At 42.0% G+C, this 72,089-nt stretch overlaps 1 protein-coding gene across 2 annotated transcripts; it reads right to left on the bottom strand.

The window, feature by feature from the left end:
- Positions 1–22,022: 22,022 nt before the first annotated feature.
- Positions 22,023–67,493, bottom strand: LOC120046641 (glutamate--cysteine ligase catalytic subunit-like). 2 transcript variants are annotated; one of them, XM_038992031.1, is made up of 16 exons: positions 66,894–67,493; positions 41,853–41,965; positions 38,808–38,990; positions 38,591–38,704; positions 35,683–35,741; positions 35,365–35,501; positions 35,080–35,154; positions 34,786–34,902; positions 34,365–34,503; positions 34,024–34,136; positions 33,795–33,887; positions 33,480–33,584; positions 29,442–29,523; positions 29,238–29,344; positions 23,463–23,583; positions 22,023–23,109 (listed from the first exon to the last, which is right to left on the bottom strand). In XM_038992031.1, the coding sequence occupies exons 1-16, from the start codon at positions 67,041–67,043 to the stop codon at positions 22,928–22,930; spliced, it is 1,890 nt and encodes a 629-aa protein (XP_038847959.1). In that variant the 5' UTR covers positions 67,044–67,493; the 3' UTR covers positions 22,023–22,927. The 2 variants fall into 2 exon arrangements, with proteins under 2 accessions (XP_038847959.1, XP_038847960.1); XM_038992032.1 differs by lacking the exon at positions 41,853–41,965 and having other exon boundaries at positions 66,894–67,000.
- Between the last annotated feature and the right edge of the window lie 4,596 nt (positions 67,494–72,089).

Here is a 72,089-nt window from a genome sequence, read left to right as displayed (position 1 = left end):
TTAGCCACAAAAAACCGTGGTTATACAATGAGAATAGTAGCCAAACTGGGCCGAAAATGTCGGGCGCCATCTTGGACAGTGATCTAGTCTAATGAATAACTAATCATAAACTTTACTAAAAAATACAGGGTGGACAGTAATCGAAAGACAAATTAGTTCTTAATGCAATCGCTGAATTACATTTCTAAAATTATCCTTACTGTGCAATACAGGGTTCGCCAAAGCGAAGCTACACAAAAAAAAATGGCGATATATGCGTTTAACATTTTTCAACAGAACAACGATTTATCATCATAAATAGTTCTTACTATGAGCTGATCTTCCATCAGAATCTTGGGCAATGTATCCTTTCTCCGGTCTAATCGTCTTTTGGTCGAAAGATGTCCTCTTGTCCTGTCGAAATGGCCACTAACGTTCGGCATCTACAGGAAAAGTGTCCAGCTCTTCAAAGTGCGTCACAAAGAAATGCCTCAAAATCGCACTAAACGGATATAAATTGCTATAAAACGGTTTAAATTAACTACCTTATGATGTCTTTAACACCTATAACGAATAAAAATATGACCGGGGATATAGAAGTGCCTAAACCAAAGCTTGGAAGGAGGCCAGTCCGACGACCACTCTGCGTCTAGCGCACTGTTGAAAAGGACGGTCTTTCCGCTCCAGGGTCTATTTATAGAGCCCAGATTGCGCAATCCACTCCATTCAAAATCTCCCCGCTTACTGACATCTAGAGGAAGGCGTAGGCAGTGTTTGTAGCATCATAGCATTCACAGGGACTTATGAACTGACCTGGGAGCAGGGGCCAAGATTTCTGAAATCTCACTCCCTGGCAGGAGAAGTGCTGTAGAATGAGTTCTGTTTCACTCAGAGACATAATTCCAACTGTTTTAGAAACTAGAGAGTGTTTTCTATCCAATAATAACAATAATATGCATATTGTACGAGCAAGAATTGAGTACTAGGCAGTTTAATTTGGAGACCAATTTTCGCTAAGTCGAAACAGCACCCCCTATATCCCCAAGAAGTTAACTCACCAATACGTTAATTCGGACGGATGCCGTGCCTCATGCACCAAACCAGTACATCCCTCATATCTTTCTCCTTCAATTTCTCCATTAACTCCTTTACTGTCTCTGCGTCACTCACCTCCAAATCCGCCCTCACCGGCTCCTTATGTAAAGCAGGAGGAGTTGGCTCAAGTCCCCTGACTGACCCAACTATATTCCCCGAGAGCCCCCCCCCCAAGAAATGTTTGGGTTTGACTTGCGGGCTTCCAGCCTTGTTCCGTGCTGCCTCCTCATATCGCCGCCTCTCCGCTTTCGCTGCCTCCAGCTCCGCTTTGGGGCGGCGACACTCCTCTGGTTCTGCCCAGGGTCCTTCTCCGTCTAGGATTTCCTCCCATGTCCATTCCTCCTTGTACACCTGCTGCTGTCCGTTAACCCGCTGCTTGATCCTTCGTTGGTGGGTGGTTCTGTAACGCTTGTTCTCCTCCTCTTCGTCCGAAGAGGAGGAGTAGGGATCAGACCAACATGCAGCGGGTTTAGAAAACATAATGAATTTATTAAACGACGAAGACGAACACGAAACAACGCTTGGAATAATACAAAATAACAAAACGAACGAAGACAGACCTGAACTAGAGAACTTACAAATAACACGAAGAACGCACGAACAGGTATAGACTACAAACAAAAACGCTACAGTCCCGTGTGGTACGAACATACATACAGACACGGGAGACAACCACCCACAAACAAACAGTGTGAACACCCTACCTTTATATGGTTCCCAATCAGAGGAAACGTCAAACACCTGTCTCTGATTGAGAACCATATAAGGCTAATTACAAAACCTAAACATAGAAACACAAAACATAGAATGCCCACCCCAACTCACGCCCTGACCAACTAAACACATACAAAAATAACAGACAACAGGTCAGGAACGTGACATACGGCCATCTTGAACGAGGGTCACTTGAAGTGTACTGTTAGACAGAGGCGCGTGACCAGAAAGCTAGCTACAGTTTTTTTTAATCCTGTATTGAACACAGATCATCCCGTCTTCAATTTTATCGATTATTTACTTTAAAAAATACCTAAAGTTGTATTACAAAAGTAGATTGAAATGTTTTGGCAAAGTTTTCAGCTAACTTTTGAGATATTTTGTAGTCACGTTGCACAAGTTGGAACCGGTGTTTTTCTGGATCAAATGCGCCAAATAAATGGACATTTTGGATATATATTGGCGGAATTAATCGAACAAAAGGACCATTTGTGATGTTTATGGGACATATTGGAGTGCCAACAACAGAAGCTCGTCAAAGGTAAGGCATGAATTATATTTTTATTTCTGCGTTTTGTGTCGCGCCTGCAGGGTTAAAATATGCTTTTCTCTCTTTGTTTACTATTGTGCTATCCTCAGATAATAGCATTGTTTGCTTTCAGCTGAAAAGAGTATTTGAAATCTGACATGTTGGCTGGATTCACAACAAGTGTAGCTTTAATTTGGTGTATTGCATGTGTGATTTCATGAAAGTTTGATTTTTATAGTAATTCATTTGAATTTGGCGCTCTGCATTTTTACTGGCTTTTGGCCAAGTGAGACGTTAGCGTCCCACATATCACAGAGAAGTTTTAAACCCTTTACAATAAAGATCTGTGAAGTTATTTGGATTTTTACGAATTATCTTTGAAAGACAGGGTCCTGAAAAAGGGACGTTTCTTTTTTTGCTGAGTTTAGTTCTACAATCCCCTATGGAATGGTGGAAAAACGATTGGAACCATTTCCAGCTTTCCAGGAACCATTTCCACTCATACTGTGGTACTCAATGATTGCAGTCTCAGAATGGGTGAATTATGTAGCGAATGCTTGAGCAGCAGAATAATTCAGTTCGAGTCATCAGGCAATTCTAATGTTGCCAGAGAGGATGGTGCATTACTGCTACCAACAGCCCATGTGGAGAGTACATTTTGAATTAGAGGCTAGGTACAAGCTAGTGTGTACTAGCTAGCTAGTGTTGTACTAGCTAGCTAGTGTTGTACTGGCTGGCTAGCTAGTGTTGTACTGGCTGGCTAGCTAGTGTTGTACTAGCTAGCGTGTACTAGTTAGCTGCACAAGCAACAATGGTTAACACAATGCCCTGGACGAAAGCTAATGCATCGACTGGTGTGTGCATAGCACACTGATGCCTTGGAACAAAGCGATAGAAGCGACCAACAAAAATCTACAGGTTGCACACGCACCTACTATCTGAGATGCAAAAATACCATCTGAGATGCACGCGCATGCTCTTTGAGATTTGCAGACCAGGGCAGCAGTACAAACACTTTTTAATTTGACCCCCTCAGCCCTCGTGTTGGCCACTTCCACCCCCCCACCCCCGTCGGAACCGGATGCAGTTTGATTGCCATCTTAAGTAGAGGTCCAATTCACAAATATTGCACCCTCAACCCTCGATTTAGCTAGAGGGAATGAGTGAATAACTTTGGCTGTGTTTCAAACACATAAAAGACACACCCTCCACTTACCCTCGCCTTATGCCCTTGGGGGAATCCCCGCGGCCATCTTTGCCATCGGTCCAAATGATTAGCCAAGCAAGGGAAGTTGGCAATGTAAGCCCCTCTGCCCTCGCTTGTGATTGAGTTTGCGAGTGTACAATTCTGTTCACTCCGGAAACTGAAACGTCTGCCAAAACTTAAAACCAGCATCAATATGGGGAAGTCAACGTACAAGTGCCAGTAAAAACAAATGTAAATAAGTTAGAAATTGTGCTACTAATGCACATGATGGCACAAACACGTATTGTAAAATAATGATGTTTTTGTTTGGTTCACTTTTGGAAACGTTAGCTAGTGCATACAACTTTCCCTGACATCACACTTATACATTGTATAGATATCTATATATATATAGATTCAGGAGCGCAACTTTCACTGGGGACGGGGGGAGGGTCATGCCCCCTCCACATTCTGAAATTGCATTTTTGTGTTCCCCAGTTTTATCACGGCACTGTGATTCAAGAAATGGTTTCGGTGTACTTTAGGACCATGAGGACGCCTCAGAGCGGTCAGGTAGGCTGTTTGGAAGTTTCAGCAGGCTGGATTAAGGACCACTCGGACACCACAGAGTATGCGAAAAGAGGCAGCTGTTGTCTGAGTGTGTTGTGCTTTTTCTCCGAGTTGTAAAAGCAAGCAGAGCAGAAACTGGTTACTCTTTATTTGACTGATGTAGCTGGCAAGGTAACTGCTGTTTGACTTAACAGAAAAAAAGTATTCATTCCCAGTGCTGAGCTAGTAGTGTAACTGACATGTAACGTTAGCTGATGTTTCATCCTCTCTCGACTGAAGTTCTGTTTGATGTGAATGAAAGTGAATGAACTAGCTAACCTCTAGCTATCTGTCAGGTAGCAGTATCTAACAGCTGTTGTGTGTATGGAAATGTTTTGTAGCCTTTGCTTTATCCCGTTTCAACAGAAGTAAATTAACTTGTCTTGTTTTCTCCAGTTGATATACCATCATTTTTGCCTCAATCCCAATAGAATAAAACATGAAACCAGTGGCCAAATGATTGAAGACTGATATTCTGACGTTTTTTGATAGCGCAATGTGAGTTTTTATTAGTCAGTATACCAATGTTGTAGTACAAAAATTATTAGAGTGAACAAATGTGAATGATGAAGATGCGTCTAGCGACTTGTTGGTACCAAGGCCCAGCATGATGACACAATCAGGATTTATGGCATTGTTTGCATGACAGATCATCTGTGGGCTATCACAGGGGTCAAACACACCTTATCTGTGGCAATCTTGATGAAGAGACATTCCCTCAGAAGTCCTGAAGCCAGAAGAGGTGAAGATTGATGAAACTTGAATTGACTAAATGAATGTCACTGTGTGAATTAAATTGTCATGTTAGGATTATTTCAATAGTTCACAAAGAGCTATACATTTTGATATGTTTCATTGTACTGTAAGTGCTATGGACTTATTGTTACAGAGAAACTGTTATTCTGTTCATCGGACAGTGAAAAGTTCAAAGAGGAGCGACACAGGGGTGCACCCGTATAATTTAAATACATTGGATCTAATCATCACAACTTATATGTGTTGTTTTCATGCCTTTGTTTTAATGTTTTGGGCCATGCAAAGTGATGTTAATTAGAAGATGGGAGATACTGAGATTTGGCGCTCTTGTAAAAAATTTAAGTTGGGTTTAAATGTTGATCATGGAGTCATTGGTAAACCAATCTCCTGATATATACTTGTATGTCATAGTGGTGAATTTTCTATACTGTTAAAAGACTTAATTTATATTTTGTATTAATTTCATCGTGAAGATTTATGGTATGTACCATTTGTTAATTCTATTTTTGCGAAACTGTAATAAATCTGATTATTTTTAAATGGATAGGAACCGTAGTCCTCACATTTCTGTGTAATATTACTTGAATTATCATTTGGTGAAATGTTTAATGGTAAATGTTATTCACAATATCCATAGCATATATACTCTGTCTCTAACTGTGCATCTCTGAGCTAAGGTTAACTCAATAATTTAATACTAGGACATTGATTGCTAGATATTAGCTCTTTGTTCCTTAGCCTCTTAATAATTGCATAACGGTAAACCTAGACATGTGTATCTTATAGTATTCCGAGTGGTGACGCAAGGCTCACAACCTTGGCTATACCCACTGGATACGATTATGGGCCTTTAGCCTTCGAATTTTAGTGGAGTCAGATAGTACATCATATATTAGGGTCATAGACCCTCTACACTAGTTCTCTGTCATCCTCAGACAAAGTGAATTTTCATTATTCTACAACGTAACGTTATTGATCTGTCAGTTACCCTAGGAGATTCCCTACTTTTCACACTGACAAGGTATAAACAGCTCTACAGGCTTCACTGTCATGGTGCACAGTCCGTACACAACATTATGCTCATCATGTCTTAGCAGGATCAGATGGTAATTGGTGTCCCAGCAGGGTCAGACAGCCAGGGAAGACCAGTCTACAGAGCTAAGGTGAATTTTGCAGTATATTATAACAATCTGTGAATGGATACAACTTTCCATCTTGAGTTGATGGGTAGGCTACAGTCTGGGATCTGGGAATAATGGTCATTTCAATTATTGAACGATTGATTCTATTTTTGGATAATATAATGTATAAATGTACACCAAGGTAATTATTTGTTATGCTGCTTCTAAGTAGGATATGATGGTGAAAGGGGTCTCAGCAGGGCTAGGCAACCAGGGAAGACCGGTAGGTGACAGCACTGAGGTGAACTTTTACAGATGCAACACTTTATTCTGTCTGTGCAGCAAACACTGGACACGCCAGAAGCTTCAAAGACTGTAACTACTGTATTTTAAGGCAGTCTGACAAACCTCAAGTTGATTTCCAAACTGTATCAAGGGTTGATAGAGGCTTTTCCCGATGACACAAAACATGTAAAACAAAAATGTGAGGAAGACCTGGGAGGTGTTGATAATTGGATATTGAGAAGGGTGAGCCGGTCAAGGATCGATTCGGACAAGGTGGTAAATTGTATGACAAGTGACAGTTTTATTCAGAGTGAAGATATCTGGTACAAGCGTATACGGTCTCGTTCCTTCGGCTCATAGAGAATCTCCAGAAAAAAGCCCAGATAACAGAAATGCATAGACATTTTATACAACACAGAAAGTAGGTTGAGTCTGGTAGATCTGGTTTTCTGGTTGGTCCTGATCAGGTTGTTGTCTTCTCAGATTGGTCCTGATGAGCTGGACGTCATCCTTCTGAGTCTTGCAACAAAAGTTCTTTGTTATCAAATGTTCAGCTAAACAGGAGATTTTGTGTGTGCGTAGTCAGCCCTCCGTCCTTGGGTATGTGTGTGTGTCTGCACCCTTTTCTTATCAGTGTTTATGAATGTTCTGTGTCAGCCATCTGTCTCTGGGTGTGTGAGAAACCCTGCTTAGAAAGAAGTTAGTTATAACAATGTAATAGCAATATGCTTGTGTTATTTTAAATGGTATTTATTACAAATCCCCCTCTTCACGTCTCATAAGAGACGTGACAAAAGCTAGGACAAAAGCTATAAATGGCAAAATTAGAGTAAACTTTATCAGAAGATAAAGTTTTGATTCCCTCTCTTCACGTCTCCTAAGAGACGTGACATAAACATGGGATCAAGCAGGAGTAATATATGCAGAAACTTTCTTGAAGAGAAAGTTTCATATGCCCTCTCTTCACGTCTCACAAGAGACGTGACATAAACTAGGTAAGAGTAAGAAAAGCAAAAGTAAACAACCAGGGAAACTTTCTCAGAGAGAAAGTTTTAATTCCCTCTCTTCACGTCTCAAAAGAGACGTGACAAAAGCTAAGACAAGCAGAGACAGGGAACTTTTTCAGAAGGAAAAAGTTTTGATTCCCTCTCTTCACGTCTCAAAAGAGACGTGACATAAAAAGCTAGATCATGTTAAACCCTCAGGTCCATCCCTCTATACACTCTGTACCAGGTGGGCTCGTCGCCACCCGGGAACTTAAAACCTTCACAACAGGGAGGACAAACATCACTTTTTATTCATTCGACAACATCAACTACAGCGAACCAAGGGTCCCCCTCTGTCAGCCCACTCTCCTGCGGAAGCTTGTTTTCGTATCAGCCTCTCCAACTGGAGCATCAAGCAGCGGCATCATACCATAGGCCCTTTCCACATCTGTAACAGACTTCTTCAAACAAGGTATGATACAGGCATTACGGAACATGAGCATATTAAAAACAACAACTTAGGGTCAGAAATCCAGTAATCATCACTGTAGTGTACTTACCAAACCAACCACCCAGCCAAGGGAACAGTCCACTCTCCTCCACACCTGCAAGACCCCCCATCTCCACCGATAACCTTGCCAACCCACTCAGAGCTTTTGAAATGCTCCCATCCGGACTAGTATTGTTAGGGACAAACGTCTAACACTGTTCTCCAAACATTGTACAAACACCCCCCTGGTTGGCCAGAATCATGTCTAGTGCTAGTCTATTTTGTCTACTGGTTTAGAGGTAGCATCCAATTGTTCAGCCATTCCCGTAAGTGCTGTGTGGGTGTATTTAACAAATCATTATTAATTATAGTAGATATAATTGATCCAGGCATTATGCTTAGCATCAACAATAGCTGGGCCAATGATGGGCATCAGATGCCACAGGCCATCATTCCTGTTTAATGTCTGGAATTCGTGGGGGACCCCTATTGGGACCCCCAACAGGTTGGTGTGGATGTTATCTGTACTCTCGGACCAAGGAGCGTCACGTTTCTGCCGTCTCCTGGGTTGGTCCCAAGCCTCTGTCATGTGCAGCTCCCAAAAGTTGGTTAGCTGTAACCTCAATAATAGGCAATGGTGTTTATCAGACTGGCCAAAACACATGTTCCCTGATAATCTCCTTTCAAAATGGGGTCAACCGCCTGGCAGGTCCACACATCCACCATACATCAGCAACACCTCTAGTTAATAGTGACATTAGTGATGCAGGCAGCAGTAGGGAACCTCCCATAGTCCATACCTCTACCTGTACCAGTGTTACAGCTGTAATATCCCCATATGCCTTAACCCCCCATGGCGTCCTCCAGGGAGGGACTTCTGGGAACACAAGACTCAGAGTTTTACACAGGGTTGAATTTGACTTAAACTTTCCAATATGCACATCCAACCTTCCCCCTTACTTAGGGCAAATGGGTGAGCAGCCAGAATAGGTCTGGCATGTCCACATACGACACAGTCCTTTTTATTAAGTGTTTTGTAGGTCAACCACATATTCTCCCTTTTCTCATAACCGGTTTCAGTCCCCAATTGGTCACTATCTGAGATGTCTTTTACATTTATTACCTATACCAGATTGTAGAGTTCAGGTGATGGCGTAGGACTTGGTCTTGAAGTGGTGGAGGAGGCCGGCTGAACCTGGTCTGTCGGAACTGGTGGCGGTTCTGGCAGCACTGCGATGGTAACATCCCCATCGTATCCTAAACAGACAACTCAGGACTACAAGCAATCCTGTAAAGCCCCCTCCTCTCCCAGAGAACACATCATCAGCCAGAGATCAAGCAACACTTTCACTTCTATGAACAAACACAGTGAGGAAAGGTCGGGGGCAGGGAATTCTTCATTAAGGAGTTGATCCCCGAACTCTATTAGTAACGGTTCTTCTCCTTAACTCTGTGATCATTCGACAGTGTCAGTGTGTCTCACCCTCCAAGTGCGATATGCCCCCAGGTCGGGTGAATCACCTTCTCCTTTAATTCACCTGTAATGCATAAAATCTTGGACATACAGGTTTGGTTAATAAACAGTTTGTCATTTGTTCTATCTGATTATATATTTAACTTCTATGCCTATTTTTTAGCTAGAATTTTTTTTAAATTAGTTTATTATCCAATAGGCCCCATCCTATCCTAGACCACAATGTACCCCTCCCCCGTTTGATACCTGGCTCTGCCCAGGTATCAACCTTACCTATTCTAAATAATGACTTAGTAAAATATTCTTATGTTCTACATTATTATGTAAGACCGCCCCTTTCATTTTCCACATGTCCAATTCTCCCTTTTGTCTCCATTCAGTAACTGTTATCTACCCATTCTGTTATCTCTGTCCTGGCGCCCCTTCCAAAACTCCCTTCTCTGCTCTCAAACCTTCAAGGTCTCAGCAGTGCGGGGAGGGCCACTCTGTCTGCCCTTTCCCTTATCTGTCTGTAGCTTGGTCCCAAACATTAACTAAGTGTCTCACTGTTTTGACTTTATCTAAAATCATGGATTTAAAATTAACAACATGTCTTATAGTGTCAATCTCTAAAGTCCTTACATAACCTTAATAAACCTATCTCTATCTTCTTATGGCCAAAATAAATGCTAACCATATAAATTCCTTTCTTTACTAATAAGCTCTCTATCACTTTTATTTCCATGCCCTATAGGCTTAAAATATCTCCTGTTCAAACCAATTCAATAACAGCCCATTCAAAACCGTCATAGCCAATGTTTAAAAACAGAATCCTGACTCCTCTATGGTTAAAACTACAATTATGGTCAAGAGTTATAAACTCTATTATATCAATTTACCTCAAAACTAGTATTCCCAAATGACCACAATTTCATTATTCTCACTACATCCCCCCGTGATTGATCCCCCCGTGATTGACAGGAAAATGCAACGAAAAGAGGTCAAAAAGGTTACACCTACATTTGTGTTCCATATCTAGACATACCAAAAGAACCCTTTATCTTAACAAAGTCCCTTGTCTAAATAAAACTCAGAAAGTAAAACACCTAATATTATCTTGTCTCTCGGGACACGGAAAACTCCTTAACCCAAAACGTTTACCACAAAAACAAAACCTAATAATTATGATAATACCCTTAAATCATTCGTTTTAAATTTCCCCGATGTTTCATGTACTAACCATACAACTGTGATAAACGTACACTGTCCCTTTAAAAACTCTCATGCCAGCCATACCAGGTTGCGAGTCGTTCTTTGTCCCCCATAAAGAAAACAGATCACGTTTAGAATACGTTTACTTATTGTTCGAATTCTCTGGTGTTACCTAAACCAAAACCAATAACTTTCAGCAACTTTTGAAAAGTATCTCAAAGCTATAATGTACACATTTTCCCTCTAAATGACACAACCAATTTTCTCTAGCATAATTTAATACGGCCACACCCGGTAAATCATTATCAAATGTTAAATATACAGGTTTAGTACTTTTATCAAATAGATTAGTATAGTTCAAATAAAGATATGCGTTTACTAGCGCTCAACCTGTATTCAGAACGCAGCAACTAGCCAATATAATACCAAAAATGACTGTCTTATTCATGCCTCTAGGCAAAACATCTAGTTACTCCAACTAAGTTTAGCAGCAAAACTATCCTATAAGTAAAATCAACTTCTCAACTCTTTCCATTCCAAAGTGTAAACTTACCATATACTTCGCTAAATTTATATCGCATGTCAGCCAATCCATAACAATAATATCATTAGTCTGTAAATTTAACCTAAATAAGTTATTAAATGTATTCTCTCTACTCCGAATTGGTTCTAAGTTTTTTCTGTCACCAGCACTCAAACAGGCTCCCGTTTGCTAAGAGACCGTTGAGTGCTGCAATACTGCCATCTTCTGTCCATTCTCTGTACAGCTCTAAGAGTTATGAGTGTGTATTTTTTACATTAAACATTTAAATTTTTCCCACTATGAACATTACCCTTTAGACGTTGAACACTTAGACTTTAGACATTGGAAACATTACACTTAAACATTGAAAATTTTTCAACCTGGCGCCTACAAACACAAATAGACTATTCTTCACCGGACAATCGCCCGGACTATTGAATAAGTCTAGCCTACTCCTCACCGGACACAAGCCGGACCATACTAATAGGTCTTGACAAACTTTACCCCACTCGTCACCGGTCACAGCCGGACTATATGAATGGGGATGGAACAAGCCTATCCTTCACCGGCTGAATAGCCGGACTATTGAATAGTGCCTATCCCAATTTTAAGCCTACCCTTCACCGACTGAATAGCCGGACTATTGAATAGTGCTTACTATATTCCTCACCGGTCACAAGCCGGACTATACGAATAGATCTTTTTATCACATTAAGCCTATTCCTCACCGGTCACAAGCCGGACTATATAATAGCGCTTTTAACACAAATTAAGCCTATTCCTCACCGGTCACAAGCCGGACTATATAATAGCGCTTAAGACTTACAAATTATTCCCACATATGTTCACTTTACTGTCGTTCACATGTCATCTATGCTCATAAATTTAAACAAGAATTCTTACCCAGACTCGGTACCACTGATCAAAATTTGGAAGAACTATACGACAATATGCAAAGTTTGATTTAACAGGTCTTGCTTACCTTATTTATGGTCGACCAGGAGATCAGTTTCTCGAGCTGAGCAGAACTGCTGTCCTCCCCCCCAAAAGATTTCACCTGTCCTCCGTGAACCGTCCTTTCACCAACTCGCCCCCTCACATCTATATCAACCACTCTGGACCGGGTATCTAGGCAACCATCCTCTGCTACCATGTTTCTGTTGATAATTGGATATGGAGAAGGGCGAGCCGGTCAAGGATCGATTCGGACAAGGTGGTAAATTGTATGACAAGTGACAGTTTTATTCAGAGTGAAGATATCTGGTACAAGCGTATACGGTCTCGTTCCTTCGGCTCATAGAGAATCTCCAGAAAAAAGCCCAGATAACAGAAATGCATAGACATTTTATACAACACAGAAAGTAGGTTGAGTCTGGTAGATCTGGTTTTCTGGTTGGTCCTGATCAGGTTGTTGTCTTCTCAGATTGGTCCTGATGAGCTGGACGTCATCCTTCTGAGTCTTGCAACAAAAGTTCTTTGTTATCAAATGTTCAGCTAAACAGGAGATTTTGTGTGTGCGTAGTCAGCCCTCCGTCCTTGGGTATGTGTGTGTGTCTGCACCCTTTTCTTATCAGTGTTTATGAATGTTCTGTGTCAGCCATCTGTCTCTGGGTGTGTGAGAAACCCTGCTTAGAAAGAAGTTAGTTATAACAATGTAATAGCAATATGCTTGTGTTATTTTAAATGGTATTTATTACAGAGGCAATATTGATGATGATGAATGGATACAGATATGTTTGAATTCCAAGTCATGTTCATATAATCTCAGACATAAATTACTGCAGTTTAAGACCATCCATAGAACACACTTTATGCCAGTGAAACTGAATATCATGCACTCAGAAATGTAATTCCTCTGCTGGAGGTGGGGGACATATTTGCATATGTTATGCTCTTGTGAAGGCAGGCTGAATTCTGGAAAAGAGTATGTTCTTTTATCTCAGCATGTCTACAGAGTCTCCCTTTTACCTGTTTTTGTTTGCTTGGAAATGTTGAAGAAACTGTGTAACCTGTCATTTTTAGCGGCTAAGAAATGCATTAATTGGAAGGTTGGTTATCATCCCACAATGGATGGCAGAAATGTCAAGTTATGCATCACTTCATTTGATTTATTACAAGATTAAGGTATACTGTGCAACTTTCATAAGGTCTGGATGCTTTATATGGAATACTGTCCGACAAAATAAGTCTGTATTTTCCTCCCGAGTGGCGCAGTGGTCTAAGGCACTGCATCGCAGTGCCACTAGAGATCCTGGTTCGAGTCCAGGCTCTGTCGCAGCTGGCCATGGCCGGGAGACCCATGGGGCGGCACAAAATTGGCCCAGCGTCGTCTGGGTTAGGGGAAGGTTTGGCCGGAAGGGATGTTCTTGTCCCATTGCGCACTAGCGACTCCTGTGGTGGGCCGGGAGCAATGCACGCTGACATGGTCGCTAGGTGTACAGTGTTTCCTCCAACACATTGGTGAGGCTGGCTTCCGGGTTAAGCGGGCCTGGTGTCAAGAAGCAGTGTGGCTTGGCTGGGTTGTGTTTCGGAGGACGCACGGCTCTCGACCTTCGCCTCTCCGAGTCCGTACAGGAGTTACGGTGAGTGGACAAGACTGTAACTACCAATTGGATACCACGAAATTGGAGAGAAAAAGGGGGTATAAAAAAAAAGGTCTGTATTGAAAACATACCCAAGTCAGGGGAGATGCCTATTTAGGCAATCCCTAGCTGCTGGGCTGCTCAGTCCTGGTCCTGGGGGTCTGCCGTACTGTTGATTATCACTCTGGCCTTGGCCTAACACACCTGAAACCAATAATGAATGCTTCACTAAGATCCTAAAGCTGAGTGGGGTGTGTTGGCTTGGGGCGCTGCAGGGCGGTTGACACCTAGGGCCAGGACGGGGCGATCCAGCTATATTGTGTGCAAATGAAAAGAGCTCTACAGTACCATTGTACTAATTGAGGAGAATAAGAACAATCCTACAATTCTTTTTAATCCTGTATCTTTCGACACATTCATGTAAATAGTCATGGCCTCGAAACCGTCAAGCTGCATACTGGATCCTATTCCAACTAAACTCCAGAAAGAGCTACTTCCTGCGCTTGGCCCTCCTATGTTGAACATAATAAATGGCTCCCTATCCACCGGATGTGTATCAAACTCACAAAAAGTGTCAGTAATAAAGCCTTTCTTGAAAAACCAAACCTTGACTCGGGAAAAAATATATATAAATGAAAATCGGCATGTATCGAATCTCGCATTCCTATCAAAATATTTAGAAAAAGCTGTTGCACAGCAACTCACTGCCTTCCTAATGACAAATAATGTATACGAAATGCTTCAGTCTGATTTTAGACCCCATCATAGCATTGAGACTGCACTCATGAAGGTTGTAAATTACCTTTTAATGGCGTCAGACCATGGATCTGCATCTGTCCTCGTGCTCCTAGACCTTAGTGCTGCTTTTGACACCATCGATCACCACATTCTTTTGGAGAGATTGCCTGGTTTAGATCTTATCTGTCGGAAAGATATCAGTTCATCTCTGTGGATGGTTTGTCCTCTGGCAAATCAATTGTAAGTTTCGGTGTTCTTCAAGGTTCTGTTTTAGGACCACTATTGTTTTCACTATATTCTACCTCTTAGTGATGTGATCCGGGAAACACAATGTCAACTTTCACTGCTATGTGGATGACACACAGCTGTACATTTCAAAGAAACATGGTGAAGCCCCAAAATGTCCTACCCTGCAAGCCTGTGTTTCAGACATAAGGAAGTGGAGGGCGGCAAATTTGTTTATTTTGAACTTGGACAAAACAGAGATGCTAGTTCTAGGTCCCAAGAAACAAAGATATCTGACAATTAATCTTGATGATTGTACAGTTGTCTCAAATAAAACTGTGAAGGACCTCGGTGTTACTCTGGACCCTGATCTCTCTTCTGACGAACATATCAAGAATATTTCAAGGACAGCTTTTTCCATCTTTGTAACATTGCAAAAATCAGAAAGTTTTTCAAAAAAGTATGCAGAAAAGTGTCAAGGGAATTTAATAATTCCTCTATGTACTCATTAATTAAAATCAATCTGTCTATTTATAAGAATTTGTAAGATACTTATTAACATAAAATAGACAGGATATAGTCTTATTAAAATTAGATAATAGTATTTAATCTCGGAGCACGCTCCCATTTAACCATAAACAACGGTTTATATACAAGATATGACGTCATTGGTTACAGAATAAATCTCCTCCTCTTGACCAAGATAAAACAGGGTTAAAAGTTCATTCCAACTCTCCAGCGCACACACATGACACACTATATCATTTATTCTCCTGAAGGCTCACTATAATTTATTACCACTTTAGCAGACAACTCAAGATAATGGAAGACCTAAAAAGTTACTCACTGCCTTATCTAAACATCTCAGGGCTAAGTTGGGTCAGTTCAACCATAGTTTAACGACCCTTTTTGCTTACTTTATAACCCACAGCACAAATCTCTCTAACTAAGTTGGAATGTTTTTATCCTCCTTGTTCATACTACCTAATCCCTTCCTTATGAATTAACATTATTAATCAGATATAATAATAATACCGTGCAAAGTTCAATTAGTTATAGTTTTATCTAAATGTAGACATTGTTTTAGTCATTATTCATAAAATTCCTAACAAAAGGTAATACATGCTTTTGTCACTTCTAGATTGGACTACTGCAATGCTCTAGTCTACGGCTACCCGCATAAAGCAATACATAAACTTCAGTTAGTGCTAAATACGGCTGCTACAATCCTGACTAGAACTATTTTTTAAAATCATATTACATTGGCTTCCAGTTAAGGATAAGGCTAGGGCTGATTTCAAGGTTTTACTAATAACCTATGAAGCATTACCTGGGCTTGCTCCTACCTATCTCTCCACGATTTGGTCCTGCCGTGCATACCTACACGTACGCTACGGTCACAAGACGCAGGCCTCCTTATTGTCCCTAGAATTTCTAAGCAAACAGCTGGAGGCAGGGCTTTCTCCTATAGAGCTCCATTTTTATGGAATGGTCTGCCTATCCATGTGGGAGACGCAGACTCGGTCTCGAACTTTAAGTCATTACTGAAGACTCATATCTTCAGTAGGTCCTATGATTGAGTGTAGTCTGGCCCAGCGGTTAGAAGGTGAAAGGCAAGGCATTGGAGCGACAAACCGCCCTTGCGGTCTCTGCCAAGCTGGCTCCCCTCTCTCCACTAGGATTCTCTGCCTCTGACTCTATTACGGGGGCTGAGTCACTGGCTTACTAGTGCTCTTCCATGCAGTCCCTAGGAGGGGTGCATCACTTGAGTGGGTTGAGTCACAGACGTGATCTTCCTGTCCGGTTTTGCACCCCGCAGGCTCGTGCGGTAGAGGATATCTTTGTGGGCTATACTTAGCCTTGTCTCAGGATAGTAAGTTGGTGGTCTGTTGATATACCTCTAGTGGTGTGGGGGCTGTGCTTTGGCAAAGTGGGTGGGGTTATATCCTGCCTGGTTGGCCCTGTCCGGGGGTATCGTCGGATGGGGACAGTGTCCCCCAAACCACCCGTCTCAGCCTCCAGTATCTATTCTGCAATAGTCTGTGTCGGGGGGCTAGGGTCAGGCTTATCTGGTGTCCTGTGTGAATTTAAGTATGCTCCCTCTAATTCTCTTTCTCTCCTTCTCCTCCCCGAGGACCTGAGCCCTAGCATCATGCCTCAGAACTACCTGGCTTGATGTATCCTGGCTGTCCCAGTCCACCTGGTCATGCTGCTGCTCCAATTTCAACTGTTCTGCCTGCGGCTATGGAACCCTGACCTGTTCACCAGACGTGCTACCTTGTCCCAGACCTGCTGGTTTTGATTCTCTCTCTCCCCCCTGCACCTGCTGTCTCAACCTCTAAATGCTTGGCTATGAAAAGCCAACTATCATTTACTGAGTTACTAACCTGTTGCACCCTCTACAACCACTGTTATTATTATTTGACGCTGCTGGTCATCTATGAACGTTTGAACATCTTGAATAATCTGGCCTTAAATGGCCATGTACTCTTATAGTTTCCACCCGGCACAGCCAGAAGAGGACTGGCCACCCCTCAGAGCCTGGTTCCTTTCTAGGTTTCTTCATAGGTTCCTGCCTTTCTTGGGAGTTTTTCCTAGCCACGTGCTTCTACATCTGCATTGCTTGCTGTGGTTTTAGGCTGGGTTTCTGTATAGCACTTTGTGACATCTGCTGTTGTAAAAAGGGCTTTATAAATACATTTGATTGATTGATTAGGCCTATAATATGAATTACAGTGACCTCTAATTATTGGGACAGTGAAGCACTTGTTCTTTTGGCTCTATACTCCAAACATTTGGATTTGAAATCAAACAATGACAAAGAAGTTCAATTGCAGACTGTCAGCTTTCATTTGAGGGTATTATCATCCATTTCGGGTGAGTTGTTTATAACTTACAGCACTTTTTGTACATAGTCCCCCCCATTTTAGGGGAGCAAAAGGATTGGGACAAACTCACTTGTATGTGTATTAAAGAACTTGATCCCATATTCATAGCACGCAAAGACTACATCAAGCTTCTGACTCAACACATTTGTTGGATGCATTTACTGTTTGTTTTGGTTGTGTTTCAGATAATTTTGTGCCCAATATAAATTTATGGTAAATAATGTCATTTTGGAATCACTTTTTTTGCAAATAAGAATATGTCTCTAAACACCTCTACATTAATGTGGATGCTACCATGATTACGGATAATCCTGAATGAATCTTGAATAAAGAGTGAGAAAGTTAGACGCACAAATATCATACCCCCAATGCTAACCTCTCACCATTACAATAACAGGGGCGGTTAGCATTTTTAGGGGGGTATGATATTTGTGCATCTAAAACGTTCACACTAGTCATTACTCACGATTCATTCAGGATTATCCATAATCATGGTAGCATCCACATTCATGTAGAAGTTTTTAGAAACATATTACATTTACAATACAAATGATCCCAAAATGACCCCAAAAGTGTCATATTACATTTTGTAGAAATGCAGGAAATGAGCTTTAGATGCCCAAAAAATTCTGAGGGAGGACCCCCAGACCCCCCGCCAGTTTAGGTCCCCCCACTAGTAAAATCAAAGTCCACCCCCCTGTATAGATTCCATTGATCATTGCCAAATTGGCTTAGTCTCGTAGTGAGGAGCCTGTAGAATGTAGCTAGCTGTTTGGGAAAACCAAACTATAAAACTAGCTAGCCAGCTATGGGAAATGGTAGCCAGCTACCTGACAGGAGAGCTTGCTACGTTAACTTGCTAATGTAGGCACATTAATAGCTTTAGGTTGGTTGTTTTTAATCTCAACTTCAAGATTTCCACTCCGACCATCACTCTCCCTCGCTTGGGCAAGGGATATTTAAGGTACACTCGAATGCGACGATGTAAAACCTCATTCAAGTGCTGAGGGTTTAGGGCCTAGTGCCGTCTACTTTGAGTTTGGACTGCAGCCCCGGTTGCCTCAGTGGCAACCTTCTTCCACTTCTAGTGGGGAAGAAGGTCAAACTCTAGTGTGTAGGTAACTAAACATGAAGAAATTTATTTTTTATTTTAAAACTGTGTTTTGTATATGGCTTGTATTTATTTTGTTGTCATTTAGCAGAAACTCTTTTGAACCCTGAGCAGGGAGTTGAAAAATCTGTCTGTGCCCTTGAGCAAGGCACTTAAACCTAATTGCTTCTGTATGTTTTGTATATGGCTTATATTTATTTATTTTTGTCATTAAGCAGAAACTCTTATCCAGAGTGACTTACAGAAGCAATTAGGGTTAAGTGACTTGCTCAAGGGCACAGACAGATTTTTCACCTACTCGGCTCAGGGTTCAAAAGAGCGACCACTCGGTTATTGGCTCAACGCTCTTAAAAACTAGGCTACGACCCGCTCATATCTACACATCAAATGTACAACGTTCAACTGCAGTAACATACCATAGCCTACTTGACCTGCTCTCTGGAAACTTCAAAGCCTGAAAAAAACATTAAGTTTGAACTGCTTACCTTACAAAAAATTTCAGCATCTTTAAAAACATTTTGGTTATGAAAAATATGGCCTGGGCCAAATGGTTGAACATCAACACTATGATAGCAGGGGCAGACTGGGACAAGAATTTGGCCCTGGCATTTTATCCACACTAGCCCAATTCACTGCACGTGCACCAGCCCATGATTTGGTCGGACCCAAATGATGAGTAGACCTAATCATCTTATAAATTCATTCGTAGTGCTTTATTAAGAAATGTAATACTGGACTACTGAGGTATTCAATAAATAAATTAATCTAACACACCCAAGCAGAAATGCATGATTCAAGATATTTTGATGTGCAACCTAATACAATGATTGTCATGTATTTCGGGTTGACAATTACACTATAGTTGCTATATTTTACTGTCAAAATAGGACTCCAGAATTTCCTGATAGTTTTTGTTCAATAAAGATGAATTACATATCTTTATGTGCACTAATATCATAGGCTAATTAATTTTGGGTTCAACACCTGAGGAATTGGAGACTCAATACACTAACTAGATCTCAAAATAAATACTTATAGATCTATAAGACTATGCTCTCGCATTAGCTGGTGCCATCGCATCTGTTCTGCTCCATATCAAATATCTTGGTTGTAAAATAGTTGCTATTGAGCGGAATATTGAGAGTTAAGAAATAAAGATTATATCTACAGCAAGCTGAGACCCTCTTCTCTTCAACAGGGACAAGGGGACGAAGCTTCCAAAGCGGTGTTTTTCCTACAATTGCATTTTGAAATGTTATACGATCAGAACAAATGTTTCTCTCGAGCGCATGGGGTAGAGGAGTGGCTTTTGCTTCACAGCCACAGGCCCCAGTAAAACAGGGACAGGGGCAGTGCAGTTTCAATACAGGAATAAGGAAAATGCACTTTACTGTTTGACCAAATCATGGTTTCAGCTGCCCAAAATTTACTTTTGAATGAGGTGACAACGTAGAATGTGCTCCATCTGCGTTTATAGGCAAACTACCTGCCCTCCAGGACACCTACACCACCCAATGTCACAGTGTCACAGGTAGGCCAAAAAGATAATCAAGGTCAACAACCACCCGAGCCACTGCCTGTTCACCCCGCTATCATCCAGAAGGCGAGGTCAGTACAGGTGCATCAAAGCGGGGACTGAGAGACTGAAAAACAGCTTTTATCTCAAGGCCATCAGACTGTTAAACAGCCATCACTAACATTGAGTGGCTGCTGCCAACATACTGACTCATCTCTAGCCACTTTAGTAATTAAAAATTGGATCTAATAAATGTATCACTAGCCACTTTAAACAATGCCACTTTATATGTTTACATACCCTACATTACTCATCTCATATGTATATACTGTACTCTATACCATCTACTGCATCTTGCCTATGCTGTTCAGCCATCGCTCATCCATATATTTTTATGTACATAATCCTCCCTTTACACTTGTGTGTATAAGGTAGTTGTTGTAAAATTGTTAGATTACTTGTTAGATATTACTGCATGCTCAGAACTAGAAGCACAAGCATTTCGCAACACTCGCATTAACATCTGCTAACCATGTGTTTATGCCCAATACAATTTGATATTGGACCAGCCAATCTGGCATTTGCCAAAATTGCCAACAATAAAATGTAATTGTGTTCGTTGTCCGTAGCTTATGCCTGCACATACCATAACCCCACCGCCACCATGGCACTCTGTTCACAACTAAAAAAGTTGCCACTTTTATACTATTCAAGCGTAGGCCTATATTTTTAGAGCGTAGAACATAAATAAAAAAATCAATGCAGATGTAAAGAACTAAGTGTGGTCCCATGTAAATGGGTAGATTTGATCCATCCTTAATATGTAATGTATGGAAGATGTTTACATTGATTAGATTGGCATAACGCTCCAAAGGAACCATTCAACAGTAATGTACATTTGGTATGCCACTAGCACCCTCTAGTGAATGGTCTCATTCCACACTGAGCATATTATCGAGGAAACAGAACCAAGTAACCAAGATAAATACTGTACTTAGTGCTGTACACAGATTTATTCAATGAGACATTCCAACCAAATGCTAACATTCACTTCAATGCAATACTACTTTCTTAAAATGTTCTACTGTCATGTCAGCACAGCAAATCACACTTCTTTCATTTAACATTTCTCACAAAAGCAACAATTATTTCAGACAAATGCAGATATACCACATTCGGAAACAAAAGAACCTTTGTTAATGTTTGTAGAGCAGATGGAAGTACAGTTCACACTTAAATATTAAAATGAACTTGTGTTCACTACATTTACCATGAACAGAAGAAAAATATTTACATATCCAATAACACATCAGATTGCATTTTGTTATGGTCTATCTGTAACAGTATATACAACTTCAATACACCGGCTTCACCTTCGCAATGCACACATGCAATTCTATGTTCTCCATTAAAACTTAATTACACTGAAAAAAATATAAATGCAACATGCAACAATCACAGATTTTACTGAGTTACAGTTCACAAGGAAATCAGTCAATTTAAATAAATTCATTAGGCCCTAATACATGGATTTCACAACTGGGAATATAGATATGCATATTATGGTCACAGATAACTTAAACATTTAAATAAAAGTAGGGGCGTGGATCAGAACATTAGTCACTATCTGGTGTGACCACCATATGCATCATTCAGCGTGACATCTCCTTCGCATATAGTTGATCAGGCTATTGATTGTGGCATGTGGAATGTTGTCCCACTCCTCTTCAATGGCTGTGCGAAGTTGCTGGATATTGGCGGGAACTGGAACAAGCTGTTGTACACGTCGATCCAGAGCATCCCAAACATGCTCAATGTATGACATGCGAGTATGCAGGCCATGAAGAACTGGGATATTTTCAGCTTCCAGGAATTGTGTACATATAGATCCTTGTGACATGGGTCTGTGCGTTATCATGCTGAAAAATGAGGTGATGGTGGCGGATGAATGGCACGATAATGCGCCTCGGGATCTCGTCACGGTATCTCTGTGCATTCAAATTGCCAACAATAAAATGTAATTGTGTTCGTTGTCCGTAGCTTATGCCTGCACATACCATAACCCCACCGCCACCATGGCACTCTGTTCACAACGTGGACATCAGCAAACCGCTCGCACACACGATGTCATATACACAGTCTGCACGGTACAGTTGAAAACGGTACTCATCCGTGAAGAGCACACTTCTCCAGCGTGCCAGTGGCTATTGAAGGTGAGCATGTGCCTGCTGAAATTGGTTACGACGCCGAACTGCAGTCAGTTCAAGACCCTGGTGAGGGTGACGAGCACGCAGATTAGTTTCCCTGAGACGGTTTTTGAGTTTATTTGCAGAAATTAATCAGTTGTGCAAACCCAGTTTCATCAGCTGTCTGGGGGGCTGCTCTCAGTCAAAGCAGCCGGATGCGGAGGTCCTGGGCTGGCGTGGTTACAAATGGTCTACAGCTGAGGCCGGTTGGACTTACTGCCAAATTCTCTTAAACGACAGACTTACAGTAGAGAAATTAACATTCAATTCTCTGGCAACAGCTCTGGTGGACACTCAAAACTTGACGGCACATTTTACAGTGCTCTTTTCGTCCACAGCACAAGGTACACCTGTGTACTGATCATGCTGTTTAATCAACTTATTGATACGCCACACCTGTCAGGTAGATGGATTATCGTGGCAAAGGAGAAATGCCCACTAACATGGATGTAAACAAATTTGTGCACAAAAGTTGAGATTAATACGTTTTTGTGCGTACGGAACATTTGTGGGATTTTTTATTTCAGCTCATGAAACCAACACTTTACATGTTGCGTTTATATTTTTGTTTAGTGTAGTTTGGACCACTTCTTTGTTCAGCCAGATATTCAGGCTCTCTTTTCACGTGCATCATTGATGATGGACAACACATTAATTCATTGATTACAGCTGTGACAATTGGTTTATTTGCCCCGATTGACTGGGTCTCCAATAAGTTCTGGGCATCGCTCCTCTCCTTTTGAGATACTGTCACACTTGCGGAGTAAGTCGTAGTTTATTTTGTCAGTTATTACGCTGTCTTGCTTGTATTGAGTGTGCTTGTCGACAAACTCCCTCATCCACTTTGCCATGGTCATCAGTTCACCTACATCAGCAACAAGGAGAAAGAGAGCAATATCATGATTTTTGAGGGTTTTGATAATTAAGATGTTACACTAAGATATACACCAAAAACAAACAAGTTAATGTTTGGCATTTATAATCCTATACATTTTCATGTGGCTTCAGTTCAGATTCAACACTAATGCACAAAGAACTACCAAACCTTGTTGACAGTGTCAGGGAGCAAAATGTGCCTTCCACTATTGGAATGCTGCATGCTTTTACTAAGCTCCACCAATGATGTGATAATCCCATGGGCCACAACAATAGCCCACAAAAACATGTTACCCAACCCAGCGTCAAATTGTCATTGTCCATTTGCTAAATATACTGTACCTGAGGCGCGTCTCTTGATGAGCTTCAGGTAGTTCAGGATGGTGCATCTTGTATCGACGTCCACCTCCATGTTTTCCAGGTAGCAGTTAAGGATTGGTATCAGCCCTTGAAAAACTCCTTCCTAAATGATAAGAAACAACAACTGTTATAGTTGAAACTCAAGAGTGCAGAGTGTTATCCTACGAAGCAAGCTAGATCTACTCAGGCTTTTAGAAAGCTAGCCAGCATCACATTTCACGTCAGGCTTCATCCATACTACGAAGGTGGATATCGTTTTCCGCCCAGGGTCGCCATGTCCATGGTTTGGCCGCAAAAATGGGCTACTTTGAAAACAATGTAACAGGGTGAAAACGTATTGGTCAGAGGTTGCAGGTTTTTGGGCCACTTCTAAATTGCACCGCAGCTGCCATGGAATTTTTCTTTAATTATTATTTTATTTCACTGTGACCTGCTACTGCTGACTATCAGGCAGTGAGTGGTGGGGAGGGAGGCAGTCATGACAAGTGATGTGAAAACAACAAACGATGTAATTAGCACTAGCCTACTAGAGGCAACACAGCAAGGGTAAGAAAATGAGAAATAGTCATCCAACAGTTTCAGAGAGAGGATCGAAGAATGTGCTTTCTCACTTGGTATGTTGCCAGGGCTTTAAATTAAGGTTGTCCCGTCATCCCGGGGATGCAAAAAAAATAAAAACATGTCTGGGATGGTTTAAACAGATTCTGGGACAGTTCTGGGACAACTACTGTCCATCAACAAATATTTAAAAGCAATAATGCTAATGCAACAGATCAGAACGTTTATCTTAAAATGTTTATAAAATATTATTTCTTCACATTATAAGTGCAGCAACGCGCACACGGCAGTAGGCTACGGGAGAAGGTTCCAAAATGCAATTAGCGGGAACACACTGTTCTAAAACACGCATGGCACATGCAAGCGTTTTCATGTGACAGAGATTAAAATATGTTATAAATTTAGAAAGAGGAGATCTAAAGATGCAACAACTAGTATGGGTGTCTAATCTGAGTAGGATGTGCCTTTGCCTGGTGGACAAGGAAGTCGATTTGAAAACCAATAGAACAATAGAAAATACTGGTATCAATGGCACATTTTATAGTGTTTATAAAAGAATATGGTCTGATTTTCGCCTTATAAAATGACGTAAAACCTCCAGGTATTGAACAATTAAGTTTATGGTTAAATTGGCTCGTGCCCATTTGATCTGAACGAATCATGCACAGAGTATCTCAACAGAATCAAGCCTTTAGATGTTAATTATCCGACATTACTGTCAAACATGACTGGCTTTTAGACTTTATGTTTCTCAAAGTTCAGCTACATTTTCTGGCGCCTCCATATCAGTATCGATGTGGACATGATAGGTTATATGCATATTGGCTACAGCCTATGTAGGTTAATTATTTCTGTACAATTTTGCAAAATATTATTCCAATGTTGGCCTTTTTAGAGTATTCTTTTTTTAATGTACATTTCTGGGTCAGTTGACAGCTGCATTTATCTATCAGTAGTAGGCTACTCATTAGCTTTTTAAAATCACTGTGAATGACCTAGGTCCTATGACCATAGCCATGTTGGCATATCAACCCCCCCAAAAATAAACCCAGCAAAAAAAGAAACGTCCCTTTTTCAGGATCCTGTCTTTCAAAGATAATTCGTAAAAATCCAAATAACTTCACAGATCTTCATTGTAAAGGGTTTAAATACTGTTTCCCAGTCTTATTCAATGAACCATAAACAATTAATGAACATGCACCTGTGGAACAGTCGTTAAGACACTAACAGCTTGCAGATGGTAGGCAATTAAGGTCACAGTTATGAAAACTTAGGACACTAAAGAGGTCTTTCTACTGACTCTGTGAAAAACACTAAAAGAAAGATGCCCAGGGTCCCTGCTCATCTGTGTGAACGTGCCTTAGGCATGCTGCAAAGAGGCATGAGGACTGCAGATGTGGCCAGGGCAATAAATTGCAATGTCCATACTGTGAGACGCCTAACACTGCGCTACAGGGAGACAGGACGGACAGCTGATCGTCCTCGCAGTGGCGATCAGGTGTAATAACACCTGCATAGGATCGGTACATCCGAACATCACAGCTGCGCGACAGGTACAGGATGGAAACAACTGCCCGAGTTACACTAGGAACGCACAATCCCTCCATCAGTGCTCAGACTGTCCGCAATAGGCTGAGAGAGGCTGGACTGAGGGCTTGTAGGCCTGTTGTAAGGCAGGTCCTCACCAGACATCACCGGCAACAACGTCGACTATGGGCGCAAACCCACTGTCGCTGGACCAGACAGGACTGGCAAAAAGTGCTCTCCTCTAACGAGTCACGGTTTTGTCTCACCAGGGGTGATTGTCGGATTCGCTTTTGTCGTCGAAGGAATGAGCGTTATATGAAGGCCTGTACTGGAGCGGGATAGATTTGGAGGGTCCGTCATGGTCTGGGGCGGTGTGTCACAGCATCATCGGACTGAGCTTGTTGTCATTGCAGGAAATCTCAACACTGTGTGTTACAGGGAAGACATCCTCCTCCCTCATGTGGTACACTTCCTGTAGGACCATCCTGACATGAACCTCCAGCATGACAATGCCACCAGCCATACTGCTCGTTCTGTGCGTGATTTCCTGCAAGACAGGAATGTCAGTGTTCTGCCATGGCAATCGAAGAGCACGGATCTCAATCCCATTGAGCACGTCTGGGATCCGTTGGATCGGAGGGTGAGGGCTATGGCCATTCCCCCCAGAAATGTCTGGGAACTTGCAGGTGCCTTGGTGGAAGAGTGGGGTAACATCTCACAGCAATAACTGGCAAATCTGGTGCAGTCCATGAGGAGATGCACTGCAGTACTTAATGCAGCTTGTGGCCACACCAGATACTGCTACTTTTGATTGACACCCCTTTGTTCAAGGACACATTACTCCATTTCTGTTAGTCACATGTCTGTGGAACTTGTTCAGTTTATGGTCTCAGTTGTTGTATCTTGTTATGTTCATACAAATATTTACACATGTTAAGTTTGCTGAAAATAAACGCAGTTGACAGTGATAGGACATTTCTTTTTTTGCTGAGTTTATATACAATATGTTTACATTTAAATTGCACCTCGGGAAGATTCTGGGACGGTAAAGAAAAAGTTAGTCTGGAGTCCTGTATGTAGCAAGCTAGCTAGCTAACATTGTCCAGAAAGCTGAAGTCAGAGGACAGAGAGAAAGTGTTACACAGCAGCGCATAGGTGAGGACAGAGGAGAAATGATTAACTCTATTACGGACTATAAAATTATAATAGCAGTGAATGATTGATTAATAGTAGAATAAAACTTGATGTACTGGACTCATGATGGATCTCTTTCCTATCCATCTTGCTCCAGAGGGATGGATGACGGCGACATCAGGCTGCAGCCACACATGAAGACATTTTTCAATTAAATAAAAAGCAAAAGGTTGGCGCTATTGATTTTTATACTCCAGTTGAAAATACTATTGTTTTAGAGCAATGTGACTTGTACTAACACTATATAAACATCTTAACCATTCACTATCAATCACTTCTGGTTCAAGAAAAAAAAATCATTTTGTGTGATGAACAAATAACAAAAGGGAGAAATGCAGAAAAAAGGTAAAGCAATTTGACCAGTTGTATTTAGATGGTCATTATGGAGACACCTTTGGATAAATGTGGCAAGTCATCTTTTGCTGCGAGAGAGAAAAAAAAAACTTTTCAGGCTTGTGCGGGTTTTGAGTGGTCATTGGGATAAAGTTTTAGCTAGACCTGGCAACCCTGCGTCGGCCTGTAGCTAAATCTAGCAGGCTTGTATCTGCACATGCCTGAACAACATTGCTAGTCGAACACAGAATTCTTTATTGAGACATTACTGAAACATCAAACATGGATGAGTCAGTGCCATTTTCATTTGTGCTGAAATCAAAACGAAAGAACAGTTACCTTGCAAATTCAGCATGCTATGGTGTGAAATAGTCTTTTAGAAATGCAATCTATTTTATTACTTATCGTCATTGCTGTCTTTGGTGTACTTATCAATGCATGATCACCTTCTTCCAACTAATATCACTCCCGAGGAACAGCTTGTTGCATTGATACCATAGACATATAATCCATAGACGGGTTTTGGAACCTCTAACCACCCTGGCAATTTGACTGTTAAACTCATGGGTACACTAACAATGGCTGCCAGTCTTGACTTGAATGGGAACTGCCATTATGGATTATACACTACATGACCAAAAGTATGTGGCTTTCCATTGTTGGAATATTGCTGTGGGGACTTTCTTCCATTCAGCCACAAGCGCATTAGTGAGGTCGGCACTGATGTTGGGCGATTAGGCCTGCTCGTAATAGGCGTTCCAATTCATCCCAAAGGTTTTCAATAGGGTTGCGGTCAGGGCTCTGTGCAGGCAAGTGAAGTTCATCCACACCGACCTCGACAAACCATTTCTGTATGGACCACGCTTTGTCATGCAGACATGAAAGGGTCTTCCTCAAACTGTTGCCACAAAGTTGGAAGCACAGAATCGTCTAGAATGTCATTGTATGCTGTCGCATTAAGATTTCCCATCACTGTAACTAAGGGGCCTAGGCTGAACCATGAAAAACAGCCCCAAACCATTATTTCTCCAAACTTTAAAGTTGGCACTATGCATTGGGGCAGGTAGCGTTCTCCTGGCTTCCGCCAAACCCAGATTCTTCCAGATGGTGAAGTGTGATTCATCACTCCAGAGAACACGTTTCCACTGCTCCAGAGTCCAATGGCAGTAAACTTTACACCACTCCAGCCAACGCTTGGCATTGTGCACGGTGATCTTAGACTTGTGTGCGACTGCTCAGCCATGGAAACCCATTTCATGAAGCTCCCGACAAACAGTTATCGTGCTGACGTTGCTTACAGAGGCAGTTTGGAACTCGGTAGTGAGTGTTGTAACCGAGGACAGATGATTTTTACGCACTTCAGCACTCGGCGGTCCCGTTCTTTGAGCTTGTGTGGCCTACCACTTCACGGCTGAGCCATTTTTGCTCTTAGATGTTTCCACTTCACAATAACAGCACTTAGTTGACTGGGGCAGCTCTAGAAATTGTTGGAAATGTGGCATCCTATGATGGTACCACGTTGAAAGTCACTGAGCTCTTCAGTAAGGCCATTCTACTGCCAATGTTTGTCTATGGAGACTGCATGGCTGTGTGCTCAATTTTACACACCTCTCAGCAACGGTGTGGCTGAAATAGCCAAATCCACTTATTTTAAGGTGTATCACCATACTTTTGTATATATAGTGTATGTCTATGGTTGGTTGGGGCTGTCAATTATACTTTTACAATTTTTTTAATACAATTGCGCAAAAAATGTACAGTTTGGAAAGCAAATGCTATCATTACTAAATGTGTAATGTGATAGGTATTTTAACATAAAAAAATATATTAAACTCAAAAAGGGGGATACCCTCCCTCTCGCAGAGATTGTATCTTATTTAATTAGTCTTCAACGCATAGCTCAGACACTTCATTCAGGATAAATGTAGTTATCTCTGAGTTAGCCTGTTCGAAGCAGGTTAGTTCTGAAGGATTTGTTGCCATAGAAATTTACCTGGCTAAAAGGTGAGCCACTTTCGTGGTACCGGTTATCCAAATTTGAACTCAAGAGTTGACTAAAGTTACCTTACGAACTCCTCAAACCTGATTTGCAATAAAGGGCTCAGGAGAAAGATATATTAAATTAGAACTATTATTAATAAGCACCTTTCCATTGATGATTGTGTCAATGCTCATCAGTATGTACTCATTGTCACCCTCACTGTCCAAGCCGTTCTGGGCCACTGAGGAGCTATCGAGGACAGGGTTACAGCCTATGACACAAGAGAAGAGGAAGCATTAAACTGTTTAGGCATTTTGACAACACACACCCTGACCAGGTTTCAAAACACTGGACTTGTATCATCTCACCTTTATAGATATCCTTCCGGAAGTAAAACATGCCCTCTTGCACTGCATTTCTTTCCTGGGCCACTTTCATGTTTTCGTCAACCTGTTCAAAGACGAGACAAAACACACTAAAACAAATGGTGGACCTTGTAGCCATAGCAGATAATATTCAACATTTTGGTGACTTTAATATTCACATGGAAAAGTCCACAGACCCACTCCAAAAGGCTTTCGGCGCCATCATCGACTCAGTGGGTTTTGTCCAACATGTCTCTGGACCTACTCACTGCCACAGTCATACTCTGGACCTAGATTTGTGCCATGGAATAAATGGTTGTGGATCTTAATGTTTTTCCTCATAACCCTGGACTATCGGACCACCATTTTATTATGATTGCAATCGCAACAAATAATCTGCTCAGACCCCAACCAAGGAGCATCAAAAGTAATGCTATAAATTCTCAGAGAACCCAAAGACTCCTTGATGCCCTTCCAGACTCCCTCTGCCTACCCAAGGATGCCAGAGGACAAAAATCAGTTAACCACCTAACTGAGGAACTCAATTTAACCTTGCACAATACCCTAGATGCAGTTGCATCCCTAAAAACATTTGTCATAAGAAACTATTTCCCTAGTATACAGAAAATACCCGAGCTCTGAAGCAAGCTTCCAGAAAATTGGAATGGAAATGGCGCCACACCAAACTGGAAGTCTTCCGACTAGCTTGGGAAGATAGTACCGTGCAGTATCGAAGAGCCCTCACTGCTGCACGATCATCCTAATTTTCCAACTTAATTGAGGAAAATAAGAACAATCCGAAATTTATTTTTGATACTGTCGCAAAGCTAACTAAAAAGCAGCATTCCCCAAGAGAGGATGGCTTTCACTTCAGCAGTAATAAATTCATGAACTTCTTTGAGGAAAAGATCATGATCATTAGAAAGCAAATTAGACTCCTCTTTAAATCTGCGTATTCCTCCAAAGCTCAGTTGTCCTGAGTCTGCACAACTCTGCCAGGACCTAGGATCAAGGGCGACACTTAAGTGTTTTAGTACTATATCTCGACACAATGATGAAAATAATCATGGCCTCTAAACCTTCAAGCTGCATACTGGACCCGATTCCAACTAAACTACTGAAAGAGCTGCTTCCTGTGCTTGGCCCTCCTACGTTTGAACATAATAAACGGCTCTCTATCCACCGGATGTGTATCAAACTCACTAAAAGTGGCAGTAATAAAGCCTCTCTTGAAAAAGCCAAACCTCGAAACAGAAAATACAAAAAAGCTAAAATCGGCCTATATCGAATCCTCCATTCCGCTCTAAAAATTTTGAAAAAGCTGTTGGTAAGCAACTCACTGCCTTCCTGAAGCCAAACAATGTTTACGAAATGCTTCAGTCTGGTTTTAGACTCCATCATAGACTGCACTTGTGAAGGTGGTAAATGACCTTTTAATGGCGTCAGACCGAGGCTCTGCATCTGTCCTCCTAGACCTTAGTGCTGCTTTTGATACCATCGATCACCACATTGTTTTGGAGAGATTGGAAACCCAAATTGGTCTACACGGATCAGTTCTGGCCTGGTTTAGATCTTATCTGTCGGAAAGATAACCATTTGTCTTTGTGAATGGTTTGTCCTCTGACAAATCAACTGTACATTTCGGTGTTCTTCAAGGTTCCGTTTTAGGACCACTATTGTTTTCACTATATATATTTTACCTCTTGGGGATGTCATTCGAAAACATAATGTTAACTTTCACTGCTATGCGGATGACACACAGCTGTACATGTCAATGAAACACAGCTGTACATGTCAATGAAACATGGTGAAGCCCCAAAATTGCCCTCGCTAGAAGCCTGTGTTTCAGACATAAGGAAGTGGATGGATGCAAACTATCCACTTTTAAACTCGGACAAAACAGAGATGCTTGTTCTAGGTCCCAAGAAACAAAGAGATCTTCTGTTGAATCTGACAATTAATCTTGATGGTTGTACAGTCGTCTCAAATAAAATGTGAAGAACCTCGGCGTTACTCTGGACCCTGAGCTCTCTTTTGACAAACATATCAAGACTTTTTCAAGAACAGCTTTTTTCCATCTACGTAACATTGCAAAAATCAGAAACTTTGTCCAAAAATGATGCAGAAAAATTAATCCATGCTTTTGTTACTTCTAGGTTAGACTACTGCAATGCTCTACTTTCCGGCTACCCGGATAAAGCACTAAATAAACTTCAGTTAGTGCTAAATACGGCTGCTAGAATCCTGACTAGAACCACAAAGTTTGATCATATTACTCCAGTGCTAGCCTCCCTACACTGGCTTCCTGTTAAGGCAAGGGCTGATTTCAAGGATTTACTGCTAACCTACAAAGCATTACATGGGCTTGCTCCTACCTATCTTTCCGATTTGGTCCTGCCGTACATACCTACACGTACGCTACGGTCACAAGACACAGGCCTCCTAATTGTCCCTAGAATTTCTAAGCAAACAGCTGGAGGCAGGGCTTTCTCCTATAGAGCTCCATTTTTATGGAATGGTCTGCCTACCCATGAGAGACGCAGACTCAGTCTCAACCTTTAAGTCTTTATTGAAGATTCATCTCTTCAGTGGGTCATATGATTGAGTGTAGTCTGGCCCAGGAGTGTGAAGGTGAACGGAAAGACTCTGGAGCCTGGCCGGTTCCCCTCTCTCCACTGGGATTCTCTGCCTCTAACCCTATTACAGGGGCTGAGTCACTGGCTTACTGGTGCTCTTCCATGCCGTCCCTAGGAGGGGTGCGTCACTTGAGTGGGTTGAGTCGCTGACGTGGTCTTCCTGTCTGGGTTGGCGCCCCCCCTTGGGTTGTGCCGTGGCAGAGATCTTTGTGGGCTATACTCGCTCTTGTCTCAGGATGGTAAGTTGGTGGTTGAAGATGTCCCTCTAGTGGTGTGGGGGCTGTGCTTTTCGAAAAGTGGGTGGGGTTATATCCTGCCTTTTTGGCCCTGTCTGGGGGTATCATCGGATGGGGCCACAGTGTCTCCTGAGCCCTCCTGTCTCAGCATCCAGTATTTATGCTGCAGTAGTTTATGTGTCGGGGGGCTGGGGTCAGTCTGTTATATCTGGAGTATTTCTCCTGTCTTATCCTGTGTGAATTTAAGTATGCTCTCTCTAATTCTCTTTCTTTCTTTCTTTCTTTCTCTCTCTCGGAGGACCTGAGCCCTAGGACCATGCCTCAGGACTACCTGGCATGATGACTCCTTGCTGTCCCCAGTCCACCTGGCCGTGCTGCTGCTCCATTTTCAACTGTTCTGCCTGCGGCTATGGAACCCTGACCTGTTCACCGGACGTGCTACCTGTCCCAGACCTGCTGTTTTCAACTCTCTAGACAGCAGGAGTGGCAGAGATACTCTTAAATGATCGGCTATGAAAAGCCAACTGACATTTACTACTGAGGTGCTGACTTGTTGCACCCTCGACAACTACTGTGATTATTATTAGTTGACCATGCTGGTCATTTATGAACATTTGAACATCTTGGCCATGTTCTGTTATAATCTCCACCCGGCACAGCCAGAAGAGGACTGGCCACCCCTCATAGCCTGGTTCCTCTCTAGGTTTCTTCCTAGGTTTTGGCCTTTCTAGGGAGTTTTTCCTAGCCACCGTGCTTCTACACCTGCATTGCTTGCTGTTTGGGGTTTTAGGCTGGGTTTCTGTACAGCACTTTGATATATCAGCTGATGTAAGAAGGTCTATATACAGTGCATTCGGAAAGTATTCAGACCCCTTACATTTTCCCACATGCTAGGTTACAGCCTTATTCTAAAATGTATCAAATAGTTTTCCTCATCAATTTACACACAAAACCCCATTATGACAAAGTGAAAACAGGTTTATTTTTTTTTGCAAATGTATTAAAAATAAAACAGAAATACCTTATTTACGTAAGTATTCAGACCCTTTGCTATGAGACTCGAAATTGAATGTACTGGGAACTCCACAAAAACAACCAGTCTAACTTAATTGAATTTCATAAAATTCAGCGAATGAAAAGTGTAACAAGAAGAACAACCCCATTTTCACCTTTGACAAGGGGATGAGAAAATCCAGTTTATAGGACAAGATAACCCTGGTGAGCAGGACGATGAAAACAACGTAAGCAGAGTTTTCAAAATCGGTAAGTTGCACCTGAAATAAAAGAAAACGTGCACTAAATATTTCTACACTAACATTGTACAAAAATAAGTTAAGACACAGTACATGTAAATCCTGTTGCAAGTATTGTTTGTTCATGTAACACTATTTAGCAGACATATATAAATTGCCACTGAGCATATTTCAGGTAAATATCCTAATTATATTAAATCTTTTGTGTCAGAGTTGAAAGGCTTATGCTACCTCCATGGGGCGGAACTCAACTCGCCATCCGATGTCCGAGTTTGGAGGAGGAGGTTTGAACCTCATTGTCTGCCAGTTGGTTGACTGCAGATTCTACAAGAGAGACGTGACATGGAAAATGCATTTTGATTATATAAACAAAAATTCCTCCTTTTAAAATCTGTCACAAGCATTGGTCTGGTTTTCAACAGTAATGCAGCCACAGTAAGTCAGTGGGTATCATTTTAACCTCAAAGTGATCCGACTCGTTTTCATCATCCAGGTGAATTTTCTCCTCAAAGAGTGACAGCGGATCCCGGATGAAAAGATGGGCTATGTGTTGGGCCAGCAGTTTGTCGATCCCTACAAAACACAGATTCTGATCACTTCTCTATAGAACATTTTATGATTAAAACATTAATACAAATCGAATACATTTCTTTTTAAAAAACATTGTCGTACAGTTTCAATGCTTAAACAATACATCACTTTTTGTATGATTATTTTACTATTCATTTTAAAATAATATTTTTCCCCAGTCACTTATCATTCACCATGTTCTATTACAGATGTCTTTGTTACAGTGTTTACCTGCATCCAGCAACTGTTTGTTGATCTCCTCGTCTATTGTCAGATCTATGTCATTGTACTTATCGCCACAACTGGAGAGGTAGCTGTCGATTGAATCATATCTTGATTTCAAGATTCGAAATTTGTTGCTTTTCAAAGGCTGCAAAGACAACACATTTTCACAGACATTAAAAGACCATGAATATGAAAAGTAGGAAAATCTGACAATTCAACAAACAAATAACTGAAAACCTGCTCTGACAAACGTTACAATTGAACACCAGGAAATCAACAGAGAAACTCATAATGCCTATCTGAGCCTGACACGGTCTGAGCCGGACACTCAACCCCCTGAAGCAACTAGCGACAAGCGAGTGGGCCTTATTTGGCAAGGTCATGTTTCTTTAATTAGGGGCCAGTTTTTCCTGATTGATCTGCTCACCTTCAGCCCTCTCTCTTCCCCGGTCCTGTCATCCACCGAGGCAGAAATAACTCCCCAGCGACAATCAATGTCTGACACATAGCCTCTGTAAAACGGCGAAGCAGCACTGAGGGCCATCTGTAAACAATCAACAGTTAGCTTTCCAGTTTCCACCACACAAAAAGCACTCGAAACAACCAAAGTGTTATTGAATACTGTAATGATTCAAACAAAGACAGCTACGACACCTTAGATTTAAAAAAATTACTACTTAATGCAATTTTTTTCTGTACATTTTCTAAGCATATATCTTACCACTATGGGGCAGAATGTTGCTAGTTGGTCATAAAGGTACCTCGCCTCTTCAATGCTGCAAGCTTGGAATGTCACCTGGAAAAACATCATAAAAAGGTTCAAGTTAATTTAAGGACTAATCAACAGGCTTATATAAACATGCCCACAACCTTTAAAAAATATTCTCTAGTCTAGTATATGAACGTGTAATTTATGATGTACGACTGAAAAAAGGAACATGCATCCAAAGACAAACAAATAACGACAGTATACAATGTTACTATTAGTATAACGTGTAGCATATACCTGAAGACAGCAGTTGCCCATTCCGAAGCCCATGGCATCCATGTAGATGTGATCAGGGAGCGCTGCTCTGGCGGCCTCCCCATCATCCTCCGGAAACTTCTCCACAAATGGAGATGGAGTGCACTTGTCTTTAAAGACTAACAAGGAGAAAGAAGCACAGTGGAAAATAGATACCGATAAGCAAGCCGTTTCAAATTTGTATTTAGGCAAATATATCCTAAATTTGACCAGTGAAAAAAGAAAATGACAAAATGTATTTGACTGAGTGGTGTAATTTTTAAGTGCAAATGGTGAAGACCTGTTTTTATTTACACTTACTGGGTACGTTGATCACTACCTTCTCTCCTCTTCTGTGACGAATGTTTCTGGTCAGGGTGCTGAAAAAACATTCACAACATTCTGTATTCAAGGGAATTCAAAAGAAGAGCTCAAACTTGACATATCATAGCAGTGAGACAACATACGGCAAATATACAATATATACACAAAAGTATGTGGACACCCCTTCAAATTAGTGGATTTGGCTTTTTCAGCAACATGTATAAAATCGAGCACAAAGCCATGCAATCTCCATAGACAAACATTGACAGTAGAATAGCCTTCCTGAATAGCTCAGTGACTTTCAACATGGCACCGTCATAGGATGCCACCTTTCCAACAAGTCAGTTCGTCAGATTTCTGCCTTGCTAGAGCTGCCCTGGTCAAGTGTAAGTGCTGTTATTGTGAAGTGGAAACATCTAGGAGCAACAACATCTCAGCCAGACCTCAGTAATGCGCTTGTGGCTGAATAGAAGCAAGTCCCCGCAGCAATGTTCCAACATCTACTGGAAAGCCTTCCCAGAAGAGTGGAGGTTGTTGTGGCAGCAAAGGGGGAGCAGGTGTCCACATACTTTTGGTCATGTAGTGTATATGTGGAACAAAGGTTGCGCAATGCCTTATACTCAGCTGGCCCCTCCCCAGATTATGTGTTAAACGCTCTACAACAAAGCTTTCTTAGTGTCCAACATGCTTTCTCTGCCCTTAACCTTGTTCTGAACACCTGCAAAACATAAGGTCATGCGGTTTGGTAAGAAGAATCTCCCCACCAGTGTGCTTACTACCTCTGAGGGTTTAGAGCTTGAGGTAGTCACCTCATACAAGTACTTGGGAGTATGGCTAGATGGTACACTGTCCTTCTCTCAGCACACATCAAAGCTGCAGGCTAAGGTTAAATCTAGACTTGGTTTCCTCTATCGTAATCGTTCCTCTTTCAACCCAGCTGCCAAACTAACGTTGATTCAGATGACCATCCTACCCATGCTAGACTACAGAGATGTAATTTATAGCTCGGCATCTAGGGTGCTCTCGAGCAGCTAGATGTTCTTTGCAATTGGGGAATCAGATTTTCCACCAATGCTCCTTATAGGACACATCACTGCACTCTATACTCCTCTGTAAACTGGTCATCTCTGTATACACGTCTCAAGAACCACTGGTTGATGCCTATTTATAAAATCCTCTTAGGCCTCCCTCCCACTTATCTGAGATACCTACTGCAGCCCGCATCTACCACATACAACACTTGATCTGCCAGTCACATTCTGCTAAGGATCCCCAAAGCGCAAACATATACATTTAAACTCAGTTTTTCACAATTCCTGACATTTAATCCAAGTAAAAATTCCCTGTTTTAGGTCAGTTAGGATCACCACTTTATTTTAAGAATGTGAAATGTCAGAATAATAGTAGAGAATGATTTATTTCAGCTTTTATTTCTTTCATCACATTCCCAGTGGGTCAGACATTTACATACACTAAATTAGTATTTTGTAGCATTGCCTTTAAATTGTTTAACTTGGGTCAAACATTTTGGGTAGGCTTCCACAAGCTTCCCACAATAAGTTGGATGAATTCTTCCCCATTCCTCCTGACAGAGCTGGTGTAACGGAGTCAGGTTTGTAGGCCTCCTTGCTCTCACACGCTTTTTCAATTCTGCCCACAAATGTTCCATAGGATGGGGTCAGGGCCTTGTGATGACCACTCCATTACCTTGACTTTGTTGTCCTTAAGCCATTTTGCCACAACTTTGAAAGTATGGATGGGGTCATTGTCCATTTGGAAGACCCATTTGCGACCAAGCTTTAACTTCCTGTCTGATGTCTGGAGATGTTGCTTCAATATATCCACATAATTTTCCATCCTCATGATGCCATCTATTTTGTGAAGCGCACCAGTCCCTCCTGCAGAAAAGCACCCTCACAACATGATGCTGCCACCCCCGTGCTTCATGGTTGGGATGGTGTTCTTTGACTTGCAAGCCTCCCCCTTTTTCCTCCAAAAATAATGATGGTCATTATGGCCACACAGTTCTATTTTTGTTTCATCAGACCATAGAACATTTCTCCAAAAAGTCCGATCTTTGTCCCCATGTGCAGTTGCATACCATAGTCTGGCTTTTTTATGGCGGTTTTGAAGCAGTGGCTTCTTCCTTGCTGAGCGGCCTTTCAGGTTATGTCGATATAGGACTTGTTTTACTGTGGATATAGATACTTTTGTACCTATTTCCTCCAGCATGTTCACAAGGTCCTTTGCTGTTGTTCTGGGATTGATTTGCACTTTTCGCACCAAAGTACATTCCTCTCTAGGAGACAGAACACGTCTCCTTCCTGAGCGGTATGATGGCTGCGTGGTCCCATGGTGTTTATACTTGCGTACTATTGTTTGTACAGATGAAGGTGGTACCTTCAGGCGTTTGGAAATTTCTCCCAAAGATGAACCAGACTTGTGGAGGTCTACAATTGTTTTTCTGAAGTCTTGGCTGATTTATTTTGATTTTCCCATGATGTCAAGCAAAGAGGCACTGAGTTTGAAGGAAGGCCTTGAAATACATCCACAGGTACACCTCCAATTCACTAAAATGATGTCAATTAGCCTATCAGAAGCTTGTAAAACCATGCCATAATTTTCTGGAATTTTCCAAGCTGTTGAAAGGCACAGTCAACTTAGTGTATGTAAACTTCTGTCCCGCTGGAATTGTGATACAGTGAATTATAAGTGAAATAATCTGTTTGTAAACAATTGTTGGAAAAATTACTTGTGTCATGCACAAATTTGATGTCCTAACCGACATGCCAAAATTATAGTTTGTTTACAAGACATTTGTGGAGTGGTTGAAAAACAAGTTTATGACTCCAACCTAAGTGTATGTAAACTTCCGCCATACATACATATATACATTCAAGCCTACCTGAATCTTGGGTGTCCGTTTATGGCTTCATCTGGGAAAAACAGTGATTTGGACACTCCTTTTTCAACAGGTGTTGGGTTGTACTCTGGCTGGGTGAAGCCTGGACAACCTAACCTAAAACCATTGTTACAAGAATAACAATAATGTTAAGGTACTATAAATGAAATAAACAAAGTTTCAAATGGTTGAGTGAGTGACAGAATAGGTACTAAACTACCTTGGGAATGATGTGATGGTGGCAAGGGTTTCATTCTTATTCAGCACAGATGAGGCCTCTCGCCTCCTCTTTCCCATGTTGTCCTCCACTGTGTTGAACTCTGACATCGTCCCACCGTATGGCTGTCCCGGAGTCCCTTCGATCATGTAGCTGCCATACTCTGGCCTCCAAAGGGTAGGATGGCTCCAAAGAAAAACAAAGCATTATAAAAAAAATAATTTAAAAGCCAACTTACATTTTTAGAGGCCAATGAATAATGTTGTCTAACAAAACAAGGTCCTTGATCAGATAAAGTCCATTGTGTTATGCTGATCTTTCACATTAAAGTAAACATGTTTTTTTAAATCTAATGTGAGACACTATCTCAGCAGGGGGGAAAATGCTGTGTTTGTGTTTCAGGGCACGTGCTCTTCAGTATGTGCGACAGAGGCAGTAATGAGGAATGCTACAGCTCTAGATACAATTCCGCACTGACACTGGTATTTCCCCTGGGTTAAGTAGGCTTCACAGATTTAGGACGTCATGGGCTGTTAGCAAGAAGACCATTACTGTGGGGCTTGTACAAACACAAGTACATAAAATAGAGATAAAGGCTTTTTAACCTGCAGAAGGAATTTAACAGCCCACGGTGTAGCGGGCAGGGTGACTCAATAGTGTATTTGTAAGAGCATAGTTAAATTTTTTTAAATAAAAGTAAAACTCAGGCTGAAGTTGCATACTTGTAAAGTAGCCTTTGCATGAGCGAGGCATAAGGGAAGCTCCTTTATTTATTTTTTAAAGTTGCTAAAGAGGCTAACGGAACACTGTCTTATGCAGTGACAAATGTCTTCAGTACCTGCAATGTAAAAAAAGGTTTTACAACCAAATATCTATTTTTATGTAAATGACATGTTATAGAAGGGTCAACACACGTTTTGTGATTTCACTTGTTTGAGAAACCTATCCTAACCAGTGATTCACTTCCTCATCGCGATGTACAAAGCTCTGAAAAAGTATGAACAAACACTCCAAAAACACCCAAATACGTCCTTTTAGAAACCAAAATGCCCTCAGTAAAGTGATGCAGGTCTTTAGATGTACACATGAAATTATGTCATTCCAAACTATATCCGCAACATTATATTTCAATTTTGTGCGACTCGAGCAGTTTTCCCCTATCCAGCTGTTCCATTTGAGTCGCAACAAAATGTAATATAGCGTTGCTGATAAAGTTCAGAATGACAGTACGGGGAAACAAAATATATATGAAAATACAGTTGAAGTCGGAAGTTTACATACACCTTAGCCAAATACATTTAAAATCATTTTCACAATTCCTGACATTTAATCCAAGTAAAAATGCCATGTCTTAGGTCTGTTAGCCTCACCACTTTATTTTAAGAATGTGAAATGCCAGAATAATAGTAGAGAGAATGATTTATTTCAGCTATTATTTATTTATTTTGTCCCATTCCTCCTGACAGAACTGGTGTAACTGTCTGGTTTGTAGGCCTCCTTGCACGCACACTCTTTTTCGGTTCTGCCCACAAGATTTCTATGGGATTGAGGTCAGGGCCTTGTGATGGCCACTCCAATACCTTGACTTTGTTGTCCTTATGCCATTTTGCCACAACTTTGGAAGTATGCTTGGGTCATTGTCCATTTGGAAGACCCATTTGCGACCAAGCTTTAACTTCCTGACTGATGTCTTGAGATGTGGCTTCAATACATCCACATATGTTTCCTCCCTCATGATGCCATCTATTTTGTGAAGTCCACCAGTCCCTCCTGCAGCAAAGCACCCTCACAATATGATGCTAGCACCCCCGTGCTTCACGGTTGGGATAGTGTTCTTCGGCTTGCAAGCTTCCCCCTTTATCCTCCAAACATAACAATGGTCATTGTGGCCAAACAGTTCTATTTTTGTTTCATCAGACCATAGAACATTTCTCCAAAAAGTCCGATCTTTGTCCCCATGTGCAGTTACAAACCGTAGTCTGGCTTTTTTATGGCGGTTTTGGAGCAGTGGTTTCTTCCTTGCTGAGCGGCCTTTCAGGTTATGTTGATATAGGAGTCATTTTACTGTGGATATAGATACTTGTGTACTTGTTTCCTCCAGCATCTTCACAAGGTCCTTTGCTGTTGTTCTGGGATTGATTTTCACTTTTTGCACCACAGTACGAACATCTCCAGGAGATGGAAAGCGTTTCCTTCCTGAGCGGTATGACGGCTGCGTGGTCCCATGGTGTTTATACTTGCGTACTATTGTTTGTACAGATGAATGTGGTACCTTCAGGCGTTTGGAAATTGCTCCCAAGGATGAACCAGACTACAATTGTTTTTCTGAGGTCTTGGCTGATTTATTTTGATTTTCCCATGATGTCAAGAAAAGAGGCACTGAGTTTGAAGGTAGGCCTTAAAATACATCCACAGGTACACCTCCAATTGACTCAAATGATGTCAATTAGCCTATCAGAAGCTTCTAAAGCCATGACATCATTTTCTGGAATTTTCCAAACTGTTTAAAGGCACAGTCAACTTAGTGTATGTAAACTTCTGACCCACTGGAATTGTGATATAGTGAATTATAAGTGAAATAATTTGTCTGTAAACAATTGTTGGAAAAATTACTTGTCATGCACAAAGTAGATGTCCTAACCGACTTGCCAAAACTGTAGCTTGTTAACAAGAAATTAGTGTAGTGGTTGAAAAACGAGTTAATGACTCAAACCTAAGTGTATGTAAACTTCAGACTTCAACTGTATATGCAATCACTACTGTAAGTCGCTCTGGATAAGAGCATCTAATAAATTACTAAAGGTTTGAGCCCCCATACTGCACAACGAGGATGAGGAAGTGAATCGCTGGTTGGGGCAAGTTTCTCAAAAATAAGTTAGAACGCAAAAACTGTCTGTACCCTTTAATAACATGGCATTTACATAAAAAAAAGCGATATGAGTGTAAATAAGAAAGATTCTACTTTAACATAAGGTATATACATGGCAGCCAGTTTCAACCCAACCCGATAATCTGGTCATTTTCTAAACAGATTTAAAGCTGACTTACTTGGGGTTTGTCTTTTCACCTTTGTCTTGAAGGGTTTCCAAAACCTCCCCACCATTGAGAACAAGACGAACCTTTTCATTTTTCTCATCCATTTCAATCAACATGTATTCCACCTAAAAAGGGGAGATTTTTTTTTTTTTTACATAACCAGTTTATATTTGAAGCCTGAAACTGTGTGCAAATGCAATGCATATCATGGTGAAATCCATTAGGCCTACAGCACATGTTGACATCACTGACAGAACCCATTGGCTAAAAACTGATTGAAAGTAGAATCAAAGCTCATGTTGATTAGTGTTAACATAATGTAGCCTGACGCTGCATTCATAACGAAGTGGGAAGGTGGGAATGACCAGTTGTGAAGTGAATAAATCCTAGAATCGTTCCACCTCAAAAAACACAAGAGGACACCCACCATATCAGATAGATAGAAAAGATTTCATAACTAATCTAATCAGTGTAGGCTGCAAGTAGACTACAGAGATTTGGCTAAATGAATTGAGCTGTGAGTTGGAGAGGTTGATCTTTAGTCTCTCTTTCGTCACGTGTCCTGTGTGTGTGTGGCTGCGGTTTTACCTCCGTTCTCAAAATGTGTGAAGCCTAATCTCGTCAGTGTTAACTGAAGGAGATGGGAGCGGGAGATGCACATGACCAAAAATATATGGACACCTGTTCGTTGAACAAAATAATGGGCATTAATATGGAGTTGGTCCCCCTTTGCTCCTATAACTGCCTCCACTCTTCTGGGAAGGCTTTCCATTGTTGGAACATTGCTGAGGGGACTTGCTTGCATTCAGCCACAAGAGCATTAGTGAGTAGGGCACTGATGTTGGGCGATTAGGCCTGGCTCGCAGTCGGCGTTCCAATTCATCCCAAAGGTGTTCGATGGGGTTGAGCTCAGGGATCTGTGCAGGCCAGTCAAGTTCTTTCACACCTATCTCGACAAATCATTTCTGTACGAACGTCGCTTTGCGCACGGGGGCATTGTCCTACTGAAACAGGAAAGGGCCTTCCAAACTGTTTCCACAAAGATGGAAGCACAGAATCGTCAGTGCTAAGGGCCTAGCCCGAACCATTAAAAACAGCTCCCAACCATTATTCCTACTCCAAACATTACAGTTTGCACTATGCATTGGTTCTCCTGGCATCCGGTAGGGTTCTCCTGGCATCCGCCAAACCCAGATTTGTCCGTAGGACTGCCAGATGGTGAAGTGTGATTTATCACTCCAGAGAACGTGTTTCCACTGCTCCAGAGTCCAATGGCGGCGAGCTTTACACCATTCCAGCCGACGCTTGGCATTGCGCATGGTGATCTTAGGTTTGTGTGCGGCTGATCAGCCATGGAAACCCATTTCATGAAGCTCCCAACGAACAGTTATTGTGCTGCCGTTGCTTCCAGAGGCAGTTTGGAACTCGGTAGTGAGTGTTGTAACCGAGGACAGATGATTTTTACGCACTACGTGCTTCAGCGGTCCTGTTCTGTGAGCTTGTGTGGCATAACACTTCACGGCTGAGCTGTTATTGCTCGTAGACATTTCTAATTCACAATAACAGCACTTACAGTTGACCAGGGCAGCTCCAGCAGGGCAGAAATTTGATGAACTGACTTGTTGGAAAGGTAGCATCCTATGACCGTGCCACATTGAAAGTCACTGAGCTTTTCAGTAAGGCCATTCTACTGCCAATGTTTGTCTATGGAGATTGCATGGCGGTGTGCTCGATTTTATACAGTTGTCAGAGCAACGGGTGAGGCTGTAATAGCCGAATCCACTAATTTGAAGAGGTGTCCACATACCTTTGTATATAAATTAAATCAAATTTTATTGGTCACATACACATGGTTAGCAGATGTTAATGCGAGTGTAGTGAAATGCTTGTGCTTCTAGTTCCGACAGTGCAGTAATATCTAACAAGTTAACAATTCATCAACAACTACCTAATACACACAAATCTAAAGGGAGGAAAAAGGATATGTACATATACATATAAGGATGAGTGGCATAGGCATGGTGCAATAGATGGTATAAGGTACAGTATATACATACAGTTGAAGTCGGAAGTTTACATACACCTTAATCAAATACATTAACTCAGTTTCACAATTCCTGACATTTAATCCAAGTAAAAATTCAATGTCTTAGGTCAGTTAGGATCACCACTATTTTAAGAATGTGTAATGTCAGAATAATAGTAGAGAGAATGATTTATTTCAGCTTTTATTTCTTTCATGACATTCCCAGTGGGTCAGAAGTTTACATACACTCAATTAAAATTTGGTAGCATTGCCTTTAAATTGTTTAACTTGGGTCAAAAGTTTTGGGTAGCCTTCCACAAGCTTCCCGCAATAAGTTGGATGAATTCTTCCCCATTCCTCCTGACAGAGCTGGTGTAACGGAGTCAGGTTTGTAGGCCTCCTTGCTCTCACACGCTTTTTCAATTCTGCCCACAAATGTTCCATAGGATGGAGGTCAGGGCCTTGTGATGACCACTCCATTACCTTGACTTTGTTGTCCTTAAGCCATTTTGCCACAACTTTGGAAGTATGTTTGGGGGCATTTTATAAAAGTGGCCAGTGATATGAGTCTGTTAGCAGCCTCTCCGAGTTAGTGATTGCTGTTTAACAGTCTGATGGCCTTGAGATAGCTGTTGTTCAGTCTCTCGGTTCCAGCTTTGATGCTCCTGTACTGACCTCACCTTCTGGACGGTAGCAGGGTGAACAGGCAGTGGCTTGGGTGATTGTTGTCCTTGATGATCTTTTTGGCCTTCCTGTGACATCAGCTGCTGTAGGTGTCTTGGAGGGCAAGTAGTTTGCTCCCGTTGATGCGTCACCCTCTGGAGAGCCTTGTGGTTGAGGGTGGTGCAGTTGTCGTACCAGGCGGTGATACAGCCCGACAGGATGCTATCGATTGTGCATCTGTAAAAGTTTGTGAGGGTTTTAGGTGACAAGCCAAATTTCTTCAGCCTCCTGAGATTGAAGAGGCGCTGTTGCGCCTTCACCACACTGTCTGTGTGGGTGGATCATTTCAGTTTGTCTGTGATGTGTACGCAGAGGACCTTAAAACGTCCCACTTTCTCCACTACTGTCCCTTTGATGTGGATAGGGGGGGGGGGGGGGGGGGCTGTTTCCTGAAGTCCATGATCATCTCCTTTGTTTTGTTGACATTGAGAGGATGTTTTCCTGACACCACACTCCGAGTGCCCTCACCTCCTCCCTGTAGGCTGTCTCGTCGTTGTTGGTAATCAAGCCCACTACTGTTGTGTCTGCAAACTTGATGATTGAGTTGGAGGCGTGCATGGCCACGCAGTCATGGGTGAACAGGGAGTACAGGGGGGGGCTGAGCACACACCCTTGTGGGGCCCCAGTGTTGAGGGTCAGCGAAGTGGAGATGTTGATTCCTACCTTCACCACCTAGGGGTGGCCCATCAAAGTCCAGGACCGAATTGCACAGGGCGGATTGAGAGCCAGGGACTCCAGCTTAATGATGGGCTTGGAGGGTACTATGGTGTTGAATGCTGAGCTGTAGTCAATGAACAGCATTCTTACATAGGTATTCCTCTTGTCCAGATGGGATAGGGCAGTGTGATGGCGATTGCATCGTCTGTGTACCTGTTGGGGCGGTATGCAAACTGAGAGGGTCTAGCGTGGCATGATCCTTGACTAGTCTTTCAAAGCACTTCATGATGACAGAAGTGAGTGCTACAGGGCGGTAGTCATTTAGTTCAGTTATCGTTGCGTTCTTGGGTACAGGAACAATGGTGGCCATCTTGAAACATGTCGGGACAGCAGACTGGGATAGGGAGCGATTGAATATGTCCGTAAACACACCAGCCAGCTGCTCTGCGCATGCTCTGAGGACGCGGCAAGGGATGCTGTCTGGGCCAGCAGACTTGCGAGGGTTAACACGTTTAAATGTCTTACTCACATCGGCCACGGAGGAGAGGGGGGGGGCTCAGTCCTTGTTAGCGGGCCGCGATGGTGGCACAGTATTATCCTCAAAGCGGGCAAAGGTGTTTAGTTTGTCTGGAAGCGAGATGTTGGTGTCTAACGTAGCTGGTTCTCTTTTTGTAGTCAGTGATTTCCTGTAGACCCTGCCACACACGTCTCATATCTGAGCCGTTGAATTCCAACTCCACTTTGTCTCTATAGCAACATTGCTTGTTTGATTGACTTAAGGGAATAACTACACTGTTTATATTAATTCGGCCATATTCCCAGTCCTCTTTCCGTGGTTAACTGCTCTTTCTGTTTTGCGCGAATGCCACCACCCATCCACGGTTTCTGGTTAGGGTAGGTTTTAATAGTCAGTGGGTACAACATCAATGCACTTCCTTATAAACTCACTCACCAAGTCAGCGTATAGATCGATGTTATTCTCTGAGGCTGCTCGGAACATTTCCCAGTCCGCGTGGTCAAAACGATCTTGAAGCGTGGATTCCGATTGGTCAGACCAGCGTTGAATTGTTCTAGTCACGGGTACATCCTGTTTGAGTTTCTGCGTATAAGACGGTAGGCGCAAGATGGAGTCTTGGCCGGATTTGCCGAAGGGAGGGTCTTGTATGCATCGTGGAAGTTAGAGTAGCAGTGATCGAGTGTATTGCCCGCGTGAGTGCTGCAATCAATATGCTGATAGAATTTAGGTAGCCTTGTTCAAATTTGCTTTTTTATAATCCCCAGCTACAATAAATGCAGCCTCAGGATATATGGTTTCCAGTTTGCATAGAGTCCAGTGAAGTTCCTTGAGGGCCGTCGTGGTGACTGCTTGAGGGGGAATATACACAGCTGAGACGATATCTGACGAGAATTCTCTTGGGAGATAATACGGCTGGCATTTGATTACAAGGAATTCTACGTTGGGTGAGCAGAAGGACTTGAGTTCCTTTATGTTGTGATTACACCATGAGTTGTTAATCATGAATTATACACCCCCGCCCTTCCTCTTCCCAGAGAGGTGTTTATCTCTGTCGGCGCGACGCATGAAGAAGTCCGGTGGCTGAACCGACTCCGACAACATATCCCGAGACAGCCATGTGTCCTTGAAACAGAGAATGTTACAATCTCCAATGTCTCTCTGGAAAGCAACACATGCTATAATTTAATCTACCTTGTTGTCAAGAGACTGGACCATGGCGAGTAGTATACTCGGAAGCGGTGGGCGGTGTGTACGCCTACGGAGTCTGACCAGGAGGCCACTCCGTCTGCCTCTTCTGCGGCGACGTTGTTTTGGGTCGGCTTCTGGGAATAGATCTACGGTCCTGGGTGGTGGTCCAAACAAAGGATCCATTCTGGAAAGTCGTATTCCTGGTCGTAATGTTGGAAGTTGCCATTGCTCTGATATCCAATAGTACTTCCCGTCTGTATGTAATAACACTTATGATTTTCTGGCCTAACAATGTAAGAAATAATACTTAAACACACTAAATACTGCATAGTTTCCTAAGGACTCAAAGCGAGGCGACCATCTATCTGCGCCATCTTGCTAATGATCCAGGTATATTGTGTAGCTGTCTAATAAAATGTTTCTACAAGCACCGAATGCTGGCCAGGCACCAAGAAAGCGCCACCACCACTATCAAACCTTGAACCAGCTGCTAAAAAGGCAGCATACAAGTAGAAAAGGACGCACAAATTCATTCTGACCTGGAAAGAGGAGTTCCATGGGTTCGACATGACACGAAGGGAGATCTCATGTACTGCTCGAAGTACAGCATTTCCTCGGTTTTGCAGACACGTACAGCGCATTCGGAAAGTACTCAGACCCCTTGACTTTTTCGACATTGTTACGTTACAGCCTTATTCTAAAATGTATTCATTTTCCCCCCTCATCAATCTGCACACAATACACCATAATGACGAAGCAAAAACATTCTTTAGAAATGTTTGCAAATGTATATAAATAAAAAAAAACTGAAATATGACATTTACATAACTATTCAGATCTTTTACTCAGTATTTTGTTCAAGCACATTTGGAAGCGATTACAGCCTCTAGTCTTCTTGGGTATGATGGTAAAAGCTTGACACACCTGTATTTGGGGACTTTCTGCCATTCTTCTCTGCAGAATCTCTCAAGATCTGTCAGGTTGGATAGGGAGCGTCGCTGCACAGCTGTGTCACGTCTCTCCAGAGTTGTTCGATCGGGTTCAAGTCGGGGCTCTGGCTAGGCCACTCAAGGACATCGAGACTTGTCCCGAAGCAACTCCTGCATTGTCTTGGCTGTGTGCTTGGGGTTGTTGTCCTGTTGGAAGGTTGAACCTTACCCCAGTCTGTTGTCCTGAGAGCTCTGGAGCAGGTTTTCGTCAAGGATCTCTCTGTACTTAGCTCCATTCATCTTTCCCTTGATCCTGACTAGTCTCCCTGTTGCTGAAAAACATCCCCACAGCATGATGCTGCCACCACCATGCTTCACCGTGGGGATGGTGGCAGTTTTTTTGGGTACTCTTCCCAGATATGTGCCGCGACACAATCCTGTCTCGGAGCTCTACGGACAATTCCTTCGACCTCATGGCTTGGATTTTGCTCTGACATGCACTGTCAACAGTGGAACGTTATATACAGTCGTGGCCAAAAGTTGAGAATGACAAATATTAATTTCCACGAAGTTTGCTGCTTCAGTGTCTTTAGATATTTTTGTCAATGTTAATATAATACTATATTATATATAATATAACTATATAATACTGAAGTATAATTACAAGCATTTCATAAGTGTCAAAGGCTTTTATTGACAATTACATGAAGTTGATGCAAAGAGTCAATATTTGCAGTTGACCCTTCAAGACCTCTGCAATCCACCCTGGCATGCTGTCAATTAACTTCTGGGCCACATCCTGACTGATGGCAGCCCATTCTTGCATAATCAATGCTTGGAGTTTGTCAGAATATGTGGGTTGTTTGTCCACAAGTTCTCAATGGGATTAAGGTCTGGGCAGTTTCCTGGCCATGGACCCAAAATATAGATGTATTGTTCCCCGAGCCACTTAGTTATCACTTTTGCCTTATGGCAAGGTGCTCCATCATGCTGGAAAAGGCATTGTTCGTCACCAAACTGTTCCTGGTTGGTTGGGAGAAGTTGCTCTCGGAGGATGTGTTGGTACCATTCTTTATTCATGGCTGTGTTCTTAGGCAGAATTGTGAGTGAGCCCACTCCCTTGGCTGAGAAGCAACCCCACACATGAATGGTCTCAGGATGCTTTACTGTTGGCATGACACAGAACCTTGTCTTCTCCGGACAAGCTTTTTTCCCCAGATGCCCCAAACAATCGGAAAGGGGATTCCTCAGAGAAAATGACTTTACCCCAGTCCTCAGCAGTCCAATCCCTGTACCTTTTGCAGAATATCAGTCTGTCCCTGATGTTTTTCCTGGAGAGAAGTGGCTTCTTTGCTGCCCTTCTTGACACCAGGCCATCCTCCAAAAGTCTTCGCCACACGGTGTGTGCAGATGCACTCACACCTGCCTGCTGCCATTCCCGAGCAAGCTCTGTACTGGTGGTGCCCCGATCCCGCAGCTGAATCAACTTTAGGAGACGGTCCTGGCGCTTGCTGGACTTTCTTGGGCGCCCTGAAGCCTTCTTCACAACAATTGAACCGCTCTCCTTGAAGTTCTTGATCCGATAAATGGTTGATTTAGCTGCAATCTTACTGGCAGCAATATCCTTGCCTGTGAAGCCTTTTATGTGCAAAGCAATGATGACGGCACGTGTTTCCTTGCAGGTAACCATGGTTGACAGAGGAAGAACAATGATTCCAAGCACCACCCTCCTTTTGAAGCTTCCAGTCTGTTATTCGAACTCATTCAGCACGACAGAGTGATCTCCAGCCTTGTCCTCATAAACACACCTGTGTTAACGAGAGAATCACTGACATGATGTGAGCTGGTCATTTTGGGGCAGGGCTGAAATGCAGAGGAAATGTTTTCTATGATTCAGTTCATTTGCAAAGCAAAGAGGGACTTTGCAATTAATTGCAATTCATCTGATCACTCTTCATAACATTCTGGAGTATATGCAAATTGCCATCATACAAACTGAGGCAGCAGACTTTGTGAAAATGTATATTTGTGTCATTCTCAAAACTTTTGGCCACGACTGTAGACAGGTGTGTGCCTTTCCAAATCATGTCAAATCAATTGAATTTAACCACAGGTGGACTCCAATCAAGTTGTAGAAACATCTAGGATGAGCAATGGAAACAGGATGCACCTGAGCTCAATTTCAAGTCATAGCAAAGGGTCTGAGTACTTACGTAAAATAGGTATTTCTTAGAGTCTGGTTGCCTTTTACAAGGAGCTCTTGGCTATGGCAAGAATTACATCAGATGAAGTTATGTCAGAGTACTCCCCGTACAAGAGCTTTGCCCAGGGCCGATCAGCTGTCCCAATGAAAGACATTTTCCTCAATGTCCTGCAGTCAGGTGTGTACTAGGATAACGTTACCAATTTTATAATGTGAGCTGTATATTTTGATCAAGGTACACGGCACAATTGAACGAAACAAATTTGTTCAAGGCACATTATACATAATTGAATGAAGCATAAAGGATTTGTTCATGCTAAGAAACAATTAAGCATAAACAAACATTGGTTTTCTTTACTTTTATTTCAAAGGAAAGGAGCACAAGATTCAGGTGTCTGTCTCCACTGATGGAGGTTTACTTGGAGGACTGATCACACACACACACACGTCTATCTCTGTGTCTGCATGCTAAGATGATATACAGGAGAATTATCCTAATTTAAAGCAGTAAGTAGGAATAAACCATGTAACATTCTTAGTAAGTCCTATAAGTACTGTACATGCATAAAACAAGCTGGATCAAACAAACTAAAACTATAGGTTTCATGCTTGTAAATAAATTAGTGTTCAAAAACCATATGAATAGATTATTGATAAAAAAACTGTTTTGTTGTTGCCTTTAACTGCCAAAAATGCTGTTATCAAGGTCCTTTCCTTAGTAGGAAGGTCATCATTTGGGAGAAGTCATGAATGATAGACGCGTTTCCCACTAGTAATTACCAGTTGGAGGGGTGTTCAAGTGGATTTTTCCCAGTCGTACGTGGAAAATACCACCTTTCCACTTGGTTATTAATGCAGGGTGAGCCTATAACAGTACAATTGTGACTGTGACAAACAAGCCTGCTAGAAAGACAACTACCCACATGTTTAGAAATTTGTAGAGCTAAACATTTTTGCCATTGCTCAATATCACAAGTACACTGCAAACCTGTACATAGCCCATCTATAATTTAGCCCATCTATAATTTAGCCCAAACAACTACCTCTTTCCCTACTGTATTTATTTATTTTTCTCCTTTGCACCCAATTATTTCTCTCGCTACTTTGCACATTCTTCCACTGCAAATCAACCATTCCAGTGTTTTACTTGCTATATTGTATTTACTTCACCACCATGGCCTTTTTTTTTTGCCTTCACCTCCCATCTCACCTCACTTGCTCACATTGTATATAGACTTATTTTTCTACTGTATTATTGACTGTATGGTTGTTTTACTCCATGTGTAACTCTGTGTTGTTGTATGTGTCGAACTGCTTTGCTTTATCTTGGCCAGGTCGCAATTGTAAATGAGAACGTGTTCAACTTGCCTACCTGGTTAAATAAAGGTGATAGCTGAATTTATTTATTTATTTTCTTTCAGCTCTCAATGTGTATAAGATGCACAATCAAGCCTAGAAACTATCACAGCTCAAATTCAGCCGACATGATTTTCATGTTATTAATATCAGTTTATGTTTTTTATATTACTGAACCTCAAGCCCACAGAGGCTTTCAACATCAATAAAAGCCAAGGGAATAAAATTAACACAAATCAAAGTTTATTTGTCACGTGCGCCAAATACAACAGGTGTAGACCTTACAGTGAAATGCTTACTTACAGGCTCTAAACAATAGTGCGGAGAAAAAAAAGTGTGTGTGTGTGTGTAGGTAAGTAAAGAAATAAAACAACAGTAAAAAGACATTTGAAAATAAGAGTAGCAAGGCAATATACAGACTCCGGTTAGTCAGAAATATTGAGGTAGTATGTACATGTGGGTATGGTTAAAGTGACTATGCATATATGATGAACAGAGAGTAGCAATAGCGTAAAAAGAGGGGTAGGCAGGTGGTGGGACAATGCAGATAGCCCGGTTAGCCAATGTGCGGGAGCACTGGTTGGTCGGGCCAATTGAGGTAGTATGTACATGAATGTATAGTTAGTGACTATGCATATAAGATAAACAGAGAGTAGCAGCAGCGTAAAAGAGGGGTTGGGAGGGGCACACAATGCAAATAGTCTGGGTAACCATTTGGTTACTTGTTCAGGAGTCTTATGGCTTGGGGGTAAAAACTGTTGAGAAGCCTTTTTGTCCTAGACTTGGCACTCTGGTACCGCTTGCCATGTGGTAGTAGAGAGTACAGTCTATGACTGTGGTGGCTGGGGTCTTTGACAATTTTCAGGGCCTTCCTCTGACACCGCCTGGTGTAGAGGTCCTGGATGGCAGGCAGCGTTGCCCCAGTGATGTACTGGGCCGTACGCACTACCCTCTATAGTGCCTTGCAGTCGGAGGCTGAGCAACTGCCGTACCAGGCAGTGATGCAACCAGTCAGGATGCTCTCAATTTTGCAGCTGTAGAACCTTTTGAGGATCTCAGGACCCATGCCAATTTTTTTTCATTTCCTGAGGGGGAATAGGCTTTGTCGTGCCCTCTTCACAACTGTCTTGGTGTGTTTGGACCATTCTAGTTTGTTGTTGATGTGGACACCAAGGAATTTGAAACTCTCAACCTGCTCCACTACAGCCCCGTCGATGAGAATGGGGACGTGCTCGGTGCTCCTTTTCCTGTATTCCACAATCATCTCCTTAGTCTTGGTTACATTGAGGGATAGGTTGTTATTCTGGCACCACCCGGCCAGGTCTCTGGCCTCCTCCCTATAGGCTGTCTCGTCATTGTCGGTGATCAGGCCCTACCACTGTTGTGTCGTCAGCAAACTTAATGACGGTGTTGGAGTCGTGCCTGGCCATGCAGTCGTGGGTGAACAGGGGGTACAGGAGGGGACTCAGCACGCACCCCTGGGGAGCTCTAGTGTTGAGGATCAACGTTGCAGATGTGTTGCTACCTACCCTCACCACCTGGGGACGGCCCGTCAGGAAGTCCAGGATCCAGTTGCAGAGGGAGGTGTTTAGTTCCAGGTTCCTTAGCTTAGTGATGAGCTTTGAGGGTACTATGGTGTTGAACGCTGCGCTGTAGTCAATGAATAGCATTCTCACATAGGTGTTCTTTTTGTCCAGGTGGGAAAGGGCAGTGTGGAGTGCAATAGAGATTGCATCATCTGTTTGGGCGGTATGCAAATTGGAGTGGGTCTAGGGTTTCTGTGATAATAGTGTTGATGTGAGCCATCACCAGGCTTTCAAAGCACTTCATGGCTACGGACGTGAGTGCCACGGGTCTGTAGTCATTTAGGCAGGTTGCCTTTGTGCTCTTGGGCACAGGGACTATGGTGGTCTGCTTGAAGCATTTTGGTATTACAGACTCAATAAGGGACATGTTGAAAATGTCAGTGAAGACACCTGCCAGTTGGTCAGCAAATGCCCGGAGCACACGTCCTGGTAATCCATCTGGCCCCGCAGCCTTGTGAATGTTGACCTGTTTAAAAGGTCTTACTCACGTCGGCTACGGAGAGCGTGATCACGCAGTCATCTGGAATAGCTGATGCTCTCATGCATGCCTCAGTGTTGCTTGCCTTGAAGCGAGCATAGAATTGATTTAGCTCGTCTAGTAGGCTCATGTCACTGGGCAGCTCACGGCTGTGCTTCCCTTTGTAGTCTGTAATAGTTTGCAAGCCCTGCCACATCCGACGAGCATCGGAGCCGGTGTAGTATGATTCAATCTTAGCCCTGTATTGACGCTTTGCCTGTTTGATGGTTCGTCGCAGAGCATAGCGGGATTTCTTGTAAGCTTCCGGGTTAGAGTCCCGCACCTTGAAAGCGGCAGCTCTACCCTTTAGCTCAGTGCGAATGTTGCCTGTAATCCATGGCTTCTGGTTGGGATATGTACGTACAGTCACTGTGGGGACGACGTCCTCAATGTACTTATTGATAAAGCCAGTGACTGATGTGGTGTATTCCTCAATGTCATCGGAAGAATCCCGGAACATGTTCCAGTCTGTGATAGCAAAACAGTCCTGTAGTTTAGCATCTGCTTCATGGGACCATTTTTTTTATAGACCGAGTCACTGGTGCTTCCTTCTTTAATTTTTGCTTGTAAGCAGGAATCAGGAGGATAGAATTGTGGTCGGATTTACCAAATGGAGGGCGAGGGAGAGCTTTGTACGCGTCTCTGTGTGGAGTACAGGTGATCTAGAATTTTTTTCCCTCTGGTTGCACATTTAACATGTTGATGGAAATTTGGTAGAACTGATTTAAGTTTCCCTGCATTAAAGTCTCCGGCCACTAGGAGCGCCGCCTCTGGGTGAGTGGTTTCCTGTTTGCTTATTTCCTTATACAGCTGATTGAGTGCAGTCTTAGTTCCCGGCATCTGTCTGTGGTGGTAAATAAACAGCCACGAAAGGTATAGCTGAGAACTCTCTAGGCAAGTAGTGTGGCCTGCAATTTATCATAATATACTCTACTTCAGGCGAGCAAAATCTAGAGACTTCCTTAAATTTCGTGCACCAGCTGTTGTTTACAAATATGCACAGACCACCCCCCTCGTCTTACCGGAGTGTGCTGTTCTATCCTGCCGGTGCAACATGTATCCCGCTAGCTGAATATCCATGTCTTCATTCAGCCACGATTCCGTGAAACATAGGATATTACAGTTTTGATGTCCCGTTGGTAGGATATTCGTGATCGTACCTCGTCTAGTTTATTGTCCAATGATTGCACGTTGGCGAGTAATATTGACGGTAAAGGCAGCTTTCCTAGTTGCCTTCTGCGGGTCCGGACGAGGCATCCGGCTCTTCTTCATCTGCGTCGCTTCCTTTTGCGAATAATTGGGATGTCTGCCCTGTGGGGTGTTTGGAGAATATTGTGTGAGTCCTGCTTGCTGCTGTTGTTGAAAAAATCTGTCTAATCCGAGGTGAGTGATCGCTGTCCTGATATCTAGAAGCTCTTTTCTGCCGTAAGATACGGTTGCAGAAACATTATGTACAAAATAATTTACAAATATCGCAAAAAAACCTCACATAATAGCACAATTGGTTAGGAGATCGTAAAACGGCAGCCATCTCCTCCGGTGCCAAATGCGGGTCGATTTCAGTATTGGCTGGTAAGAATATACTGCTCAAAAAAATAAAGGGAACACTTAAACAACACAATGTAACTCCAAGTCAATCACACTTCTATGAAATCAAACTGTCCACTTAGGAAGCAACACTGATTGACAATAAATTTCACATGCTGTTGTGCAAATGGAATAGACAAAAGGTGGAAATTATAGGCAATTAGCAAGACACCCCAAATAAAGGAGTGATTCTGCAGGTGGTGACCACAGACCACTTCTCAGTTCCTATGCTTCCTGGCTGATGTTTTGGTCACTTTTGAATGCTGGCGGTGCTCTCACTCTAGTGGTAGCATGAGACGGAGTCTACAACCCACACAAGTGGCTCAGGTAGTGCAGCTCATCCAGGATGGCACATCAATGCGAGCTGTGGCAAGAAGGTTTGCTGTGTCTGTCAGCGTAGTGTCCAGAGCATGGAGGCGCTACCAGGAGACAGGCCAGTACATCAGGAGACGTGGAGGAGGCCGTAGAAGGGCAACAACCCAGCAGCAGGACCGCTACCTCCGCCTTTGTGCAAGGAGTAGCACTGCCAGAGCCCTGCAAAATGACCTCCAGCAGGCCACAAATGTGCATGTGTCAGCATATGGTCTCACAAGGGGTCTGAGGATCTCATCTCGGTACCTAATGGCAGTCAGGCTACCTCTGGCGAGCACATGGAGGGCTGTGCGGCCCCACAAAGAAATGCCACCCCACACCATGACTGACCCACCGCCAAACCGGTCATGTTGGAGGATGTTGCAGGCAACAGAACGTTCTCCACGGCGTCTCCAGACTCTGTCACGTCTGTCACATGTGCTCATGTGCTCAGTGTGAACCTGCTTTCATCTGTGAAGAGCACAGGGCGCCAGTGGCGAATTTGCCAATATTGGTGTTCTCTGGCAAATGCCAAACGTCCTGCACGGTGTTGGGCTGTAAGCACAACCCCCACCTGTGGACGTCGGGCCCTCATACCACCCTCATGGAGTCTGTTTCTGACCGTTTGAGCAGACACATGCACATTTGTGGCCTGCTGGAGGTCATTTTGCAGGGCTCTGGCAGTGCTCCTCCTTGCACAAAGGCGGAGGTAGCGGTCCTGCTGCTGGGTTTTCGGCCTCCTACGGCCTCCTCCACGTCTCCTGATGTACTGGCCTGTCTCCTGGTAGCGCCTCCATGCTCTGGACACTACGCTGACAGACACAGCAAACCTTCTTGCCACAGCTCGCATTGATGTGCCATCCTGGATGAGCTGCACTACCTGAGCCACTTGTGTGGGTTGTAGACTCCGTCTCATGCTACCACTAGAGTGAGAGCACCGCCAGCATTCAAAAGTGACCAAAACATCAGCCAGGAAGCATAGGAACTGAGAAGTGGTCTGTGGTCACCACCTGCAGAATCACTCCTTTATTGGGGGTGTCTTGCTAATTGCCTATAATTTCCACCTTTTGTCTATTCCATTTGCACAACAGCATGTGCAATTTATTGTCAATCAGTGTTGCTTCCTAAGTGGACAGTTTGATTTCACAGAAGTGTGATTGACTTGGAGTTACATTGTGTTGTTTAAGTGTTCCCTTTATTTTTTTGAGCAGTGTATATTTAACCAGCCACATCAATTTGCAGGGCTCTACAGTGCAAGTATTACATTTGTGAATAATAAATAGTCAAAAGTAAAATATGAGCAGGTGCGAGTTTGCGTTTGAAAACAGCTACTGCAGCATTCTAAGTATTTCTTCTGTTTTGTTTCATAGCTGCTAATCAAACAAAGAAATGTGAATCATATATCCCAACTGGTGAAGTAACACTGCCTGGCAGGGGACCTGTGCGCACTGAGTGAAGTGCTGATAGATTCATTTTTGGATCCGTTGCACACAGGCATAAAAATTGGCCTCATGTACTCGAAAGCTTTTCTTGGCAATTTACAATATTTTGTTCAGAAGCTAGATTATGTTTCAACGTTACTTTGAGTCTGTTACTTCAACAGATAACGAAGAGACGTCCTACTCACTCAGATCCCAAATCTCACAGACACATGATGGACTTAAGGGGCCCCATTCCCACGGTAACCTGCACTTAAAGGGGCAGCTGAACATTTTGTCTCTGATATTTTAGTTAAAACTAGATTTTTTATTTAACTAGGCAAGTCAGTTAAGAACAAATTCTTATATACAATGTCGGCCTACCAAAAGGCAAAAAGCCTCTTGTGATGGGACTGGGATTAAAAACACTCCGGTCACAGACCCAAAGCTCCGGTTACAAAAAAATGTAATGAAACTGAGCAATATACCACATTACTTCTTACTAATACATTTATTGTTTTAGAAACATTACAAAGCATGGTCATCCGTAAAATATATATACAGTACCAGTCAAATGTTGAGACAACTTCTCATTCAAGGGTTTTTCCTTTATTTTACTATTTTCTACATTGTATAATAATAGTGAAGACATCAACACTATGAAATAACACATATGGAATCATGTAGTAACCAAAAATGTGAAACAAATCTAAATATATTTTAGATTGACTCTTCAAAGTATCCACCCTTTGCCATGACAGCTTTGCACACTCTTGGCATTCTCTCAACCAGCTTCATGCGGTAGTCACCTGGAATGCATTTCAATTAACATATGTGCCTTGTTAAAAGTTAATGTGGAATTTTTCCTTCTTAATGTGTTGGAGCCAATCAGTTGTGTTGTGACAAGGTAGGGGTGGTATACAGAAGATAGCCCTATTTGGTAAAAGACCAAGTCCATATTAAGGCAAGAACAGCTCAAATAAGCAAAGAGAAACGACAGTCCATCATTACTTTAAGATATGGTCAGTCAATCCATAAAATTTCAAGAACTTTGAAAGTGCGTCACAAAAACCATCAAGTGTTATGATGAAACTGGCTCTCATGAGGACCGCCACAGGAAAGGAAGACCCAGAGTTCCCTCTGCTGCAGAGGATAACTTTCATAGAGTTACCAGCCTCAGAAATTGCAGCTCAAATAAATTCTTCACATAGTTCAAGTAACAGACACATATCAACATCAATTGTTCATAGGAGACTGCGTGAATCAGGCCTTCATGGTCGAATTGCTGCAAAGAAACCACTACTGAAGGACACCAATAAGAAGAGACTTGCTTGGGTCAAAAAACATGAGCAATGGACATTAGACGGGTGGAAATCTGTTCTTTGGTCTGATGAGTCCAACTGAGATTTTTGGTTCCAACCGACTTGTCTTTGTGAGACGCAGAGTAGGTGAACGGATGATCTCACCATGTGTGGTTCCCACCGTGAAGCATGAAGGTGGTGGTGTGATGGTGCTTTGCTGGTGACACTGTCAGTGATTTATTTAGAATTCAAGGCACACTTAACCAGCATGGCTACCACAGCGATACACCATCCCATCTGGTTTGGGCTTAGTAGGACTATCATTTGTTTTTCAACAGGACAATGACCCAACACCTCCAGGCTGTGTAAGGGCTATTTGACCAAGAAGGAGAGTGATGGAGTGCTGTATCAGATGACCTGGCTTCCACAATCACCCGACCTCAACCCAAATTGAGATGGTTTGGGGTGAGTTGGATCACAGAGTGAAGGAAAAGCAGCCAACAAGTGCTCAGCATATGTGGGAGCTCCTTCAAGACTGTTGGAAAAACATTCCAGGTGAAGCTAGTTGACAGAATGCCAAGAGTATGCAAAGCTGTCCTCAAGGCAAAGGGTGGCTACTTTGAAGAATATAAAATATATTTTGATTTGTTTAACAATTGTTTTGTTACTAAATGATTCCAGATGTGTTATTTCATAGTTTTGATGTCTTCACTATTATTCTACAATGTAGAAAAAAGTAAAAATAAAGAAAAATCCTTGAATGAGTAGGTGTGTCCAAACTTTTGACTGGTACTGTATGTAATTGTGCCGAAAAAATATTTTGGCTGGTGGACCAAACATTTATTTTAGGCCCTGGTGTGCCATAACCTCAAACCTTTTCTATTCTCCAATGACAATACAAGATCATCAGCCATGAGGCTAAACTTTTATTTTTGATCATTTGAGCAGAATGGAGCAGACCTCTTCTACAAACACTACCACTACTACCTTTCCATTTTCTAAGAGACTAGTATTCATACAAATGGTTCCATAGCTTAAATAACTGAATAATAAATAAGTTACTGAACAAAGTTGTCTAAATCAAAGACAGTTATGCAGTGGTCAGCTGCTTTGAATGGGTTCAATGTTTATGGACAGAGTATAAACATCAAAGCATCCATTTGCAGGGGTGGAAGAAACGAATTACAACTACTTACGTTCCTGTAATTGTGTAGCTTTGTTGTGTACTTTTACTTAAGTACATTTTCAAAACTATCCATTACAGAGTACAATCTAGAAAAAGGATACACATCATCATGGCAAGCACATAAAGTTAACGCCTTTTGTAGCAGCTCGAAATGTTCACTTGTTTGTCAGTGACAAGTAACATGACCAGATGGACCAATACAATTCAATTCCACGCATTTCACAAAAACAGCCCAATCATAGCTGTGTATGCAAACCATATGATGATCTGTAGCAGGATTTTCTGGCAGTAAAAAAAAAAAGGTAGCTACATGCCAAGAAAGAAAAAAAAGGTTTCCTAATCAACTTGAAAAATAAATGGTGCCTAACGAGATTGTATTGTCACCTGAACCTGCTCAGACACACACAGAGACAGAGCCAGGTCTTCTGAAGATCACGAGGAAGGACATCCCTGGCCGCAACTCAAAGAACACTTCAGCTTCAAGCAGAGAAGAGGAGACCGTGTAATTATGGAATGTAAGTTCTGCTTACCAAAGATGGTGGAGGTGGCTGCCTACAAAAACTCTGCGTCAAACTTGAGGAAACATGTAATGGTACGAAAAGTAAAGTTAGAAATATATTTTATCACCATGAATGGCGTTTGTTGTGTAGGCTAACAAAGTGTTGCTATTATCCATTTGCAATCAATCTGTAGCATAATGCTAACATTAGCTAGCTCATCCTGTTGCTAGCTATTTAGAAGCTAACCCTGACCAACATCTTTACACAGCTGAAGGAACTATAAGCTGTAGTGCGGGCTACTACCGCATTGACATTATAGTGGCTAGTAGCCAGCCATCCGCATGGTGCGTCTCACAGGCAACCGTTGACAAGCTTGTCATTAATTTGATCTGTGAGGGCCAACAGCCATTCTCTGTGGTCGAACAACCAGCTTTTAAAGAGTTGGTAACCACACTGCATCCTCAATGCAAAGTCATCTTGAAAGAGATCGTGATACCTCACATCTCAAAATAGAGCTACTTAATGTTAAATCCCTCACTTCAAAGGCAGTTATAGTCAATGAACTAATCATAATCTTGATGTGATTAGCCTGACTGAAACATGGCTTAAGCCTGATGAATTTACTGTGTTAAATGAGGCCTCAGCTCCTGGTTACACTAGTGACCATATCCCCTGTGCATCCCGCAAAGGCGGAGGTGTTGCTAACATTTACAATAGCAAATTTCAATTTACAAAAAATCTTATTTTGAGCGTCTAGTCATGAAATCTATGCAGCCTACTCAATCACATTTTATAGCTACTGTTTACAGTTTCCTCACTGAATCCCTATCGGTCCTTGTAGTCATGGCAGATAATATTCAAATTTTTGGTGACTTTAATATTCACATGGAAAAGTTTACAGACCCACTCCAAAAGGCTTTCGGAGCCATCATCGACTCAGTGGGTTTTGTCCAACATGTCTCTGGACCTACTCACTGTAACAGTCATACTCTGGACCTAGTTTTGTCCCATGGAATGAATGTTGTGGATCTTAATGTTTTTCCTCATAATCCTGGACTATAGTACCACCATTTTATTACGTTTGCAATCGCAACAAATAATCTGCTCAGACCCCAACCAAGGAGCATCAAAGTCGTGCTATAAATTCTGAGACAACCCAAAGATTCCTTGATGCCCTTCCAGACTCCCTCTGCCTACCCAAGGACGTCAGAGGACAAAAGTCAGTTAACCACCTAACTGAGGAACTCAATTTAACTTTGTGCAATACCCTAGATGCAGTTGCACCCCAAAAAACAAAAAACACATTTGTTATAAGAAACTAGCTCCCTGGTATACAGAAAATACCCGAGCTCTGAAGCAAGCTTCCAGAAAATTGGATTGGAAATGACACCACACCAAACTGGAAGTCCTACGACTAGCTTGGAAAGACAGTAATGTGCAGTATCGAAGAGCCCTCACTGCTGCTCGATCATCCCATTTTTCCAACTTAATTGAGGAAAATAAGAACAATCCAAAATGTATTTTTGATACTGTCGCAAAGCTAACTAAAAAGCAGCATTCCCCAAGAGAGGATGGCTTTCACTTCAGCAGTAATAAATTCAAGAACTTCTTTGAGGAAAAGATCATGATCGTTAGAAAGCAAATTACAGACTCCTCTTTAAATCTGCGTATTCCTCCAAAGCTCAGTTGTCCTGAGTCTGCCAGGACCTAGGATCAAGGGCGACACTTAAGTACTATATCTCTTGACACAATGATGAAAATAATCATGGCCTCTAAACCTTCAAGCTGCATACTGACCCTATTCCAAATAAACTACTGAAAGAGCTGCTTCCTGTGCTTGGCCCTCGTTTGTTGAACATAATAAACGGCTCTCTATCCACCGGATGTGTACCAAACTCACTAAAACTGGCAGTAATAAAGCCTCTATTGAAAAAGCCAAACCTTGAAACAGAAAATATTTAAAAAAGTTAATCGGCCTAAGCAACAGCTTTTTCAAAATATGTTGAAAGGAATGGAAGATTCGATATCTTCCATTCCTTTCAACATATTTTGAAAAAGCTGTTGCGCAGCTACACACAGCCATCCTGAAGACAAACAATGTATACGAAATGCTTCAGTCTGGTTTTAGACCCCATCATAGCACTGAGACTGCACTTGTGAAGGTGGTAAATTACCTTTTAATGGCGTCAGACCGAGGCTCTGCATCTGTCCTCGTGCTCCTAGACCTTAGTGCTGCTTTTGACACCATCGATCACCACATTCTTTTGGAGACATTGGAAACGCAAAATGGTCAACATGGATCAGTTCTGTCCTGGTTTAGAGCTTATCTGTCGGTAAGATATCAGTTTGTCTCTGAATGGTTTGTCCTCGGACAAATCAACTGTAAATTTCGGTGTTCCTCAAGGTTCCGTTTTAGGACCACTATTGTTTTCACTATATATTTTACCTCTTGGGGATGTCATTCGAAAACATAACGTTAACTTTCACTGCTATGCGGATGACACACAGCTGTACATTTCAATTAAACATGGTGAAGCCCCAAAATTGCCCTCGCTAGAAGCCTGTGTTTCCGACATAAGGAAGTGGATGGCTGCAAACTTTCTACTTTTAAACTCGCTTGTTCTAGGTCCCAAGAAACAAAGATCTTCTGTTGAATCTGACAATTAAACTTGATGGTTGTACAGTCATCTAAAATAAAACTGTGAAGGACCTCGGCGTTACTCTGGACCCTGAGCTCTCTTTTGACAAACATATCAAGACTGTTTCAAGGACAGCTTTTTTCCATCTACGTAACATTGCAAAAATCAGAAACTTTCTGTCCAAAAATGATGCAGAAAAATTTATCCATGCTTTTGTTACTTCTAGGTTAGACTACTGCAATGCTCTACTTTCCGGCTACCTGGATAAAGCACTAAATAAACTTCAGTTAGTGCTAAATACGGCTGCTAGAATCCTGACTAGAACCAAAAAATGTGATCATATTACTCCAGTGCTAGCCTCCCTACACTGGCTTCCTGTTAAGGCAAGGGCTGATTTCAAGGTTTTACTGCTAACCTACAAAGCATTACATGGGCTTGCTCCTACCCATCTTTCCGATTTGGTCCTGCCGTACATACCTACACGTATGCTACGGTCACAAGACGCAGGCCTCCTAATTGTCCCTAGAATTTCTAAGCAAACAGCTGGAGGCAGGGCTTTCTCCTATAGAGCTCAATTTTTATGGAATGGTCTGCCTACCCATGAGAGACGCAGACTCAGTCTCAACCTTTAAGTCTTTATTGAAGACTCATCTCTTCAGTGGGTCATATGATTGAGTGTAGTCTGGCCCAGGAGTGTGAAGGTGAACGGAAAGGCTCTGGAGCAACGAACCGCCCTTGCTGTCTCTGCCTGGCCGGTTCCCCTCTCTCCACTGGGATTCTCTGCCTTTAACCTTATTACAGGGGCTGAGTCACTGGCTTACTGGTGCTCTTCCATGCCGTCCCTAGGAGGGGTGCATCACTTGAATGGGTTGAGTCGCTGACGTGATCTTCCTGTCTGGGTTGGCGCCCCCCCTTGGGTTGTGCCGTGGCAGAGATCTTTGTGGGCTATACTCGGCATTGTCTCAGGATGGTAAGTTGGTGGTTGAAGGTATCCCTCTAGTGGTGTGGGGGCTGTGCTTTGGCAAAGTGGGTGGTGTTCTATCCTGCCTGTTTGGCCTTGTCCGGGGGTATCATCGGATGGGGCCACAGTGTCTCCTGACCCATCCTGTCTCAGTCTCCAGTAGTTTATGTGTCGGGGGGCTAGGGTCAGTCTGTTATATCTGGAGTACTTCTCCTGTCTTATCCGGTGTCCTGTGTGAATTTAAGTATGCTCTCTCTAATTCTCTCTCTCTCGGAGGACCTGAGCCCTAGGACCATGCCTCAGGACTACCTGGTATGATGACTCATTGCTGTCCCCAGTCCACCTGGCCGTGCTGCTGCTCCAGTTTCAACTGTTCTGCCTGCAGCTATGGAACCCTGACCTGTTCACTGGACGTGCTACCTGTCCCAGACCTGCTGTTTTCAACTCTCTAGACGGCAGGAGTGGTAGAGATACTCTGAATGATCGGCTATGAAAAGCCAACTGACATTTACTCCTGAGGTGCTGACTTGTTGCACCCTCGACAACTACTGTGATTATTATTATTTGACCATGCTGGTCATTTGTGAACATTTGAACATCTTGGCCATGTTCTGTTATAATCTCCACCCGGCACAGCCAGAAGAGGACTGGCCACCCCTCATAGCCTGCTTCCTCTCTAGGTTTCGGCCTTTCTAGGGAGTTTTTCCTAGCCACCTTGCTTCTACACCTGCATTGCTTGCTGTTTGGGGTTTTAGGCTGGGTTTCTGTACAGCACTTTGAGATATCAGCTGATGTAAGAAGGGCTATATAAATACATTTGATTTGATCTCCAGACCTACTGTTCGTTCAAGAATACATGAAGCTGCCAATCACATGAAGAACACAGTTATGGCACACCTTGGCAGGGTAAATTATGTTGCCACCATCACCGATTGTTGGACAGCTCATCAAAGGAATTACATCGTGGTCACATGTCACTGGACAGATGAAGAAACTCTGGTGAGACATTCTGCTGCACTCACTTGCAAGAGATTGAGAGGTTCCCAAACATTTGATGTGCTTGCAGGTGCCCTCGATGACATCCATTGTGCATACAGAATCAGGGGGAAAGTGGTAAGAACCACAACCGACAGTGGATCAAACTTCATCAAAGCATTCAATGTTCTTGGTGAGCAGAGCCAGGCAGTAGAGTCCGCAGATCGAGACTCAGATGCTGAAGAGCCAGCAGAGCAGGTTGCATACCAAGACCCATATTCCATCCTGAAAAATGACAGTGGCCTAGAATATAAACTCCCTCAGCATCAATTGTGTGCATGTCACCTGCTGAACCTCATTGCAACAGATTCTGCGTTGGCAGAAACAAATAGTGATAGCTACAAAAGGTTGTCCAGGACGTCTTTGCCAAATGCCAAGCCATGTGGAATAAAATGGGGCGTTCAACCTTAGCTGCTGAAGTTGTAGAGAATGAGTGCAAACTGCAGTTCATCCGTCCAAATCAAACACATTGGTACTCAACTTACCTGGCTGTGGAGAGGATCACACGTATCATACAAGAGAAGGGGGAGGATGCCATAAGAAATTAGTGTGAAGAATTAAAAGTGAAAATGTGAGTAGCAATTATTTGAATCCAAGTTATGTTTTCCTATTACAGTAATATTTATTGTCCATGAAATTTTAGAATTCTAAGAGGTACTACATTTACCTTAATCCTTCAGGCTGAGCCCGGCAGAAATGTCCTTCTTGAATGAGTACTGCAAAGTGATGAAGCCTTTGGTCTCAGCTTTGAACATTCTACAGTCTGAGATCAACACGCATATGTGGTGGCTGCTGCCAGTGATCTTCTTACTAAAAACAAAACTTCAAAGGCTGGAAGCATCTTGCCAAATGTGCCTACCACTTATCAGAGCCATTCAGAACGGTCTCCAAAAGCACTTTGGAGAAATGATGAGAGGAGCCACAGCTTATTGCTGCTGCAATCCTTCTGCCAAAGTTCAAGACGTCTTGGACTGACAAAGCTGATGTCCATCACAGCCGGTATGATTTCTTTACTCCAAAAGGTTTTAACCTCATTGTCCATATGATTATATCTTTTAGTCAGAGTCTCTTCTTAAATAGTTTTTTTTGTTATGTTTTCTATTTTCCATTATTTAAGTTGCTGGACAATAACCTTTTCATATAACTATGTTTGGGTACAGCCAGACATGGACTCACCTCATTAGAGAATTTGTTAGGTCTGAATGTATTTGAACAACTCAAATCAATCTCAGTATCTGAGAATAACAAGTGCGGAAGTCTGTGTTAGAGCTATTGCAATGCCAATACTATGATTGTGTTGCCAGCCACATAAAACAGAGTTTGCTGAAACACTGAATATGTGAATGTTGTGTTGTTTCCAATGTACAGGTTTGGCGTACCTGAAGAATCATCTTGACACAATCACACAGGACGAGACTGCTCATCTAAGGCAGCATTCATCTGATGAAGAAGATTTCTTCATCACTGACAACCAAACGGTCAGAAGGTACAGGGGAGGTGGATGGATATCTTGCTAGTCCATCGGACTAAATGGATTTACTTCATTTGTTTCCGTACATAAATAAGTTGCCGCCTGTGAGCGTCTTTTTAGCTGTGCTGGACTACGCTTCACTGCAAAGCGAGCTAGGATAGACTCAATTAACTTAGAAAATCAGCTCCTACTGAAACTGAACAGCAAATTCAGAGACAACTGAAGTGAGTTAAGTGTTCAATAGGCAGTTCCACAAAAAATATGCCTTTTGAACATTTGTATATGTTAAGTTGAAGATTAAATATTAAAATCAGCTGTGCTGAATCTTATCTTGTTGGTTATTTTCTGGTGTTTTATGGAACATTTAGCCTGTCAAACATTACATGTAAACAATATTACATATACAGTAGTATATTGAAACGTTTTTGTAAAAGTTATTGTAAAAGGAGAATAAAAATAACCATCAAAATAGCAAATTATTTTAGAACTTGGTAACTTTTACTCTGAGTACTTTTTAAAAATGTGCTACTTTTTACTTTTAGTTGAGTATTTTTTTTTTTTTTTTTTTACACCAGTACTTTTACTTGATTACAATTTAAATAAATTAACAGTACTACTGCTTGAGTAGGATTTTACAGTACTCTTTCCACCCGTCCATTTGTGTGATTACTGGAAACATTTTTATGATTATCATTTGTATGAACTACAGATGTGACTGATATCAACACTAGTTACACTGTTACTGTAAATCGGTTACAAGTTATCATCACAATCAAGTTGGCACGTTGTCAACATAGTTGCAACTTCACTGGTGATAGCGCACACTCACTGACTGACATTACTGAGATCACATGTAATGCAAAAAATACGTTTATGTAAAAGTTCAGCCATGGCAGCCTTACCTCATCACCCCATAACAATACATCCTTCTGTCGTTCTTTCACCTTGTTATAGATGTTGAGAAACTGAACGATGCCATGCTTCCTGACATGGTCTGCATACTTTTTGGTTTCTTCCCAGTTGAGCGGTGACCCTTGTGACAGCAAGCCCATAGCACAAGCGTTCGGCACCAACAGCGAGACTAGCGCGTACTATTTTGTTTAGCTACCGTTAGCTATTAATTTTGCTCGTTAGCTAACGTTATTTAGCCAAGTTCAGCGATGTAGCTAGCTAGTTACTTTCAACAAAACAAAACTCGAGCAAAATGAACACTGATGTAGTTATTTAAATTGTAACGCTGATACTTATTAGGTAGCTAGACAAAAAGGGGGAGGCCTTCACATATCTCTTGCTATCTCGAAAGCTAATACAATGTCCCACGCGCGGAATAGAAATGCAAAGGTTGTTACCCCATGCAATACCTATTTAATTCAGAATAGCAATTACACTTAAATATATTTCCCCGTGAATGAATCACTTCCTTATAACGTTAGTGAGAAACGGCCAATTCAATCCGCTAGCCAAGCATCCACTGTTTGAGTGTGCAAAATGTCCTAGTTCACAGACTTAACGTTGACTGAACACACGTGACCGTGTGGCGCGCGTCATGTTATGACTCAGCAATCTTACCCTCCTCCCTCAAAACCTTCAATGAACATTATTCTCAATTTGGCATGCCAAAACCAGTCTACTAAGTATGTGTACAAAAAATATATATATCTTTTTTCAAGATTATTATTATTATATGTGTATTTTTTTCCCATTGTATTGTAAAATAATTAATAAATAATCTTACAAAAAAACAATATATTTTTGTACACACACTTTAATAGACTGGTTTTGGTAGATCAACTATAAAATAATGTTAATTTAAGGTTTTGAGGGAGGAGGCTAAGATTGCTGAATCATAACATGACACACCCCCACACAGTCACTTGTTCAGTCACAACATCCCCACCCCAGACACAGCTGCTCACACCCCAGCTCCAGCACCCACATCACTCTCTGCCACATGGCCTCAAACTGGACCATTTTGTTTCTCTCCTTCACCCACACACTTTCAACATTTAGATAATAAGCATTTTACCTTTCCATTGTGTTAACGATGGAGGGCTGGTTGATTTCCAGTTTTTAAGTCTGTGTTGACGAGTAAAGTATCTTCCAACCCATTGTGTGTCTCACTGCACCTTCATATGCCATATCTTTAAATATGCAGACAGACAGATTAAAAGTAAATTTACATTGTAATACTTCCAACAGCCAACTTTCTAACTCTGCCCATAATTTTGGGACTTTATAGCGTTCCCAGAAGCCATGGACTATTGAGTCATTGTTAGTTTTACACTAAAGACATAACTCTGCTATTATGCTCTAGAATTTGTGAATTTTGTCTCTTGTGTAATACATTCTATACATTAATTTATACTGGATTAAGGCACGCATTTTCGTTAACTGTAATTTAGTTAGTTACGTTCCAACATCCCCTCCATCTTGTGCCAATATCAGTTTTTTAAAGTCTTGGTTCAAATAGTTTATGCTTTTTCTAAGGGAATGTCATTTGGATCGGTCTCTCCAAGGTTTTGTATATCTTAGCAATCATATAAATATAATTTTATGACACAAACAGGATTCCCTCAAGATTGTTCTGATGTCCAAAGATTTCAAATCGAAATTTCTTCATACAAAACTTTTAAGTTGCATGTATTTGAAAATATCTACATTGGTCAGTCCAACATTGCTTTTTAATTCTGTCATGGAAATACACGTATTTCCTATTACCAAGTCATTTACGGTTTCTATGACATTAGTTCTCCATGTGGACCAATTTATGGGTGAATTCGGAATAACTATGAAAGGATTGTTCCATACAGTTGTGTTTTTAGGGAGTGATATTGGTTCTTGTAAAATACGTTTAATTTTCTTCCATATTGTTATCGTGTTCTTAACTATGATGTTGTTAATGTTCTTAGCTTTATCCTTTGAAAATAGACATGTGAAAAGATTCTGGGGATGACCATGTGTATCTTCAATATGTACCCATCGTTCCTCTTTAGTGCATTTTACTATACACTGTTACAGTGTCGATTTTAGCATGTAAATCTTGGTGGGGCTAAAAAAACGTATTTTTTTTAGATGCATGCCAACAAAGCCACTACACTACACAACACAACCCTAAACAATACATTAACTGCACTATAACAGTGACAAACGATGCTCACAAACTGTTACGTCCTACATAAAGCTGTCCCAACAGCAGTTTTCTTTTCAGCACCATGGAGTGAATCCTTACCACCACTACACCTGGCTATCAGGAGCTTTGTCTGGCAGCAAAACTGTTCATTCAGCCTCATTTACTGCCTTTAAAAAAAACATAGCTGATATGGCTGACTTGCTTAAACAAACGTGGTTTCTACTGACAATTGAGATGTACAAACTATGGCATAAGGGAACGATGAGCGGATAAGAGGCAATCCGTAATTTCGTTTAAGACATTCATGAGCGAGCTAAGATGGACGTAGTCAATATAACTATTTGTTAAGAACTTTTGAAATGTACAGCGACAGAATTCAGAACATGGGCCGTTCTTACAGTATTCTCTCTGTACACCAAATCAGAACCATGTGTCACGGCTGGCTAGGTGTGTAGATAGGAATCAGGTGCAGAGAGCAGAGAGGTCCAGGGAAAATATGCACTTAACTTCTCTAGGATAGCGTACCCAATTTCAACTTCCTTCTACTCATCCCCAGAATATAAGATATGCATATTATTAGTAGATTTGGATAGAAAACACTCTGAAGTTTCTAAAACTGTTTGAATCATGTCTGTGAGTATCACAGAACTTATGTAGCAGGCATTCAGATGTTTTTTTCTTTTTTAGGTGACCGTCTGTTCAATGAGTTTTCATTGGGATACTAGATTTCTAATCAACCTGTTTGCAGTTCCTACCGCTTCCACTGGATGGCACCAGTCTTTGGAAATAGGTTGAGGTTATTCCTTTGTGAAATGAAGAAGAACGGCCATCTGGAATCAGTGTAACGTTATGTGAACTGTTTGAGAGTTGCGCAAGACTAGAAAAGTAGCGTTAGTTTGTTGACCTCCTGTATTGAAAACAGATAGACCCGTCTTAAATTTGATCGATTATTGACGTTTACAAATAACTTAAGTTGTATTACAAACGTAGTTTGAAATGTTTTGGCAAAGTTTAGAGGTAATTTCTGAGATATTTTGTAGTGACGTTGCGCAAATTGGAAGCTATTTTTTTCTGGATCAAACGCGCCAAATAAATTGACATTTTGGACATATATGGACGGAATTAATCGAACAAAAGGACCATTTGTGATATTTATGGGACATATTGGAGTGCCAATAGTAAGGCATGATTTATATTTTATTTCTGCGTTTTGTGTTGCGTCTGCAGGGTTGAAATATGCTACACTGTCTTTGTTTACTGTTGTGCTATCATCAGATAATCGCATGGTATGCTTTCGCCGAAATGTGTGATTTAATGAAAGTTTGATTTTATATAATTTTTTTGAATTTGGCGCTCTACATTTTCCCTTGCTATTGGCCAAGCGTCCCACATATCCCAGGGAGGTTAATGCGGCACCAAAATTAAATGCCCAAACACGCAGGGCGCAAAACACTGACCAACCCAACACAACGGGTAACACGGTCCAGAGCACAAACAACACCAACGACACAAACGTGAATATGAAAATAATCCCGCACAACAAAGGGGCGGGTTCCACACGTTAAATAGGGAGGCAAATCAAGCACATACAAAATAGGAACAGGTGAAACTAATGAGACAAAACTAACCGAAAAGAAAAAGGGATCGGTGGCGGCTATTAGGCCGGTGACGACGACCGCCGAGCACCACCCGAACAGGCGGGGGAGCCAACTTCGACAGGAGTCGTGACACTATGGGATAAATAAAAGGGGCATATAAGCAGACAATGAAAGCTCTTACAATATTCGATGAGGACATTTCTCTAAAACAGGCTATAGGCCTGATGTGCACCACCAAGTCAGCACAGTAGGCTAAGTAATGAGGGGGAAAGGGACCAAATTATTAGGGTGAGGCACATGGGCTACTAACAGCTTACTACACAACATACACTTAGTATTACTTTCTTAGCTACAGTATACATATCTCCCTGGTATATTACATAATTTATGCATACAATACATTTTTGGACTCACTTTATTGTGCTGTGCCCACTTGAACAGGAAGGTGGAGCAGCGGTCCTTCTTGTGGGTAAATTTTGTCATCAAAGTCATTCTCTGGATTTATGGTGCTTTCAAGACAACTGGGAACTTGGAAAAAAACAAGGTCAAATCATGACATCAGTGATCTTCAGGTCGGAGCTCTGGAAAGAGACCAGAGTCCCCGACTTGAAATTCCGAGTTGGTTTACCGTTCAAATGTATTTTCCCAGTTGTAGCTAGTTTTTCTCCGAGTTCCCAGTTGTCTTGAACTCACTGAAGTCTGAGATTTCCCAGTTCCGAGTTTCCAGTGGTTTTGAATGCGGCAGAAATCATGCTGGATTGACAACATGCCAATGTACTCAACCTTTTCTGGCCCATGATGTTGTATGTGAATGTTTATCCTTTTAAGCTTGGAAAAGAGATCCTTAAACCCAGACCTGGACCACACACTCTCTCCACTGAATAGCAGGCTAGTGATTGCTTTGCAACGCTTGCAGTTAGCCACTAATTCCATCCAAACCACTCATTGTTGAAATTGCTATTTACAACTTGTTGTGTAATGTTTAGGTCCAATGGCAGATGAGCACCAATACGTTTTATCTATACTTTCATATGACAAGGATTGAAAAGGATTTGACAGTAGATTGTCGACTTGATTCATGATGATGACTGCTTGTCTAGCTTGCTAGGGAAGATTTTGAAAGTATTGTAGAAAAGGCCCATGGAGTTGGTGGAATAATCCTTTAATTCATGGCCACTTACTCAGCTGGGCCAGGGGCGCTTTAATTAGGTCAGGTGGAAATGACCGACAGATCTCATCCCCATAAAAGGAGGAAAACGCCATCCCCAGAACTCGCTGCTGTCTCTTCCTTAACTCCGTCTGCTCCAGAAGTTCTGTGCGTCCATGAATCCACGTAAGTCCACCCACTCTGTTACCTTTCATCTGAACTA

This window comes from Salvelinus namaycush, chromosome 4 (assembly GCF_016432855.1).
Source record: "Salvelinus namaycush isolate Seneca chromosome 4, SaNama_1.0, whole genome shotgun sequence".
NCBI lineage: Eukaryota > Metazoa > Chordata > Actinopteri > Salmoniformes > Salmonidae > Salvelinus > Salvelinus namaycush.
This window is presented reverse-complemented; position numbering and strand designations above follow the sequence as displayed.

What these genes read in the sequence shown, in the direction of transcription:
- LOC120046641 (XM_038992031.1), bottom strand. Translation starts at nt 67,043, where the DNA reads ATGGGCTTGCTGTCACAAGGGTCACCGCTCAACTGGGAAGAAACCAAA. An exon ending in TATTGTTATGGGGTGATGAG is followed by an intron (nt 41,966 to 66,893) that starts GTAAGGCTGCCA and finishes TCCCCTTTTTAG; the next exon opens with GTGGAATACATGTTGATTGA. An exon ending in AACGGACACCCAAGATTCAG is followed by an intron (nt 35,742 to 38,590) that starts GTAGGCTTGAAT and finishes ATGTTTTTTCAG; the next exon opens with CACCCTGACCAGAAACATTC.